The sequence below is a fragment of the Oncorhynchus clarkii genome, chromosome 23 (assembly GCF_045791955.1).
Source record: "Oncorhynchus clarkii lewisi isolate Uvic-CL-2024 chromosome 23, UVic_Ocla_1.0, whole genome shotgun sequence".
Lineage (NCBI taxonomy): Eukaryota > Metazoa > Chordata > Actinopteri > Salmoniformes > Salmonidae > Oncorhynchus > Oncorhynchus clarkii.
Window position 1 is genome coordinate 31,532,464 of NC_092169.1, and position 72,089 is coordinate 31,604,552.

General features: G+C 41.8%; 3 protein-coding genes across 6 annotated transcripts in view; all 3 read left to right on the forward strand.

The window, feature by feature from the left end:
* The first annotated feature begins 6,148 nt into the window (after window positions 1-6,148).
* LOC139381836 (ectonucleotide pyrophosphatase/phosphodiesterase family member 7-like) lies at window positions 6,149-25,412 on the forward strand. Its single transcript, XM_071125641.1, has 6 exons — window positions 6,149-6,422; window positions 18,438-18,583; window positions 18,744-19,376; window positions 19,593-19,836; window positions 25,090-25,207; window positions 25,352-25,412. The coding sequence occupies exons 1-6, from the start codon at window positions 6,149-6,151 to the stop codon at window positions 25,410-25,412; spliced, it is 1,476 nt and encodes a 491-aa protein (XP_070981742.1).
* A 5,780-nt stretch (window positions 25,413-31,192) lies between these two features.
* LOC139381630 (charged multivesicular body protein 6b) lies at window positions 31,193-42,132 on the forward strand. Its single transcript, XM_071125295.1, has 8 exons — window positions 31,193-31,463; window positions 32,863-32,972; window positions 38,531-38,618; window positions 38,876-38,962; window positions 39,577-39,642; window positions 39,741-39,821; window positions 40,057-40,141; window positions 40,301-42,132. Exons 1-8 carry the CDS (start codon window positions 31,401-31,403, stop codon window positions 40,342-40,344), a joined length of 624 nt encoding a protein of 207 aa, XP_070981396.1. The 5' UTR covers window positions 31,193-31,400; the 3' UTR covers window positions 40,345-42,132.
* A 5,769-nt stretch (window positions 42,133-47,901) lies between these two features.
* LOC139381725 (BAR/IMD domain containing adaptor protein 2b) overlaps window positions 47,902-72,089 on the forward strand; it is a 151,479-nt gene continuing 127,291 nt past the window's right edge. For 3 of the 4 annotated variants that reach the window (XM_071125451.1, XM_071125454.1, XM_071125452.1), the window contains exon 1: window positions 47,902-48,233. In XM_071125451.1, coding sequence (XP_070981552.1) covers window positions 48,159-48,233 — 75 coding nt within the window. In that variant the 5' untranslated portion in view covers window positions 47,902-48,158. Of the gene's footprint in view, window positions 48,234-67,557; window positions 67,637-72,089 lie in introns of those variants that run through there. The other variant, XM_071125453.1, reaches the window with a different exon arrangement.

The following is a 72,089-nucleotide window of genomic DNA, read 5'->3' on the forward strand; positions in this document are numbered from 1 at the left end:
GAGATGCAATTATCACTGTACAGTATAGACAGTTAGGTGTTTCTGTGTTGATATTACCGAATTTAAAACAGCAGAGGGCGCCACAGGCCTCTAAAGTTGGAGACAGTTTGGCAGTTCCCAGGCCAGTGTAGTGAGATAGCTCTAGCTAATATGTTGATTACTCTGACTCAGTTCGTGTGCTTGTGTGTGTGTGTGTGTCTATATTTGAAAAGACCTCAAGCCTCTCTCTTTTCCCTCCCTCCCTCACTCTCTCCTCATCCCCCTCATCTCTCTAGGCCTCTCTCTATTTAAGGCAATCTGTTTTGTGTACACTGGGTATACAAAACACTAGGAACACCTCCCTAATATTGAGTTGCACCCCTTTTACCCTCAGAACAGCCTCAGTTTGTCAGGGCATGGACTCTACAAGGTGTCAAAAGTGTTCCACAGGGATGCTGGTCCATGTTGATCCAATGCTTTCCACAGTTATGTCAAGTTGGCTGGATGTCCTTTGCGTGGTGGACCATTCCTGATACACACGGGAAACTGTTGAGTGTGGAAAACCCAGTAGCGTTGCAGTTCTTGACACACTTAAACTGGCACTTACATCTTTTGCCTTGCCCATTCACCCTCTGAATGGCACACATATCTCATTGTCTAACTTTTCTCAAGGCTTAGAAACCCCTCTTTAACCTGTCTCCTCCCCTTCATCTACACTGATTGAAGTGGATTTAACAAGTGACATCAATAAGGGATCATAGCTTTCACCTGGTCAGTCAATGTCATGGAAAGAACAGGTGTTTCTAATGTTTTTACATAGTGATTATATAAAGAATATAAACACAACATGTAAAGTTCTGGTCCCATGTTTTATGAGCTGAAATAAAATATCCTAGAAATGTTTCATATGCTTATTTCTCTGAAATGTTGTGCATAAATTTGATAATATCCCTGTTTGGGAGCATTTCTCCTTTGCCAAGATAATCCATCCACCTGACAGATGCGGCATATCAAGAATTTGATTAAACAGCATGAGCATTACACAGATGCACCTTGTGCTGGGGACAATAGTTGGCCACTTTAAATTGTGCAGTTTTTTCACACAACGCCACAGATGTTTCAAGTTTTGAGAGAGCGTGCAATTGAATGCTGACTTCAGGAATGTCCACCAGAGCTGTTGCTAGATAATTTAATGTTCATTTCTCTACCATAAGCCACCTCCAACGTCATTTTAGGGAATTTGGCAGTACGTCCAACCGGGCCTCACAACCGCAGACCACAAGTAACCATGCTAGCCCAGGAACTCCACATTCAGCTTCTTCACCAGCGGGATGGTCTGAGACCAGCCACCCGGACAGCTGATGAAACTGCTGAGGAATTGTCAGAAACCGTCTCAGGGAAGCTCATTTGTGTGTTCGTCGTCCTCACCAGGGTTATGACCTGACTGCAGTTTGGGGTTGTATCAACTTCAGTAGGCAAATTTAAGACTTTGTGCTTTTCACCTAAAATTATTATATAGAATTCTTGCCACCAACAAAATGTTTCTGGTCTCAGGTTCAGGAATGGCTGAAAATGCAAAGCATTGATCTAAAATTGACCCTAGAAATAGTACTGTCGGGAGATCTGGAGAGACCGGGTCAGTCAATTACTAATATACTAACACTCTTAGTAAAAGTATTTATAGTCAACTCGCAATCTGTGTATTATATTCGATTAGATAGATTGAAATTGTACGTTAAACATCACAGCGTAGTTGAAAGATATGTGTTGCGTAGAAACCCGAAGAGGGTGGCCTGCAGAGATAGATGGGATGGGTTGAGGGTTGGGATGTGGAATTGGAGACAAGTGGGAGGGGAGTTTCTGTGCGGGAGATAGAATGATGGTCAAGGATAAAAGTTTTTTTAAGTCAAAATAAAACATAATAAAAAGTATGTTTGAATGACACTGAGGGGCAGTGTTTTTACAGCTAATGCCGGTTTGTCTGAGGCTGATGCCGTGCAGGTGTTTGTACACATGCATATACACACACTCTCATTCAAATAAACACATACAAGAACACACACATACATGTAATGTATTTTTTCTCTTTAGTGGGGACTGTGGGAGGGGTCTCAAATGGTTGAGGGACAGCTATTGGGGAACTGTGGGGGATCTTGGAGGGTTCGGGTTCACGTTTTTTGGCCTGGTGGGAGACGTGCCCTTGAGCAGGGCATTGACCCTGGATGCTTCTGTGTGTCGCTCTGAATGGGAGTCTGTTGGATGACTGGTATGATGTAGTTGTTGAGCGGCTTCACTGCAAGTATATTATATGTTTCGGATATTCAATAAAAACATTAAAAATGGTATTTTAAGTGTGCTCTTCACGGATGAATCCTGGTTTCAACTGTATGGGATAGATGGCTAGCTAAGTAGTTACCGGTGTCAACCCCACCTCCCGCCTACTGTGTACCAGCGTCCTTCTAGCTAGCTAACAGATGCATATCTGTATTCCCAGTCATGTGAAATCCAGAAATTAGGGCCCAATTAATTTATTTCAATTGACTGATTTCCTTATATGAACTGTAACTCAGTAAAATGTTTGAAATTGTTGCATGTTGCGTTTATATATTTTCTCAGTGTATATATTGTTATTTTTTGGGAGATATAGTTTACAACCTCACCTGCACAAATTTTTACCTTGTTTTTATCTGCTCTGTTAATCTTTCACTTTTTGTTTGTTTGTATGTGAGTAAATATAACTGAAACAGAAGAAAAGCTGTACAACTCTTGAGATAACTGAGTGATTAGGAGGAGTAGTGAACTCTGCTGTATCTTATCTGCTCCTAGATTAAAGCCTACCTGAACTGTAGATCAAGGCCTTGAGGGGCAGAACACAAATCATTTGGACCGCTTTCAAACACTATGATGGACAGTTAACTAAGGCATCATAAATACTATGGCTGCATCTCAATACTTTTAACAGAGGCATCATAAATACTATGGCTGCATCTCAATACTTTTAACAGAGGCATCATAAATACTATGGCTGCATCTCAATACTTTTAACAGAGGCATCATAAATACTATGGCTGCATCTCAATACTTATAACAGAGGCATCCTAAATACTATGCCTGCATCTCAATACTTTTAACAGAGGCATCATAAATATTATGGCTGCATTTTGATCTTCTTACCTGGCTTCTAGTATCGCCCCACAATAGTATATGCATTGGTTGAAGCTCAATGTTAAATTAAAATCTCTCTACTATCATATCTAAGCCAACATGAAACCAATGTCAATGAAAATGTGCAAATCAAATTGAGGCCTCTTGTTATGAGCTGTCCGGCCATTACCGAGAACCACATACCGTATTCTTAACAGGGTGGATAGCATTAGGAAAACATTTTCAATTTCTATTACTCTCTCATGCTTATTTCTGTCCGTTAAAATTAAGAACCAACGATGTGCTACCTTTTTGTAGCATTTCTGACAACAAAAACATTTTTTCAGCCAAATCTGAGTTCTAAAACAAGACCAAATCACTTGGATTGCACATCAACAGCGCTTGTAGCTAACACCAGTCGGAGAGAGGCAAGCCACAAACAAAGCTAGCTATATTTTGCTACGGAAGGTTTGTCCCTTGCCTGAAGTAATCTGTGTAAACTGTTGGCCTTGACACTTACATAGTCAGAACACAAACAAATAAGCATAAATTAGATAGAGATCGTCCTTGGCTGCTATTGCCAGTTAGCTAGCCAACTAACGTTGCCAGTAACGTTAGCTAGCTAGCTACAAGACAACAAGGCTGTAACATTAGCTGTTTGGACAGATCCCAATGCAGAGTGTGAACATAATGCGTTCATGACAGGGTTCGTAGCATACGCACGCACGGTGTGTGCTTATTTTTAATTATTAGGTGGGTCTTAAAAGAGCATAGTTAAGAAGCAATGGACAAGGACTTTGGTGAGTGTACTACTGCATGCGTCTTGCCAATAGTGTGCGATTGTGGCCCGCAAATAGGGGCGTTCCTGCATGTTGTCATTCCACTGCAGGAATACTTTTCCCACCCTGTAACACACTTGATATTCTGGATTTCAAATGATTGTCTATGTGATTAAAATGTGGGTCAAAGGAAAATACAAGTATTATCTGAGTTTTCATGGGGGAAGGATACTGTCTACCAGTGTCCTAACTAGCTAGCTAGGTAGTTACCGGTGTCAACCCCACCTCCCACCTACTGTGTACTAGCGTCCTTCTAGCTAGCTAGCTAGCTAATTAGCTAGCACACAGTGTCCTTCCCTCCAGTGCCCAACAGGCAGGGGCAAAGGACACTGTCTACATTTGTCTCTAGCTAGCTAGCTACCGGTATTGTCACCCCCACCTCTTCTTCTGTGGGGTTTATCGGCGGTTGGCATCCAACGTTAAGGTGCATTAGCATTACCATTACTGGAGCACTGGTGTGTGAAGAATCCAATACTTTAGCTTGTATGCGGTACAAATCACATTCTTGTGGAAGCACCTCCTCTAAGAGTAGGAATTAGGCTGTTTGAGGTTTGAATCCTAAACAACCTGCATACAGATTGTTTGAAGAAATAGACCCTTCACACCTACTGTTGCATGTGTGTGCTGGAAATTTTTCACGTCTCTTCTCTTTCATTTGTCTCCTCTCCTTCATTTGTCCCCTCTCTTTCACAGATATGGAAACACAGAATATGTATATCTGTTTTCCAGCATAGCTCTAAAGCAACCAGGTTACAGTTAGTTGATGATGAGTAAAACACATTAAAACAACCTACCTTAATTTTAGGAAAATAACTTGTATCAACTTTCTCCCATTTGACAATTTAATAAAGATAGCTTACCAAAAGGATTTAGCCAATCCCTTCCAACCTGTATCACATGTATACACACACACACACACACACACACACACACACACACACACACACACACACACACACACACACACACACACACACACACACACGCCATTGAATAGACAGTTGACACAGCAAACCCATAAATGTCAAACAGCTCAACTTTTAAATCCTGAAATGAACTGGTTTCCACTTATACGCCGGTTATAACCGATTTAAATAATACAATTATAATTGAAATCATACTTAACTTATTCTCTTTCTCTCTCCAGGGGTACATACATTACATAAAATGTCATACATACATTACATTTCTATATAGTAATATATGATAATGTCATACATTTGCCAAGTCAAGCATGACCAGAAAGAGAGGGAGGGAATGAGAGGAAGAGAGAGAGGGAGATATAGAATAGACGGATGAGCTCAAAGACGGAGAAAAATAGCTGGAAGGAGTTGAGGATATCTGGGAGGAGGTGGGGATTACCTGGGGTGTATTCACTAGGAACCAAACAGAACCAAACATAAACAAATGGAAGCAAACAGAACAAAACGGGGAGAAACCTAGCTGAATTTGTCCAATAAAAACTCTAGTTTTCGTTGCAAAATGTTTTCCATTAGGAGTTAACGGTTTCCGTTGCAAAATGTTTTGCTGCGGTCTGCAACTACTAAATGCGACTACTAAATGCACCACAGAAACTCCAGCAGTGAGTTCCAGTTACAGCTGACAGACTGCAGAGTTCAACAGCATCCCATGTATCATCAATGAAGTACTGTCTCCACCTGGTGGGGAATAGAGGTTAAAAAAGGGTTTCCTACTTTTGGTCATAAAAATAATTCATACATAAGAGAAGGCTATAATGATTAAACTAAAACACAACTATTCAAAAATATAAGCACACACACAACCTCAGATCAATTTAGATGAACCATATAACTGTAATAGTGGTGATGAGAAGATCAGACAGGAGGTTGTAGAACAGGACCTGTATAATAAACCTTAAAAAGGTGGATTTATGCTCTGATAGCGATAGGGTGAGAGAGATAAAATAATATCTTATCTCTCACAGCATGCAGTGACGGTGTTCGCTCTTTATCTCGGTAGGTATGAAGTGTATCAGAGTGTGATTGAACACAGTCAGTTGAAGGGTAGGAAGCTACAGGACAGAGTCTGTCAGTCAGTAGTGGTGGTGCTCAGAGTAGTTTTGCTTGGACTCTGGTGTGACTACAAAGTGTTTTGGACATATTGTGGGTTATTGTGGGACATATCACCATTGACTGTGATCCCGAGGTGACCGTGAAGCACAAGACATGCTGCTAAGACTATGTCTCCTCAGCCTACTGGCCCTCTCTCCATCTCTGGCTGCCCCACACCAAGGCTCCTTCCCTGGAGTGGATTCTCCCCACAGGAGCTCCAGAAACAACAAGCTGCTGCTCATCTCATTCGATGGGTTCCGTTGGGACTATGACAGGGACGTGGACACCCCTCACTTGGACGCGATGGGCCGGGAAGGCGTCAGGGCTGCCTACGTCACACCCCCCTACCTCACCATCACCAGCCCCACACACTTCACCCTGCTCACAGGTAAACTATTACCAGGGTTGGGGAGTAATGAATTACATGTTTACAAAAAAAACGGCAACTGTAATCCGTTACATTACCAGCTAAAATATTGTAATCCGATTACAGATATATTTTTTTAACTAGATGATTACATCAAGGATGACTTTTAATACAGAAAGGATGTTCACGAAAAAAATATTTGAGACTTCTCTATTTTGTCAATAACATTCAAATCAGCATTGAAAAAAGGCGCAAATTTAAATTAGTTCCACCTGAGCATGTCTGCCCACAAGTCAGAGACCGCTATGATGAGCCACCAAATGTGTTTGATGGATTGCGGGAAAAGAGCAGGAATAGGCTTTTGTAGGCTGCTGTACAGTCCAAACTATGTCTTCCAATGGTGCGACTGCTGTCGTAATCCAAATATTATCCAATTTCAATAAACGCTTGTAGGTAAGGATGAGAGCAATGGTGTAGTTTACAGCGATACGGATATCTATATAGCGCATTGACGTGAGTCACACTGCTGCTCTCTCATTTAGCTATTTGCGCCATACGGATTGTGGTTGTTGTGGATGACTTCAGAAATCTAAATGTGTATTTGAATCCAATAATGGTTGAAATCAAGAAGTTTAAGCTGCCTATCAATCATTGTTTTTGAAACCAGTGGACAGCGAGTGAAAAATGCGCTCTTGAAACAGCTGCATAGTGCGGTTCCCAGCCTATGGATTAGAAATCAGGCTTTTATTGCTCAATCTAATTCATGCTGATTTTAAAAAAAATCCATAGGCCTAATGTACACATGCTCAAACTCGCACACGTTTGATAGAGTTAAAGGGGCAATCTGTAGTTGCCACTGTACATCGATTTTTGGACTTAAAAATGACAGATGTAAAGATCTAATTTTATCATATCATTCATTATATGTAGTACTTGTGTCCCTTTAGGGCACCTTGCTTACCTACATTGAAATGCTTGGAATGTTCTTCATGTGGAACGCATTAAACAATGTCGACGTTCATTTCTACTCCCGTCTCATGTCCTGTCCTTATTTTAGTTGTAAAAGTAATACAGTGTGCTATACAACAAAACTGGCGACGAGGAAGAAACGTTCTCACATTTGTGCTCATTATCTTCGGCAGAAAGTCTGAGTTAAATTCGTAATTTTTTCTGCTGTAGAAAGACGCAAACAAAACATGGAGCTAGCCAGTCAAGTGAAGCTAGTTCGCTTTTGATGTCACAGCAACGAGAGCCTCGAGGGATAGGAAGAGTTTCGCTGAGGGAGAAAGTGAAGTCATCGTGAGTTAAAAGACTAAAACAAGGGTCTGGGAGTAAGGGACCGTCTGAAAAGTGTAAGACAGAAAAATAAACCTAAAATGTCTGCATTGGTTGGAAATATAGGAACATTTGTTGAATCTGTGGAACAATGGAGTTCTTGCACAGAACGTTTTGAGTACTTTGTGTTGGCAAATGGAATTAAAGCAGAAGTCGTTGTGCCAACAGTTTTGACTGTTTTGGGAGGAAAAACATCAATCTACTGCGCAGCCTAGTAACACCTGAAAAACCTGGTGATAAATCATATAATGAAATTGTGGCTACCTTAAAAGGACATTATTCTCCAAACCACTGATAATCGCAGAGATTCAGGTTTCATAAAATAAATCAAGAGGAGGGGGAATCAATCTCTCAGTTTGTGGCTGTATTGAAACAGTTATCTGAACACTGAATTTGGGCGAACGATGAGTGACACTATACTTGATCGGTTAGTGTGTGGCATGAGCAGCGAGGCAATTCAGAAACGCCTTTTGACTGAGAGTAACTTAACATTCCAGAGACGCACAACAGCTAAGTGCATCGACCCAAGTGCACAAGGTGTCTACCGAGTTAAAAAACAAGGCAGGAGGTGGCAAGCCATGCTATCGCTGTGGGAAACCAGGTCACCAAGCAGAAGAGTGTTGGTGCAAAGACTTAGACTGCAGAAGTTGTGGAAAAAAGGGTCAAATCGAACGTGCATGTAAAAACAAAAAGAGACAATCAAAGAAAAGTACTGAAAAAAGGAAAAGCAACTTCAGGGAGTACAAAAAGAAAGTGCATAAAATGGAGCACACAGAGGATGAACAAAGTGATACCCTGTCTGAAGGGGAAGAATCTTTGCATGTTATGTCAATTTCAGACAATGGATATGGGTACTGGGTGACATCGCTACTGGATGGAAACGCAGTACGGATGCAAGTGGACACTGGAGTAGCCATATCTTTGCTGTCTGAGGCTGTATACAAGAAGAAACTACATCACCTCACACCACAGCCCACAAAGATGACACTGAAAACATACACCGGTGAGATTGTTCCAGTGAGAGGAAGCGTGATTGTGGAGCTCAACAAACAGAAGGTAAAGCTACATTGTGAAAGGCAACCATCCAGCATTGCTAGGACGCACATGGCTGGAAAATATCAAACTAAACTGGCAGGAAATTCACATGGTTGCAAAAGAGGACACAAACCTACAAAGGATATTGAGGAAACACGCGGATGTGTTCAAAGGAGAACTTGGCAGTATGAAGGACATAACAGTTAAACTGACCGTGAAACCAGACAGCAAGCCAAAATGCTTCAAAGCTAGACCTGTCCCATATGCCATAAAACCAAAAGTTGAAATTGAGCTAAACTGACTAGTTGAGAATGGGGTATTGGATCCAGTGAATGTTAGTGAAAAATATCCACTACCCCTCATTCACAACCTCTTTTCTGGTTTAGCTGGAGGACATCAATTCAGTAAGATAGGCCTGACATAAGTCAGGAATCACCTCAGCTCCGGCCTTGTTTCAGAGAGCTATGGACCAGATACTGAGCGGGCTTACTGTGGTCCATTGTTACCTCGATGATCTACTCATCACCGGCAAAGACTCGTAAGAGCACATGAGAAACCTGAACGCTACACTACAGAGATTGAAAGAGTACGGTCTGAGGGTCCGGAAGGACAAATGCAAGTTTTTCCGGCCCTTTGTTGAGTACCTGGGCCACATCATCGACAGTTCGGGGCTCCACAAGGTGCCATCGAAGGTGAAGGCCGTTGCGGAAACTACATCTCCACAGAACGTGAGTCAGCTGAGATCATTCTTAGGACTACTGACATACTACGCAAAGTTTGTGCCAAACCTAGCTAACATGTTAAAGCCACTGCATTAACTTTTGAACAAAACCAAACAGTGGAAGTGGACAGACAGATGTGAGGAGGCCTTCAAGTGAAAACAGCCTTAGCTCAGTCAGAGGCCTTAACCCACTTCAACCCCAACTTTCCATTACAGTTGGCATGTGATGCATCGCCTTATGGCGTTGGTGCGGTTGTCTCACAAATCATGCCATCGGGTGAAGAAAGGCCAATTGCTTTTGCATCACGGACCTTAAGTAAAGCCGAGAGCAATTATGCACAGATAGAGCGTGAAGCACTTGCCATTGTGTTTTTAGTTAAGACATTTCATCAGTTTCTGTTTGGCTGACGATTCACACTGCTGACGGACCATAGACCCCTCACCTCCATCTTTGGTCCCCACACCAGCATTCCGTTGTTTGCAGCCAGCCGCATGCAGCGATGGGCATTATTGTTATCTGCTCACCAGTATGCAATCAAGTACAGAAGGTCTGAGCAGCACTGCAATGCAGACAGCCTCTCAAGGCTTTCCTTACCTGTCGCACACACTGAGCACTCCTAGGCTGAAATCTTCTACTTCAAGGAAGTGACGAATGCCCCAGTTACATCTGACCAAGTAAAAAAGTTCACCCACACTGATCTAGTGATGTCTGAGGTCGTGGACATTGTCACTCGTGGAAAATAAGCTGTCGGACAGCCTACAACCTTACCTAGTGAGGAGAAACGAGCTCACAGTTCAGTTTGGATGCTTGCTATGGGGTTGTCGAGTCATCATACCGCCGCCACTGAGAAGGCAGGTGCTTGAAGAACTCCATTCAGGGCACTGTGGCATGGTGCGAATGAAGGAGATTGCATGCAGCTACTTTTGGTGGCCAGGTTTGGACGCAGCAATCGAAGACAAGGTCAAGTCATGCTCTGCATGTCAAAAGATGAGGAACATGCCACAGCTAGCACCACTACACCCGTGGGACTTCCCAGAGGAGCCTTGGCAGCGAGTCCACATAGACTATGCAGGCCCACTGGAGAATCGTATGTTCTTAGTTGTGGTTGACGCACACAGCAAATTGCCTGAGGTCACAGTGATGAAGAGAACCTCAGCGGAGAGAACCATCGAAGAGCTACGGTCAATCTTCAGTCGCTTCGGCTTGCCAATGCAACTAGTTAGCGATAATGGCCCCCAACTGGTGTCTGAAGAGTTTCTGTCATTCATAGAAGCAAATGAAATTCAGCACATCAAGTCAGCACCGATTCACCCTGCAATGAACGGCCTCGCTGAAAGGTTTGTCCAAACAATGAAGCAAACTTTAAAATCATCACAAGAGAACGGCTCCCTCAATAGGCGTCTAAACACCTTCCTGTTAACCTACAGAAACACTCCCCACGCTACAACCAAAGTGGCACCCGCGTCAGCCATGATGAAAAGACAGCTTCGCACGTGACTCGACCTCCTGAGACCTCCAAAGACTAAACAGGTTGTACAGACACAACAGGGAGCATAGGTGGAGAGACAGCAAAGCAAAAGACAGAAGCTTTATAGCTGGAGAGAGAGTTCTTGCTCGGAACTACTGCAAATGTCCAAAGTGGATACCAGCCACAGTGGTTGCACACACAGGGCCTGTGTCCGACATAGTTCACACACTGGAAAACATAATCTGGAGGAGATATGTGGATCAACTGTTGCCAGGAACCAACCTCAGAGACGACTCCTGTCAAGTGAAAAACCAAGATCAGCTACTGGAGACCTACCATGACTATGAACCATCACCTGAACATCCACTGCAGCAACCTACAAATGTGGAACGTGCTCCAGACTCACCTGAACCAGCCAGAGTGCCTACTCAGGGTACTGTTGCACCTCAGTCTGGGCATACACCATAACCACTCAGCCTCAGAGACAATGTGACTGTAGACTCACCTGTATTACGTACCCATTACCCCTGACAGGTTGACTATTTAGTTCAGACTAAGACTTAAGTCTGGGAACCCTCTTTCCCTAGTTTAGAAAAGGTTATTCTGAAAAGTTCATTTATTTATATTAAGAGAACTGTCAAAAAGAAAACAATAGGCTAAACAGTGAATATTTACTTTTTCCTTATGAGTCATCAAAAGTAAATGGGGAGCAATACATTGTGTATTAATATTCTAGTTTAGTCCCTTTAGGGCACCTGTAACCCCCCATGCTTACCTACGTTGAAATGCTTGGAATTTTCTTCCTGTGAAACGCATTAAACATGCCGACGTTAATTTCTACTCCCGTCTCATGTCCTGCCCTTTTATTTTTTTACATTTCACCTTCATTTAACCAGGTAAGCTAGTTGAGAACAGGTTCTCATTTACAACTGCGACCTGGCCAAGATAAAGCAAATCAGTGCGACAAACAACAACACAGAGTTACACATGGAATAAACAAGCGTACAGTCGATAACACAATAGAAAAAAAGAACGTCTATATACAGTGTGTGCAAATGGCGTGAGGAGGTAAGGCAATAAACAGGCCATAGTAGCGAAGTAATTACAATTTAGCAGGTTAACACTGGATTGATAGATGAGCAGATGATGATGTGCAAGTAGTGATACTGGTGTGCAAAAGAGCAGAAAAGTAAATAAAAACAATATGGGGATGAGGTAGGTAGAATGGGTGAGCTATTTACAGATGGACTATGTACAGCTGCAATAATCGGTCAGCTGCTCAGATAGCTCATGTTTAAAGTTAGTGAGGGAAATGTAAGTCTCCAGCTTCAGCGATTTTTGAAATTCGTTCCAGTCACTGGCAGCAGAGAACTGGAAGGAAAGACGGCCAAAGGACGTGCTGGTTTTGTGGATGACCAGTGAGATATACCTGCTGGAGCGTGTGCTACGGGTGGGTGTTGTTATCGTGACCAGTGAGTTGAGGTAAGGCGGAGCTTTACCTAGCATAGACTTATAGATGACCTGGAGCCAGTGGGTCTGGTGACGAATATGTAGCGAGGGCCAGCCGACTAGAGCATACAGGTCGCAGTGGTGGGTGCTATAAGGGGCTTTGGTGACAAAACGCATGGCACTGTGATAGACTGCATCCAGTTTGCTGAGTAATACATTTGATTTGATTTTTGATTTGATTTTGGTAGGATAGTCAGTTTTACTAGGGTAAGTTTGGCGGCGTGAGTGAAGGAGGCTTTGTTGCGAAATAGAAAGCCGATTCTAGATTTGATTTTGGATTGGATATGTTTGATATTAGTCTGGAAGGAGAGTTTACAGTCTAGCCAGAGACCTAGGTATTTGTAGTTGTCCACATATTCTGGGTCAGAACCGTCCAGAGTAGTGATGCTGGTCGGGCGGGCAGGTGCGGGCAGCAAACAGTTGAAAAGCATGCATTTGGTTTTACTAGAGTTTAAGAGCAGTTGGAGGCCACGGAAGGAGTGTTGTATGGCATTGAAGCTCGTTTGGAGGTTAGTTAACACAGTGTCCAAGAAGGGCCAGATGTACTGTATACAGAATGGTGTCGTCTGCGTAGAGGTGGATCAGGGAATCACCCGCAGCAAGAGCGACATCGTTGATATATACAGAGAAAAGAGTCGGCCCCAGAATTGAACCCTGTGGCACCCCCATAGAGTATGCCAGAGGTCCGGACAACAGGCCCTCCAATTTGACACACTGAACTGTCTGCGAAGTAGTTACTGAACCAGGCGAGGCAGTCACTTGAGGAACCAAGGCTATTGAGTCTGCCAATAAGAATGTGGTGATTGACAGAGTCGAAAGCCTTGGCATGGTCAATGAAGACGACTGCACAGTACTGTCTTTTATCGATGGCGGTTATGATATCGTTTAGTACCTCAAGCGTGGCTGAGGTGCACCCATGACCAGCTCGGAAACCTGATTGCACAGCGGAGAAGGTACGGTGGGATTCGAAATGGTCAGTGATTCTTTCATTGACTTGGCTTTCGAAGACTTTAGAAAGGCAAGGCAGGATGGATATAGGTCTATAACAGTTTGGGTCTAGAGTGTCACCCCCTTTGAAGAGGGAGATGACCGCGGCAGCTTTCCAATCTTTAGGGATCTTGGACATTATGAAAGAGAGGTTGAACAGGCTAGTAATAGGGGTTGCAACAATTGCGGCAGATAATTTGCAGCTGGGAGGAAGTGCTCTCTTGTGCTCCATGGACTTTTCAGTGTCCCAAAACTTTTTGGAGTCAGAGCTACAGGATGCAAATTTCTGTTTGAGAAAGCTTTGCTTTCCTGACGGACTGCGTGTATTGGTTCCTGACGGACTGCGTGTATTGGTTCCTGACTTCCCTGAACAGTTGCTTATCGCGGGGACTATTCGATGCTATTGCAGTCCGCCACAGGATGTTTTTGTGCTGGTCAAGGGCAGTCAGGTCTGGAGTGAACCAAGGGCTATATCTGTTCTTAGTTCTACATTTTTTGAAAGGGGCATGCTTATTTATGATGGTGAGGAAATTACTTTTAAAGAACGATCAGGCATCCTCGACTGACGGGATGAGGTCAATATCCATCCAGGATACCCGGGCCAGGTCGATTAGAAAGGCCTGCTCGTAGAAGTGTTTTAGGGAGTGTTTGACAGTGATGAGTGGAGGTCGTTTGACCGCGGACCCATAGCGGATGCAGGCAATGAGGCAGTGATGGCTGAGATCCTGATTGAAAACAGCAGTGGTGTATTTGGAGGGCAGGTTGGTCATGATAATATCTATGAGGGTGCCCATGTTTACGGATTTTGGGTTGTACCTGGTGGTTTCCTTGATATTTTGTGTGAGATTGAGGGCATCGTGGTGCCCTGACTTCCTAGTTAATTAAATTTACATGATTAGCTTAATCACGTAACAATAATTACAGAGAATTGATTTGATAAAATAACAGTCTTCACCTTTAATGATGCCAAATACACGACACTACCCATGCTAGATTACGGAGAAGTAATTTATAGAAAGGCAGGTAAGGGTGCTTTCGAGAGGTTGATGCTTATTTATAAAACCCTTTTAGGCCTCACTCCCCCCTATCTGACATACCAACTGCAGCCCTCATCCTCCACATACAACACCCATTCTGCCAGTCACATTCTGATAAAGATCCCCAAAGCATATCATCCCTTGGTCGCTCCTCTTTTCAGTTCGCTGCTGCTAGGGACTTGAACTAGCTACAAAAAACACCCAAACTGCACCGTTTTATCGCCATCTTTTCATTCAAAGACTCAATCATGGACACAATCATGGATAGTTGTAGCTGCTTCGACTGATGTATTGTTGTCTCTACCTTCTTGCCCTTTGTGCTGTTGTCTGTGCCCAATAATGTTTGTGCCATGTTTTGTGCTGCTACCATGTTGTTCTGCTGCCATGTTGTGTTGCTACCATGTTGTTGTCATGTTGTGTTGCTACCATGCTGTGTTTTCATGTGTTGCTGTCATGCTATGTTGTCATCTCAGGTCTCTCTTTATGTAGTTGTGTGGTGTCTCTCTTGTCATGATGTGTGTTTTGTCCTATATTTTTATTTTATTTTTAATTTTTAATGGCCCCGCAGGAGGCCTTTTGATAGGCCGTCATTGTTAATAAGAATTTGTTCTTAACTGACTTGCCTTGTTAAATAAAGGTAAAATAAAAAATATTAATAATTCAAAAGTTACATGACTGATTACAATTTTGGACAGGTAACTAACTAGTAACTGTAACGGATTACATTTTGAAAGTAACCTACCCAACCCTGGCTATTGCTACACACATGTACAATGTACACATACCGGTAGGATACTTGCTGTTACACAAATACCGCTAATTTACATAACCAACTTCACCCTAATCACATAACAACAAATATTGACATGCTGTCCTGTATTGCTTGTAAAGAGTGTATGTATCCTGTTTCCAGTGCCGCACACAAAAGCTAACTTTATGAATAGCCTACAATTAGATATAATTCGCCACCTACCACACATTTTCAAACCACATTGCATGAAGTTGTCTCTGCTTTTAACAAACACAAAAACTCTTTGACCACTCATTCCATTTTCCTCACAACGTAAGTGCTGCACCTTCAAGTTACCCAAATGGAAAGGCCACCCGGTATCATACAATTCTCTGCTATGAAATTTACTTTCAACACGTGTAGGAAGCCAGGCATCAAATCCTTATTAAAAGCTGAAAGATTTATGCAATCTGAAAAGAAGGCAGAGTGTACGAGCGTTTGATGGAAACCGTTCTGAAATTAAAAACAAATCTAAACTGAATACCACAGATACAATGCACAGAGACATTATAGTCCACCGATGCTTTTACCTTCTTAAAAAAAACAAAGGCACACCAGGCCTTAAATACAAATATCTTTTTTCCATTCATTCGTAAAAAGTATTTTATCTGTAATTTGAGAAAATAAGGAGAACAATGTTGGCATAACAGTTTAGCTACCATCAAAAGTCTACTATCAAAATTGGAAACAATGTTTCATTTTTAAGATGTGCCGACAGGACGAAATACAACGCTTCTACATGGAGCATGCACGTGCATCATTGAGAACCGCAAGCAACTTCTTCACAACCCTGGGGTGTATTCCTTACGTAAACCGTTTACCATTTAAGAACCATAATGGAAGCAAACAGAGCAAAAATAGAGTTTCCTATTGGACAAATTCAGGTAGGTCACCTCCACGTTTCATTCTGTTTGCTTCCGTTTAAGAAACGTTTTGTAACAGAATCGTTTGATTGAAATGACCCCGAAGAGTATATTAAAACATGGGCTTTACAATTGCTTGTAACCACTGTCTACAACATTTGATCAACATAGAAGTCCAAAAGTAACTCCCTGATAAACATATTTTGGTCTAAAATAGTCTAGCAACAAGTCTTAACAGATGTTTGACTCATGGATTGTTCTACTACAGGTGGCAGCCCTGAATTAAAACACAGGGAAGCATTGTCTATAGCCCAATTAAGCCAGTAGCCTGATAGGCCTAGAGCAAAGTCTACCCAAATCACCTAAACATAAACACACAATTATTTTCTAAGGCAAACTAATTGCTGAATGGCTTCTTATTCAGGTCAAATAGGCCTTGTGGTGATGTGCCTGTGAACTGTTTTCTTCCGTCTCTACCCACAAACAAATTGCTATCTATACTGAGTGTACAAAACATTAAGTACACCTGCTCTTTCCATGACATAGACTGACCTGGTGGAAGTTATGATCCCTTATTGATATCACCTGTTAAATCCACTTCAATCAGTGTAGCTGAAGGGGAGGAGACAGGTTAAAGACATCCAGCCAACTTGACACAACTCTCCTCTGAATACTGTGCAGAAGAAATATGAGCCTGTGCACGAGATTGAAATTCACTCAACTTTCTACAGTTTTCCCCTTTAGTCAACACTGTCAACGTTTCGCTCTACTGTTGGAATTGTGATCAAATCAATGCAATATTAGCCACTTCCGATGTAATATACCGAAACAAAACAAACGATTTTGTATACAAAACTAACTGTGCATGAGATTTTCTTGTAGGCAGAGCGCATTGGAGTAGGATCCTATTGCATTGAAAGGCATGACTCATGCTTGTACTCTAAATTGGAATAGGATTCTATTGCATTGTCAAGCACAACTCAGGCTAGTATTCTACACAGACCAGTACTCTACACAGACCAGTGCGCCATAACAAATCAGAGCTGCAGTCAGCCTATTTGCAGATAGTCATTGCCATATATGGATCTGTGCCATTCACTTTGAACTGGACTGTGTTTAGGCTACAGTATGAGCTGTCACAAGTAGATGCGCTTGTTTTGAGATCAAAGTGAGAGCTCCATGTAACCATGTGTGCACATTTGTTCATATTCTTTGCTAGCTAGTGAGTTATTAGCTCAGTTATAGATCATTTCTAGTCAACAATTGGGGAGTGGTTGCTTCAAACAAGAGCACAAAATGTGGACCGTCTTTGAAAAGCAAGTCAGATAAAGAGCTTTTTTATGTCTTAAAGGGGAATTTGTTTTATTTTAAGGCAGTCTTGAATAAGCTAAGTAGCCAATAGGCAGAACATAATTTGTCTGATTTTCTGTAATAATGGTATGGGAATAACAATGAATTCTATTTTGTACAGTGGTTTCTTGCATCAGACACAACATTTTCAGTCACCTCCTTGACTGAAGGACAAGTGGATTAACAGGTTAATTTCAATCCCTGCAGTTTTTTTTTCTTCAAAAGTGTCATGGAATGTTAGTGTTGAACACCAGACATGGGCTGCTACTGTAGGCTGAATGATAGAACAGATATTTCCATGTTAAAATGTTATGTGATGCGTTTTTCTCCATTGTTTTTTATGGTAGGCCACTCTGGGAGGCCTACATTATGATCAAATAGCCACAGTAGCCTACTTGTAACTTAAAGGGGGTAGCCTCAGTGTTCACAGTAAAAAGGGCCGGAAGTTGCAGAAAATGTTATTAATTTTCAAGTTTGAGCTCAGCATACCTGAAATGTTCTTTGTGCCAAAAACACATTTTAGGGAATATTGGCCAGCGTCCCTGTGGAACGCTTTCGACACCTTGTAGAGTCCATGCCCCAAAGAATTTAGGCTGTTCTGAGGGCAAAAGGGGTGGAGCTCAATATTAGGAAGATGTTCCTAATGTTTTTTATACCCAGTGTAAAATATCGCTAAAGCAAGTTAAGATTCTGTTTTTAAGACATTATGATATAACAAACGCCAGAGTCTGATTACTATTAGGCTGTAATTAACTTTGAGACAGACACCATTCTGCAACCCATTCGGCTCCAGAAGAGATGAATGAGTGTCCATGGTCCTATTGGCCTATTATAAGCCAACAAGACAATGGAGGTCTATCAACACCACATTCACAGCCCCACTTATAAGGTCTCTAACCATGGGACTGCTTCCTGCTTGTTGCTTGTCTCTGTTCCTCAGGTCGGTACATAGAAAACCATGGAGTGATCCACAATATTTGGTTCAACACTACGACCCAGGAGAAGAAACAGTACTACATGACCCAGTTTGTGGATTCCTACTGGGACAACGGGAGTCTGCCCATCTGGATAACAGCGCAGAGACAAGTGGGTGCAACACACACAAACACACAAATCATCTCTGTCATACCTTTCTTAATTCCTTCTACGTCCCTTGGTGGGTCTGAAGCTACTGTATAATTGTAATGTATTACAGCTCCGTTATAAATAAGGTTAGAATCATTTTCACCCTTCCTCTGCCATGCAGGGTCTGAAGGCAGGCTCCCTCCACTTCCCCGGCACGGCCGCCACCTACAAAGGTGAGAGAGTAAAGGTCAGCCAGGTGGAACCTCGTTTCTATGAGCACAACAATGAGACGGACTGGAGGATCAATATCGACAAGGTGATTGGTCAGTGGTTCTCCAAGGAGGACCTAGACTTTGTGTCTTTGTACTTCGGTGAACCAGATGGAACGGGACACAAGTATGGACCAGAATCCCCGGAGCGCCAAGAGATGGTCCAACAAGTGGACCGGACCGTGGGATACATCCGCGATACCACCCGGAATCACGGCCTCTCTGATCGACTCAACATCATTATCACTGCTGATCACGGAATGACCACTGTGCTCCGGAATGGCCTGGTCAACGAGATCATCCTGTCCGAGATTCCGGGATTTGACTTCCGGGATATCAAGTTCCAACTGGTGGATTATGGACCAACAGGAATGCTTCTTCCCAGAGAGGGAATGCTGGAGAAGGTGTACCAGGCCCTGAAAGGGGGCCACCCTCACCTGCATGTGTATAAGAAGGAGGACATGCCTGGTAGGCTTCACTATAGTAACCACCCTCGCCTCCTGCCCCTGATTCTCTTCGCTGATCAAGGATATGTCATCAATGGCGTGAGTGTGCCGAAACAGTGTCCTAACAGTACTATATTGTTGTTCTTTATACACGCTACTCAGGAGACGGGCATAATTTTTCCTGATCAGGTCATGTGGTCAGAACAAACTCTCTTCATATTGTCTTGATGGCATGCATTGAAGTTCTGTTACCAAAAACCATTGCAATCTCTGCACTAAAACCGTATAAGCACTCTTTCATTATCATCTGTACAGTTTTTCCCAGTCCAGTTCAACAAGGGAGAGCATGGTTATGATAACCAGATGATGGACATGAAGCCGTTCTTCAGAGCTGCGGGGCCTGACTTCCAGAAGAACCTGGCTGTGGGACCCTTTGAGACGGTCAACGTGTATCCGCTGATGTGCCACCTCCTGGGCATTAAACCGGAGGTCAACGATGGGTCCCTGGAGGTCACTCGCCAGATGCTGGTTCCCAAGAAGGACCAGGGATCCTATGAGAGTAAGCCTTTATGTTTATAATTTATTGACAGAACATTTATGTGCAGAACAACATAGGATATTCAAAATGTGAATTCTGCTTGGACAGAATTATAAACTTTTCCTATTCCCCATTAAGTAGGTTTACCAAAGGAATTACATTAGTCTTTTGTACTTTTGGCTTCATAATAGAGAAACATATTTTGATCACATGAAAGTGAGCTTTTATTTGTCATCAACTGTTAACAGGTTAGTAATCAATATTCAACAACAAAAAGCTTAAATGTTGAGGAAATGAATTTAAGCTTGACCAAGGACAGAATCATAAGCTGTCTTTTTCTTACACCCCATTGCTCAGGTTTACCCAGGGATTTATGACCCTTATCTCACGTTGTTGAACCTTTGCCTTTATAGAGAAACACATTTTGAATACATCAGGACATCAGTAAAATCTACCAAAATGCCTATCCCATGATAACAATCTTTCCAATGCTAGTTCTAAACCTTGAACCCGTGCAGATGTATCTGATAAACTATATAACATTCTGATAATAAATGTTGCAGATACATATCTTGTTTTATGCCTTGATATGAGAACGTAATCTAACAGGATGATCGCCATGTGATTGTGTCCTACACAGCAAATTCTCCAGTGTTAAATTAACACTAAAGTGTGGACCCATATAGACACTATTGAATTAGCACACTGCTTTATGCAAAGCTTTTTTGCATATTTACCAGAGTGCGTTGGTTTTCATGAGAATTATAGAGTTACCACATGACTGCATTTGTTAGTGACAGAGACATCCTTGTTGCATACATCCAATTTAGTCCTATGTACTTTACCAAGTGAGATTCTGAGTGAATATGTTATAATTTAAGGTCCCGAACAGACATTTTGATTCCCATCTAAAATAGGCTTTTGAGTGGCTAAAATATCATAATATTTTTGGGGGATAGAAATGCTCAAAGTTAAATAAATAAAAAAATTATCTCGTGGCTTTCCTTCGAACTACCAGGAAGTTTGAAAAGACAGACTGAGTGGGCGGGGAACTTATATTCATGAGCTCACCTTGACTGACAGTTCTTTGACTGATAGCTCAACAAACTTGGATGCAGTGAGCAGTGTTGCACTAAAATCCTCTCAAGCTAATTTGGTGGAAAAAAAAGGATACCTACACCACCCAATGTCACAGGAAGGCCATAAAGATCATCAAGGACAACAACCACCCGAGCCACTGCCTGTTCACCCCGCTATCATCCAGAAGGCGAGGTCAGTACAGGTGCATCAAAGCTGGGACCGAGAGACTGAAAAACAGCTTCTATCTCAAGGCCATCAGACTGTTAAACAGCCACCACTAACATTGAGTGGCTGCTGCCAACACACTGACTCAACTCCAGCCACTTTAATAATGGGAATTGATGGGAAATGATGTAAAATATATCACTAGCCACTTTAAACAATGCTACCTAATATAATGTTTACATACCCTACATTATTCATCTCATATGTATATGTATATACTGTACTCTATATCATCTACTGCATCTTTATGTAATACATGTATCACTAGCCACTTTAACTATGCCACTTTGTTTACATACTCATCTCATATGTATATACTGCACTCAATACCATCTACTGTATCTTGCCTATGCCGCTCTGTACCATCACTCATTCATATATCTTTATGTACATATTCTTTATCCCCTTACACTTGTGTCTCTATAAGGTAGTAGTTTTGGAATTGTTAGCTAGATTACTTATTGGTTATTACTGCATTGTCGGAACTAGAAGCACAAGCATTTCGCTACACTCGCATTAACATCTGCTAACCATGTGTATGTGACAAATAAAATTTGATTTGATTTGATACACAAACCAACTCCAACAACATTTAAATTGCATCACTAACCAGGTTTCCATCCTACCTTTTTCTCACCAATTGGTAGTTACAGTCTTGTCCCATCGCTGCCTGTACGGACTTAGGAGAGGCAAAGGTCGAGAGCCATGTGTCCTCTGAAACACACGCCGCACTGCTTGCTTAACCCAGAAGCCAGCCACACCAATGTGTCAGAGGAAACATCGTACAACTGGTGCCCATAGCCAACGTGCATGCACCCGGCCCACAACAAGGAGTCGCAGAGGGCGATGGAACAAAGACATCCCAGCCTGCCAAATCCTCCCCTAACCCAGACGATACTGGGTCAATTGTACGCTGCCTCATGGGTCTCCCGGTCATGGACGGCTGCGACACAGCCTGGGATCAAATCTGGGTCTGTAGTGACACCTCTAGCACTGCAATGCAGTGCCTTTGACCGCTGTGCCACTCCGCAGGCCCTCCGTACAACCTTTTTATGCAAGTAAAGTACATGTTAAATAAAAAATGTCATGACAGGCATCAAATCAAATCAAAGTGTGTTTGTCACGTGCGCCTAATACAACAGGTGTAGTAGACCTTACAGTGAAATGCTTACTTACAGGCTCTAAGCTATAGTGCAAAAAAGGTATTAGTTGAAGAATGGGTAAGTAAAGAAATAAAAACAACAGTGAAAAACAGTAGTGAGGCTATACAGTGGCGAGGCTATTAAGGTATCGAGGCTACATACAGACCCTGTTTAGTCAGGCTGATTGAGGTAGTACGTACGTGTAGATATGGTTAAAGTGACTATGCATATATGATGAACAGAGAGTAGCAGTAGTGTAAACTGGTTGGTTGGTGGTGGGTGGCGGGACACAGTGCAGATATCCCGGTTAGCCAATGTGCGGGAGCACTAGTTGGTCGGGCCAATGGAGTGACTATGCATATGTGATAAACTTGATGGAAACAGCACATTTTTCGGGCAAAATTTCCAAATGAGGACAAAATAAAACACGCTTGACAAGGTGGGAACATTTTGTGTCTGTAAAATTAAATATGCAAGAAACGATGTAAGAAACCCTGTTATGAGCAAATATTGATATAATAACCCTCATATCAAAGTGAACTTGGAGTCACCCGATGACATGTTGTGTGGACATGTTGTGTGGTCCACTACGACTTGTCGGGGAAGCATGCAGTTTACAGATTAAATAAATTATGATGAACTTCACAGGGTGGTGAAAGTGCAAGGTGATGAGCTTGATGCTCCTTTCTAATAAATATTGAGGGTCTTATTCAGGTGACATGATCATTGATGCTTGGCTGCTGTTTGACAAATGAAAAATGTATCTTGCTCTTTTGTCCACAGTAATCTTATCACGTAGACTATATGTACACTCTAGCCAACAGCATGCAGATGTATCTGTATCTAGAGTGCATGTGCAAATGCAGAAGTGTGCACACTTGCTATATAATGCATTTTTTTTGTTGAGAAAACCATCATTGAAGTTGAAAATGTGATGTTTTTATGTATCTCCACCATCTGTGCTCTGTTGGCTAGAGTGCACATAGCAATACCATGGAAACACTTGCTATAAAATGCAACATGCGATTTATTCGGTACATGAAAATTTAAAAAACGAATAAGAAATAAGAGTTTTTGTATTAGAACACAGTCTTGAAAAATCTGTGTCTTCACACGCCATGATGAAGTTGCGCACCTGCTAAAATTGGTTTCCTATTGAACATACTTCTTTCCGAAAGATATATTATAGTTTGATTACATTTGAAGGTGTCTTAGGAGTTAATACAAACTTATTTTGACTTGTTGAAACAAAGTTTAGGGGTAGATTTTTGGATTCCTTTCTCTGCACGTTGAATGACTGGATTACTCCAATCAATGGTGCCAACTATACAGACTTTTTGGTAATATAAAAAGGATTTTATCTTAAAAAACGACACTACACGTTATCTCTGGGATGTGTTAACATGACAACTACTTCAGAGTTTTTCAACGACCCCCCCCTTTTGTTCCATGCTGGCTGAAGACCTAGATAGCCACTAACTATCTAACACCAGGCACAAATGAATAGTGCCATAGATGAATAGCATAAACTTTTAGTTATATTTGTTGACACCCCACAGTCAAGTTTTGGCACCAGTAGAGTAGCTATTTAGCTATATAAACCACGCCCCTCCGCAAACGCACCTTCTCCAATGTTGGTTACAAGGCAATACTTATTTACACTAGGTAAGAAAATATCATGTTTTGGTGTAATACAATTAGGGTGATGTCAAAAACATGATTTTGACCGTTCATGACCTTTAAAAAGACCCTGCTGCTTGGTCAACCCAGAAGGAAACCAATTAAAAACCCAGTTAATGGTTAAATTATTAAATTACCCCATGTTTTAGTCATCTGAACAACCCAACATGTTGGGTTATTCACACAACCTGTCACAGTATGCTGGCTTGCAAAGTGATGTGTAATTCCTATTGAAATCAAGCCATATTGGTGATATCCAACCTCCAATCCAATTTTTTGTCACCCACAACCGCATTCAGAATGAACCCCAGGGTTGGGAAAACTGTAATTTGAGAGTACCTAAAGCATATATACTGGAACAATATTTTCAGTAAAGGGTGAATTAAATAAAAGTAACATATTGGATTAGTTAAGAAAATGTGTGTCATTTATATTTGAGAAGCATAAGATTGATTGATTGATTGATGTAAATGAAAAAACGTAGACATTGAAACAGATAATTCATAAAAACAACCTGCGATCGAGCATTTTGTGAAGTCTGATAATAATGGGCTTGGTTTTGGTTAAAGCTCTGGTTGTTAACACCAACACAGGGGTTATTTTACACCAAAGAGTGTTAGTTCAACATTTACAGAATTCATTGCTATGTTTTAGAGCACAGGCCCTCAAAATGAGGCCTTATGAAATATGTATTGTGTTTAATAATACAATTTGAATGAAAACATTCTCTTGGGATCTCACTTGGTGAAGTCCACAGGATTGAAAATGGTTGAATGCAAGAACCATGTCTCTGTCACTAACAAATATAATCATGGGTGGTAACTCTAAAAATTCTCTCAAAAGGCAAGGCACTCTAGGAAATAAAGCTTTACACCAATGAATGTGTTAACTTTTAGTGTCTATACATACAGGTTCACAATTTCAGTGTTCATTTAACACTGAGAATTTGCTATGTATCAACAAACAGATTATAGCACAACTTATCATAAAGACTCTGAAATTACAAAAGGTTAAAGTTTGTGTTTGTGTGCGTGTGGGCAGGCGTGCGTGCGCACATGTGTCCAGTAGTACACACTGCATTCAGTCCTGCTTCTCCTGGCAGTACACTGCACTATGATAGTCTAACTCATTTGTAAATGTTTTCCAGACAGGGACATCCAGTGGGAAGTCTTCATCGGCCTGACATCGGTCGCTGGTATATTAGCTCTGGTGTTTGTTGTCACCACAGCTCATGCCATGTTGAAAAGGACTCAAATGGACAGGAGGTAGGCTACATTTGAAAGTCCTTCTCAGAGGACAATACTTTTTATTGTATTCTATTCTATTGTAATCTGTCTCAGCAACATCTTTACATGACTACCACACGTCTGTAGTACTGACTACTACCTTGCCCTCACTTTCTGTTACAGATCTGAAGTCACTCACGAGGATCTCAATGAAAAAGAGTCCGATAAACAAACCTCCTTTTGAAAACCATTACCTTTGTGGGAAGTCATTTGTTTAACAAGTTATTGGGCTTCTGTGTGATTTGAGTGCTAATATCCTAGTTTAACCAAACAGAATGTTGTTTTTATACCAATGCAATATACATCTGTATCAGTGTATCAGGAAGGCCAACACCCGAACTCTAATCCTAGCTCTAACCCTGGCTTCATGTCCACACCCGGTTCAACCCTACAATATGTTTCAAAACCAATAACAAGCTTATTGATTATGCTGCACTCGTTATGTCTAGGGGTCTAAGGCCTACATGGTCTGTAACCTGATTTTTATGTGTGCATAAATGTGAGAGGTATGTGTATACGACCAGGTGTTGGATGCATGTACCCAGAAGATAGCAACCTTAACTTGGAGCTATACAGTAGAGCTATGCAAACACCACAATCGAGTTCCTTTGAACACTGAGTTAAATGGGGAACACTGCAGCATATTTAAATATTGAACACTTTCAAAAGTGTTATTTTAACACCAGTACAGTGGACTCATCTGTTCACTGAAAATAGTATGTTTTACACTTTCAGAGTTAAAGGTATACCATTGATTGTACTGTGCCCAATCAGATTATTGTTATTTCTAAATGGTGACCAAAATACATACAGTACTGTATATACAAAAATATTCCAAAGGCCACATTGCCACCAAGAAAAAAGCCTATAGCCTCCCAAGTCTACAAGCTTACACACTAATCTCCCCTACAAAGGCAAAATGCAGTAACTACCCTTTTGGTCAAAATGAATTTAAGACTGAAATCAGGCTGTATTTTATTCTTGTGACAATGTGTCCTGGTTCAATTTTGTTCAGTCAGAAAAAATGGAATGTGAAATTTGCAGTAACTACAAAATACAAGTAGAAACCAAGGCAAACAGCAGTAACTGAAGTTACTCCACTTTGGCTTAGTTCCAGCATGTTTTGACTGCAGTAACAACACTACCGTTCAAAAGTTTGGGGTCACTAAGAAATGTCCTTGTTTTTGAAAGAAAAGCTATTTTTTGTCCATTAAAATAACATCAAATTGATCAGAAATACAGATTAGACATTGTTAATGTTGTAAATGACTATTGTAGCTGGAAACGGCAGATTTTTTTGGGGGGGGGAATATCTACATCGGCGTACAGAGGCCCATTATCAGCAACCATCAATTCTGTGTTCCAATGGCACGTTGTGTTAGCTAATCCAAGTTTATAATTTTAAAAGCCTAATTGATCATTAGAAAACTCTTTTGCAAATATGTTGGCACAGCTGAAAACTGTTGTTCTGATTGAAGAAGCAATAAACTGTCCGCCTTTAGACTAATTGAGTATCTGGAGCATCAGCATTTGTGGGTTCGATTACAGGCTCAAAATGACCAGAAACAAAGACCTTTCTTCTGAAACTCGTCAGTCTATTCTTGTTATGAGAAATGAAGGCTATTCCATGTGAGAAATTGCCAAGAAACTGGAGATCTCGTACAACTCTGTGTACTACTCCCGTCATAGAACAGCGCAAACTGGCTCTAACCAGAATGGAAAGAGGAGTGGGAGGCCCCGGTGCACAACTGAGCAAGAGGACAAGTACATTAGTGTCTAGTTTGAGAAACTTTTTATTTGTATTTTTTAAACATGTTCTTTTTTTCACTTCACCAATTTGGACTATGTTGTGTATGTTCATTAGATGAAATCCAAATAAACATCTATTTAAATTACAGGTTGTAATGCAACAAAATAGGAAAAACACCAAGGGGGGTGAATACTTTTGTAAGGCACTGTATATATACATATTTTTCCAAACGTATTAATAATAAACTTAAATATCACATTTACATAAATATTCAGATCCTTCACTCAGTACTTTGTTGAAGCACCTTTGGCAGCAATTACAGCCTCAAGTCATCTTGGGTATGGCGCTACAAACTTTGCACACCTGTATTTGTGGAGTTTCTCCCATTTCTTTTCCGCATGTCCTCTCAAACTCTGTCAGGTTGGATGGGGAGCGTTGCTGCACAGCTATTTATAGGTCATGTCCGAGCTCTGTCTGGGCCACTCAAGGGCATTCAGAGACGTCCTGAAGCCACTCCTGCATTTTATTGGCTGTGTGCTTAGGGGCATTGTCCTGTTGGAAGGTGAACCTTCACTCTGGAGCAGGTTTTCATCAAGAATCTCTCAGTATTTTGCTTCGTTCATCTTTGCCTCGATCCTGACTAATCTACCAGTCCCTGCGACTGAAAAACATCCCCACAGCACGTTGCTTCCACCACCATGCTTCACCGTAGGGATGGTGCCAGGTTTCCTCCAGACGTGACGCTTGGCATTCAGGCTAAATAGTTAAATCTTTGCTTCATCAGACCAGAAAATCTTGTTTCTCATGGCCTGAGAATCCTTTAGGTGCCTTTTGGCAAACTCCAAGCGGGCAGTCATGTGCCTTATTACTGAGGAGTGGCTTCCGTCTGGCCACTCAACCATAAAGGCCTGATTGGTGGAGTGCTGCAGAGATGGTTGTCCATCTGGAAGGTTCTCCCATCTCCACAGAGGAACTCTGGAGCTCTAAGGCCCTTCTCCCCTGATTAGTCAGTTTGACCAGCTCTAGGAGGAGTCTTGGTGGTTCCAAACTTCTTCCATTTAAGAATGATGGAGGCCACTGGGTTTTGGGGACCTTCAATGCTGGAGAAATGTTTTGGTACCCTTTCCCAGATCTGTGCCCTGACACAATCCTGTCTCGGAGCTCTACGGACAATTCCTTTGACCTCGTGCCTTGGTTTTTGGTCTGACATGCATTGTCAACTGTGCAACCTTATAAAGACAGGTGTGTGCCTTTCCAAATCATGTCCAATCAATTGAATTTACCACAGGTGAACTCCGATCAAGTTGTAGAAACATCTCAAGGGATGATCAAGCTCAATTTCGAGCCTCATAGCAAAGGGTCTGAATACTTATGTAAATAAGGTATTTCTGTTTTTTAATTTTAAGAGATGTGCAAACATTTCTAAAAACCTGTTTTTGCCTTTTCTGATAAAATAAAAAGGTTGAATCTATTTTAGAATAAGGCTGTAACGTAAAAAAATGTGGAAAAAGTCAAGGGGTCTGAATACTTTCTGAATGCACTGTATACAAGATTTCAGTGAGTGTTTAACTGATTATGTGTCAGTGTATGCGGCCAAGTTAATGGCCATGATTATAGATTTGAGATGAGTGGAGGAGGTGAAACCACTGAGTGGTGATCTGCTCTGATTCGGCTGCAGTGTTTATTAGTGTGAAGACTGGAAGGTTGGAAAGGGGAGACTTGTGTGTGGGGATGATGGTGCTGTAATGGAATTGGAGTGGTGGTATGCTTTTGCTGGGTTCCCACCCATGTGGGTGTGGAGGGTAATGAGAAGGCCAACTGAGAAGAAGTGAGAACTGAGAAGGCTTAGTGTGCTGTGATGAGAGAGTGGGTAGATATTCAGGTCCCACTGGGCCGCAGGGAAGTCAAGTCCTTGATCCGGGCAAAAAGGCTTGAGCTTTGGCAAAGGGAGTGGGATGCTAGTGGTAAGGGGAGGCAATTTTATTGTGTGCATCAGTCAGTAAAGGAAGAGGTGGGGAGTATGGGATGTAAGAGAGAGGAAGTTGTGTGTAGTAGACTACTGTTTGGCCACACAGGTTTGAATGCCACTTTGTGGATGATGGGGAGACATGAAACAGGTCTGTGTGATGAGTGTTTAGTGGAGGAAACGGTGGAGCATGTGTGGATATTTTGTGAACTGTATGACGTAGATTATATAAAAAATTGTCAGACTAGAGTCACCCAAGTTATAGACTGTTCTCTCTACTACCGCATGGCAAGTGGTACCGGAATGCCAAGTCTAGGTCCAAAAGGCTCCTTAACAGATTCTACCCCCAAGCCATAAGACTGCTGAACAATTTATCCAATGGTTATTTTCTTAACACTATTTTCTTAAAACTGCATTGTTGGTTAATGGCTTGTAAGTAAGCATTTCACGATAAGGTGAAATACCTGTTGTATTCGGTGCATGTGACAAATACAATTTTATTTGAGATGCTGAGAGATTGTGTGAAAGGGTCAGAGTGACTGGACAGGTTTGGGTTTTGGGTGGTATAGTGGAGGGAAGGGAAGTGGTGTTTAGGGCTCTATTTCACTTTCTTAAAGGAGCAGGACCAATGAAGATAATTTTTCTTGCCACTGTACATTAAATTATGTGAACCCTTTGGAATTACCTGGATTTCTGCATAAATTGGTCATGAAATTTGAGCTGATCTTCATCTAAGTCACAACAATAGACACACATAGTGTGCTTAAACTAATAACACACAGATTATTGTATTTTTCTTGTCTATATTGAATACATAACTTAAACATTCACTGTGTTGGTTGGAAAAAGTATGTGAACCCTTCGACTAGTCACTTCTCCAAAAGCTAATTGGAGTCAGGAGTCAGGAGTCAGATAACCTGGAGTCCAATCAATGAGACGAGATTGGAGATATTGGTTAGAACTGCCTTGCCCTATAAAAAACACTCATAAAATTTGGATTTACTAAACACAAGAAGCATTGCCTGATGTGAATCATGCCTCAAACAACAGAGCGCTCAGAAGACCACCGATTTAAGAGTTATTGACTTGAAGCTGGAAAGGGTTACGAAAGTATCTCTAATTTGACTGAGATGACTGCAAAGAGCACAGGGCAGAAGAATCATAGAATGTCAGCTAGAGACTTACTGAAATCTCTGGAACATCTCTGTTGATGAGTCTACGATACATAAAATGCTAAACAAGAATGTTGTTCATGTGAGGACAACACAGAAGAAGCCATTGCTGTCAAAAGAAAAACATTTCTGCATGTCTGATGTTTGCAAAAGTGCATTTTGATGTTCCACAGCGCTACTGGCAAAATATTCTGTGGACAGATGAAACTACAGTTGAGTTGTTTGGAACAACACTGTGTGGAAGAAAAAAAGGCATAGCACACCAACATCAAAACCTCATCCCAACTGTAAATTATTGTGGAGGAAGCATCATGGTTTGGGTGTGTTTTGCTGCCTCAGGGCCTGGACAGCTTGCTATCATCAATGGAAAAATGAATTCCCAAGTTTATCAAGACATTTTGCAGGAGAATGTTATGCTATCTGTCCACCAGTTGAAGCTCAACAGAAGTTGGGTGACGCAGCAGGACAACAACCCACAACGCAGAAGTAAATCAACAACAGATGAAAATATGCCCAGTCAGTCTCCTGACTTCAACCCGATTGAGATGCTGTGGCATGACTTCAAGAGAGCAGTTCACACCAGAGATCCCAAGAATATTGCTGAACTGAAATAGTTTTGTAAAGAGGAATGGTCCAAAATTCCTCCTGATCGTTGTGCAGGTCTGATGCGCAACGACAGAAAATGTTTGGTTGAGGTTATTGCTGCCAAAGGAGGGTCAACCAGTTATTAAATCCAAGGGTTCACATACTTTTCCCACCATGCACTGTGAATGTTTACACGGTGTTCAATAAAGACATGAACATGTAGACTTGTTTGTGTTATTAGTTTAAGCATACTGTGTCTATTGTTGTGATTTTTGTTGTGAATTTTTTGCAGAGATCCAGATATTTCCAAAGGGTTCACATACTTTTTCTTGCCACTGTAGGTAGGCTGTGACTGGCCTCACACTCCAGTACAGTAGATGGCGGTGTATGCACCTTAAAAGTTGGATGCGATCCGCCAACCCAATCACAAAAGAAGAACAAGTAGGCGCAGGACAGACTTGCCCAAACGAGAGAACCCCACTATTTCGATTGTCCATACCTGAATGCCGTACTTCCTGACTTTAGGGGTGTGGTGTTTAGAATTAGCTTCGCTGAAATAAACTAGCAAAGTAATAAGATATCTAGCCTGTCGACCGCTCTACAAACTAATTGTAGGCTTACGCAATGTTCTTCTGAGAAATAGACTTGTTTACAAGTCGACTCTTTAGTTGCACAGAGTGGCGGGGATGCGGAATCAAAATGGGAAACATTTTCGGCAGAAAGAGACGCACGCGAGTCACAGAGCAGGACAGAGCCGTTTTGGTGAGTAGCCTAACGTTACTGTAGCTAGCTAGCCGTAGCCAACTATTTAGCAAGTCAGCCTGCTAACATAGTTACTATAGTTAGCTACAAACATGTTCCAGTTGGCTCTCTACCCACACTACCCAGATAGGGAATCGATTTATAATGTTAGATCTGCAGAGTACACTACATGATCAAATGTATGTGGACACCTGCACCTCGAACATCTCATTCAAAAATCATGGGCGTTAATATGGCGTTTGCCCCCCCCCCCCCCCCCCCCCCCCCCCCCCCCCCCTTGCTGCTATAACAGCCTCCACTTTTCTGGGGAGGTTTTCCATTAGATGTTGGAACATTGCTGCAGGGACTTGGTTCCATTCAGCCACGAGTATTAGTGAGGTCGGGCACTGATGTTGGCATATTAGGCCTGGCTCGGAGTCAGCATTTCAATTCATCCCAAAGGTGTTTGATGGGGTTGAGGTCAGGGCTCTGTGCAGGTCAGTCAAGTTCTTCCAAACCGATCTCGACAAACCGTTTTTGTATGGACCTCGCTTTGTGCACGGGTTATTGCCATGCTGAAAAAGGAAAGGGCCTTCCCCCAAACTGTTGCAACAAAGTTGAAACACAGAATCATCTAGAATGTCATTGTATGCTGTGGAGTTAAAAAGTCCTTTCACTGGACCTAAGGACAACCATGAATAACAGCCCCTCCTCCACCAAACTTTACAGTTGGCCTATGCATTCAGGCATGTAGCGTTCCCCTGTATTAAACTGCAGCATTACATATCGAGCATATTTAATACTCAATGAAATGGTGTATCATGCTACTCAAATGACACCCACATGTCAATATGCATGATAGGCTGGATAGTGCGGTCATTTCTCAGTCAGTCCTGCAATAAGAGCTACGACGCTAATATTTGTGTAAACTCTTTACTCATTGACATACACAGAACATTACTGTGGACTGTTACCCCATTTTCATTGATCCACAATCCATAGGTAAGGCTGTACAGTGAAATAGTTATGCCCCCAATGCAATGATGAAATTTAATACATCCACAGTGCAATTTCAACTGATAATAAAAATGAATTTAACATTGTCTATTGTTGAATTTGAAAACATTCCAAACTTTTGCGTTATCTAGTCCAGATATAGCATTTCACTAATTGTATCCGTTTGCATCATATTCTATGTGACTTATTTTGAAGGCAAACCACTGATAAAACTATTGTTACTCACACTGTTGTTTAAGACACACTGGTGGGTTAGGGGCAGTCTGACAGCCCATACTAACCAGGGCTAACACCAAATTCAATTGACTATACTGGCAAGCTAGACAGTAAACTGAAGCGATTTAGCGTTGTTGGAATACCACTCATTTCAATCACGTTAAAATTTCTGTCTTCTCCATTCCAGCAACTGAAACAGCAGAGAGATAAGTTGAAGCAGTACCAAAAGAGAATCACTCTGCAGCTGGAAAAAGAGAGGAATCTGGCCAAGCAGCTGCTGAAAGATGGCAAGAAAGAGTAAGGACCTTCTCTCACCATAAATAATGCCTAAAGTAAATGTCACTTTAAAGCGCTTGATTGAAAGCTGCCATGATCATACATTGATACATACAGTTGAAGTCGGAAGTTTACATACACCTTAGCCAATTACATTTAATCTCAGTTTTTCACAATTCCTGACTTGTAATCCTAGTAAAAATTCCCTGTCTTAGGTCAGTTAGGATCACCACTTTATTTTAAGAATGTGAAATGTCAGAATAATACTAGAGAATGATTTATTTCAGTTTTTATTTTTTTCATCACATTCCCAGTGGGTCAGAAGTGTACATACACTCAATTAGTATTTGGTAGCATTTCCTTAAACAATGTAAACTTCTTATGGCGGCATGGGCAGTATTGAGTAGCTTGGATGAAAGGTGCCCAGAGTAAACTGCCTGCTCCTCAGTCTCAGTTGCTAATATATGCATATTATTAGTAGTATTGGATAGAAAACACTGAAGTTTCTAAAACTGTTTGAATGATGTCTGTGAGTATAACAGAACTCATATGGCAGGCAAAAACCTGAGAAGAAATCCAAACAGGAAGGGTCGATTTTCAACCCAGGCCCTATTGAATTCACAGTGGGATATGGATGAAGTTGCACTTCCTAGGGCTTCCAATAGATGTCAACCGTCTTTAGAAACTTGAATGAGGCTTCTACTGTGTTGTGGGACTGAATGAGTCAGGTTACTGGCAGAGAGCCATTTCCTGGTCACGTGCATTTCACATGATATCGACCTGCGTTTGATTGCTTCTCTAGACACAAAGGAATTCTCCGGTTGGAACTTTATTGAATATTTATGATAACACCCTAAAGAATGATTCTATACTTAGTTTAAAATGTTTCTTCGACCTGTAATATAACTTTTTGACGTTTTTGTCCGAACTTATGCAGGACCTGCATGTTCATTTGGATATGTGTACCTAACGCGCTAACAAAAGTAGCTACTTGGACATAAATAATGAACATTATTGATCAAATCAAGCATTTATTGTGGAACTAGGATTCCTGGGAGTGCATTCTGATGAAGATCATCAAAGGTAAGGGAATATTTATGTGATTTCTGGTTTCTGTGGACTCCAACATGGCGGACAATTGTATTTATTGTGAGTGCCGTCTCAGATTATTGCATGGTTTGCTTTTTCCGTAAAGTTTTTTTTGAAATGTGACACAGTGGCTGCATTAAGGAGAGGTATATCTATAATTCCATTTGTATAACTTGTATTATAATCTACATTTATGATGAGTATTTTTGTTGAATCGATGTGGCTATGCAAAATCACTGGATGTTTTTGGAACTAGTGAACGTAACGCGCCAATGTAAACTCAGATTTTTTTTATATAAATATGAACTTTATCAAACAAAACATACATGGAAGTCCTATGAGTGTCATCTGATGAAGATCATCAAAGGTAGGTGATTCATTTGATCTCTATTTGTGCTTTTTGTGACTCCTCTCTTTGGCTGGAAAAATGGCTGAGTTTCTCTTTGGCTTGGTGGTGACCTAACATAATCGTCTGTGGTGCTTTCGCTGTAAAGCCTATTTGAAATCGGACTCTGTGGTTAACAACAAGATTACCTTTAAAACGGTATAAGAGACATGTATGTTTGAGGAATTTTAATTATGAGATTTCTGTTTTGAATTTGGCGCCCTGCACTTTCACTGGCTGTTGTCATATCATCCCGTTAACGGGATTGGAGCCCTAAGAAGTTTTAACTTGGGTGAAACGTTTCGGGTAGTCTTCCACAAGCTTCCCACAACAAGTTGGGTGAATTGTGGCCAATACCTCCTGACAGAGCTGGTGAAACTGAGTCAGGTTTGTAGACCTCCTTGCTTTTCAGTTCTGCCCGTACCTTTTCTATAGGATTGAGGTCAGGGATTTGTGATGGTCACTCCAATACCTTAACTTTGTTGTCCTTAAGCCATTTTGCCACAACTTTGGAAATATGCTTGGGGTCATTGTCCATTTGGAAGACCCATTTGCGTTCAAGCTTTAACTTTCTGACTGATGTCTTGAGATATTGCTTCAATATATCCACATAATTTTTTACCCTGATGATGGCATCTATTTTGTGAAGTGCACCAGTCCCTCCTGCAGCAAAGCAACCCCACAACATGATGCTGCCACCCCCATGCTTCAGTTGGGATGGTGTTCTTCGGCTTGCAAGCCTCCCCTTTTTCCTCCGAACATAATGATGGTCATTATGGCCAAACAGTTCTATTTTTGTTTCATCAGACCAGAGGACATTTCTCCCAAAATTACGATCTTTATCCCCATGTGCAGTTGCAAACTGTAGTCTGGCTTTTTTATGGTGGTTTTGGAGCAGTGGCTTCTTCCTTGCTGAGCAACCTTTCAGGTTATGTCGATTATAGGACTCGTTTTACTGTGGATATAGATACTTTTGTACTTGTTTTCTCCAGCATCTTCACAAGGTCCTTCGCTGTTCTGGGATTGATTTGCACATAAGTACGTTCATCTCTAGGTGACAAAACGTGTGTCCTTCCTGAACGGTATGACGGCTGCGTGGTCCCATGGCGTTTATACTTGCATACTATTGTTTGTACAGATGGTACCTTGAGGCATTTGGAAATTGCTCCCAAGGATGAACCAGACTTGTGGAGGTCTACAATATTTTTTTCTGAGTTCTTGGCTGATTTCTTTTGAATTTCCCATGATGTCAAGCAAAGAGGCACTGAGTTTGAAGGTAGGCCTTGAAATACATCCACAGGTACACCTCCAATTGACTCAAATGATGTCAATTATCCTTTCAGAACCTTCTAAAGCCATGGCATCATTTCTGAAATGTTCCATGCTGTTTAAAGGCACAGTCAACTTAGTGTATGTGAATTTCTGACCCACTGGAATTGTGATAGTGAAATAATCTGTCTGTAAACAGTTGTTCTAAAAATGACTTGTGTCATGCGCAAAGTAGATGTCCTAACCGACTTGCCAAAACTATAGTTTGTTAATTAACAAGAAATTTGTGAAGTGGTTGAAAAACGAGTTTTAATGACTAAGTGTATGGTAACTTCCACTTCAACTGAACCGACACAACCATTCAAAGTTTGGGAAATGTCCTTGATTTCTGAAAGAAAAGCTAAAAAGATCGTCCATTAAAATAACATCAAATTGATCAGAAATAGTGTAGACATTGTTAATGTTTTATGACTATTGTAGCGGGAAACAGCTGATTTAATGGAATATCTACGTTGGCGTACAGAGGCCCATAATCAGCAACCATCACTGTGTTCCAATGGCACGTTGTGTTAGCTAATCCAAGTGTATCATTTTAAATGGATAATTGATCATTAGAAAACCCTTTTGCAATTATGTTAGCACAGCTGAAAACTGTTGTCCTTCTTTAGACTAGTTGAGTATCTGGAACATCAGAATTTGTGGGTTCGATTACAGGCTCAACTCGTCAGTCTCTTCTTGTTCTGAGAAATGAAGGCTATTCCATGCAAGGAATTGCCAAGAAACTGAAGGTAACGTACAACACTGTGTACTACTCCCTTCACAGAACAGCGCAAACTGTCTCTAACCAGAATAGAAAAAGTGGGAGGCCCCAGTGCACAACTGAGCAAGAGGACAAGTACATTAGTGTCTAGTTTGAGAAACAGACTCCTCACAAGTCCTCAACTGGCAGCTTCATTAAATAGTACTTGCAAAACACCAGTCTCAACTAGAGGTTGACCGACTGACTGATACCGATTTATTGGAGGACCAAAAAAAAGCCGATACCGATGAATCGGCCAATTTTATATATATTTTTTCTTTCAATTTAAAAAAAATCTATTTGTAATAATGACAATTACAACAATACTGAATGAACAATGAACACTTATTTTAACTTAATATAATACATTAAATCTATTTAGTCTCATAAGTATTGAAACATGCTCAATTTGGTTTAAATAGTGCAAAAACAGTTTTGGAGAAGAAAGTAAAAGTGCAATGTGCCATGTGAATAAAATAAAAAGTTAACGTTTAAGTTCCTTGCTCAGAAAATTATAAAATATTCCCAGTTCTTCAATATTCCCAGTTAAGAAGTTAGTTATTATAGTAATTATGACACGTCGACTATTTCTCTCTATACCATTTGTATTTCATATACCTTTGACAATTGGATGTTCTAAAATGCACTTTTAGTATTGCCAGCCTATTCTCAGGAGTTGATAGACTTGAAGTCATAAACAGCGCTGTGCTAAGTATTGTTAAGAACTGCTGGAAAATGTAGTCAGACTGCTCTATCAAATCATAGACTTAATTATAATATAATAAACACAAAGAGTTGGTCATTTAATATGGTCAAATCCGGGAAACTATCATTTCGAAAACAAAACGTTTATTCTTTCAGTGAAATCTGGAACTATTCCATATTTTATTGAATGGGTAGCAACCCTAAGTCTTTATATTGCTGTTAAATTGCACAACCTTCAATGTTATGTCATAATTATGTACAATTCTGGCAAAGTAGTTTGCAACGAGCCAGGCGGCACAAACTGTTGCATATACCCTGACTCTGCGTGCAATGAACCCAAGAGAAGTTACACAATTTCTCTAGTTAATATTGCCTGCTGACATATTTATTTTAACTAAATATGCAGGATTAAAAAATATATTATTCTGTGTATTGATTTTAAGAAAGACATTGTTTATGGTTAGGTACATTCGTGCAACAATTGCTTTTTTTTTTTTTTTTTTTTTGTGAATGTGCTTTTGTTAAACCTTCCCCCGTTTGGCGAAGTAGGCTGTGATTCGATGATAAATTAACCGGCACCGCATTGATTATATGCAAAGTTGAACAAGCTAGTTAACCTAGTAATATCATCAACCATGTGTAGTTAACTAGTGATTATTTGAAGATTGATTATTATTATTTTTTTTACATAAGAAGTTTAATGCTAGCTAGCCACTTACCTTGGCTCCTTGCTGCACTCGTGTAACAGGTGGTCAGCCTGCCATGCAGTTTCCTCGTTGAATGCAATGTGATCGACCATAATCATAGTTATGAAAACTTGAAAACGGCCCCGATTAATCGGTCGACCTCTAATTTCAACGTCAACAGTGAAGAGGCGACACCGGGATGCTGGCCTTCTAGGCATAGTTCCTCTGTCCAGTGTCTGTGTTCTTTTGCCAATGTTAATCTTTTCTTTTGATTGGCCAGTCTGAGATATGGCTTTTTCTTTGCAACTCTGCCTAGAAGGCCAGCATCCCAGAGTCGCCTCTTTACTGTTGACGTTGAGACTAATGTTTTGTGCAAAGCTGTCAAGGTAAAGGGTGGCTACTTTGAAGAATCTCAAATATACAATATATTTTCATTAAACACTTTTTTGGTTACTACATGATTCCATATGTGTTCATAGTTTTGATTTCTTCGCTATTATTCTACAATGTAGAAAATAGTAAAAATAAAAACCCTTGAATGAGAAGGCGTGTCCAAACTTTTGACTGGTGTACTGTGTATGTATGTTATTATTTCCAATTTATTGTATTGCATTTTCTAACCTTTCTGTATTTTGTTTTCAAACAGGAAGGCCCTCCTCTTGCTCAAAAAGAAGAGATACCAAGACCAGCTCCTCGACAAGACAGAAAACCAGATTAGCAACCTGGAGCGCATGGTAAATAGTTGAAACACTTTTCAAACATACACCCTCACACCACCAGGAATAGTATAACATGGTCATTTATTCATTACTGTAACATGAGATGTATTGCACCGTAGCAACAAAATGTTCACTCTAAACAGAAAACGCTTTGCAACAATAACAATATTTTTTTAGATACGTCCCTCTGTTTCATTTTGTTTGCTTCCATTTGGTTCCGAGTGAATACCCACCTGTTCTCAACTAATGCTTTCTAATCTTGTGTTCTTTAGTGTCAAGACATTGAGTTTGCCCAGATTGAGATGAAAGTCATTGAAGGCCTTAAAGTTGGAAACGATTGCCTGAAGTCATTGCATGAGGTATGTGAAGGTATCAGAGATCTAAGTTTGTTCTCTATGCCTATGACATAGATGGGTAGCATACTGTATGTGTTTTTCCATAAGCCATCAGTAAGATAAATAGGTTGCTCAGGGAGTTTTCACATATGGATTTCGGTACCCCCGTTCGGTTTCTTGGAGCATTTGTGAGAGTTCTACAGAATAAGTTTAGCTTTCACAACACCTGAAAATAACCGTTTCAGGATGCAGCTTGTCAGGCACACATTCTACATGACGTCGGCGAGCTAGCTTGCTTGTAACTGGCACAAAGTTTCACTTGAATTGCGCTGCCGACTCTTAATACCTGGTTCTCCTGTCCTGGATTTTGGACCTGCTACTCGTGCAGGGTTAGTTTCAGTCAGGGTTAGTTTCAGCCAGGGTTAGTTTCAGCCAGGGTTAGTCTCAGCCAAGGTTTGTTAGCAGTATAGTGTGGATCAGGCTACTAAATGCTCCAGAATCCGCATCGTACAGGGGATATGTGAAAGCGCCCTTAGTTACCTTCATTGCATCTGCAGTCCAAATAGCATTCCACATGAATAATCCATGGCTAAAACATTTTTCTTCCCTGTACTTACTGTTTTGTTCTTTCGTATTAGGCGATGTCTATTGAGGATGTGGAGAGAATTATGGATGAGACCCAAGAAGCCATTGAATACCAGAGGGTAAGGTCCCCACTGCTTCTTTTTACAGAGGCTTTGCTATCTTACTGAAATTACTGTATTTTCTTGATATTTATTTGTACCTTTTGATCTATCTTCAGGAAATAGATGAGATGCTGGCAGGTTCCCTGACACAGGAGGATGAAGATGCTATACTGGCTGAACTGGAGGCCATCACTCAGGTCTGAATTACTCAACAACAACACTGGCTGGCAAGGCAGAAACCATCTCATCATGAGACTGTCAACCTGGACAGTATCTCTCTATCAATAGAATGTTCTATTTCATACAAATGGAAGGTTCTATTTTGTGGACTAGAACATACATTTCTCTGCTCAAGTCCCTCCCCCATTTCTCTGTCTTTCTCTTTCTTATTATTCCTTTCTCTGAAACCTTGATTTGTTATTGTATGTGTAGGGAGACCTTGACCTACCAGAGGTACCTGATGAGTCCCTGCCTGAAGTCCCAGAGACAGCTGAGGAAGAACCAGAGCCAGGTCAAGGTTAGACTCCTCATATGTCAACATGCGGAATTACAATGAGGGTTAATTTCATGTTGAAAATGTGTTCACATTTGGATTAGGTTGAATACTCCACCAGTTGTAATAGACTATGTGATAATTAGGAGTCATTCTGAGTCTGTCTGCTTGTCTTTATTTCAGAGAGACCGAGGAAGAAGCAAGAACGGGAGATGTTGGCTGTCTAGAAACATGTTTGTTTGCCATGGGACTTGGTACGCCGGCCACTATATCCCCCTCGTAGGGGTCTCATGCCCCAACCACCCCAAACACACAGCCACAGAAAGATTATCTTCACTCACTGGAAGCAGAAGCATCACTTCCAGTCCCTCACTGTCAAGACTGATGCTCCTGGTGCCCTGCTAGTCCTTCGTCTTGTGAGGCCCACTATGGACATGGACCTTATTTTTCAGATCATTGCCTGCAGGTTCCTTCCTATTCTTTTTATGTTTAGGGCCTATTTTGATTGTGCCTATTGCTTAAGTCCCTTGACAGGTGTGTTTTTTGTCTTCTGTGAACAAATTGTGATTAACAGACAAATGAATGCATGTCACTTTATTTATTTCCCTTCAACCTTTTGTGACTTAGGCTTATTATCTGACCACAGAACATATTATCTTTGGGAGGAATAGCCTACATTCATGTTTTAAAGTCATGACTATTTTCAGAAACCTAACCTGTTTAGATGCCAAATCTTTATTAAAAATGCCTTGATTCCGCCTCCCGGGTGGCGCACTGGTCTAGGGCACTGCATTGCAGTGCTAGCTGTGCCACCAGAGACTCTGGGTTTGTGCCCAGGCTCTGTCGCAGCCGGCCGCGACCGGGAGGTCCGTGGGGCGACGCACAATTGGCCTAGCGTTGTCCGGGTTAGGGAGGGTTTGGCCGGTAGGGATATCCTTGTCTCATCGCGCACCAGCGACTCCTGTGGCGGGCCGGGCGCAGTGCACGCTAACCAGTTCGCCAGGTGCAAGGTGTTTCCTCCGACACATTGGTGCGGCTGGCTTCCGGGTTGGATGCGCGCTGTGTTAAAGAAGCAGTGCGGCTTGGTTGGGTTGTGTCTCGGAGGACGCATGACTTTCGACCTTCGTCTCTCCCGAGCCCGTATGGGAGTTGTAGCGATGAGACAAGATGGTAACTACTAACAATTGGATACCACGAAATTGGGGAGTAAATAAAGGGGGTAAAATTCAACAACAAAAAATGCCTTGATTCCTGCCAAACTGTCAGGAATGCATTTGACTTTGGCTTTGATTTCAACTTGTTGATCTGGGGACAGAATCCTTATAAGACACTAACCTATTTGCTGAAGCAGCCATTTCATGTCTATTCTTTTTCTTCCTTACTGTCAAACTGTTTAACCAATCTAAAGCTACAGTTCCTTTTGGCTTGGAATTAGTTGTGTCATTGGTGAAAGGAAGGGCTAATCGTATATTGTCAGTGGGCTTACTTAATTCTGTACCTCAGACAACACTGGTGTTATTATCGGATGCCTAGATTTGACTATGATTTCAGTCAAAGACAACCTCGCAGAGCCTGACCTAGCTCTCTATCCAGTGAGTATTATGATATTCGCTCTGTCTTACAATGAAGTGTGATATTGGGTTGCTAACTGCCTGGGTTAGTAATATTTTACTGGCATATCATATTCTCAGAGCTTTGGCTAATTATTTCTTTATCTGAAATGGAGGGCCTACATATAAAAGATAAGCACTACCAACATATTTGATGTAATATGTATGTAGACTATCAGACCAGATATGTATTGTATAAAAAAAAATATGTTCTCTAATCTGTAGTGTCTCTCTGAGACACTTGATAATAACTGTGAAGACCATTTGACAGTTATATCATATTGACAAACGTGTGGCGTGTCTATACGAAATCTCGTATTCTGTAACAATACAAGCATTTTTAAAGGTAGTGTTTGGCCAGTCTGGTTTTACTCTGTATGTTATATAAACAACCACTAGAGGACAGCAGGTAGCAGTGTTTTTCTTGTTCATTGGTTTGTGAATGTATTGTGTGGATTGGGGTGCTGTCTCATGTTTTTATGTGTGCTGTGCATGTATATGGGACAGTGACTAAACTCAGCAAAAAAGAAATGTCCTCTCACTGTCAACTGGGTTTATTTTCAGCAAACTTGACATGTGTAAATATTTGTATAAACATCAGATTCAACAACTGAAAGAAACTGAATAAGTTACACAGACATGTGACTAACAGAAATGGAATAATGTGTCCCTGAACAAAGGGGGGTCAAAAGTAACAGTCAGCATCTGGTGTGGCCACCAGCTGCTTTAAGTACTGCAGTGCATCTCCTCCTCATAGACTGCACCAGATTTGCCAGTTCTTGCTGTGAGATGTTACCCCACTCTTCCACCAAGGCACCTGCAAGTTCCCGGACATTTCTGGGGGAATGGCCCTAGCCCTCACCCTCCGATCCAACAGGTCCCAGACGTGCTCAATGGGATTGAGATCCGGGCTCTTCGCTGGCCATGGCAGAACACTGACATTCCTGTTTTGCAGGAAATCATGCACAGAACGAGCAGTATGGCTGGTGGCATTGTCATGCTGGAGGGTCATGTCAGGATGAGCCTGCAGGAAGGGTACCACATGAGGGAGGAGGATGTCATCCCAGTAAAGCACTGCGTTGAGATTGCCTGCAATGACAACAAGCTCAGTCCGATGATGCTGTGACTCACCACCCCAGTCCATGATGGACGCTCCACCTCCAAATCCATCCCGCTCCAGAGCACAGGCCTCGGTGTACTGCTCATTCCTTGGATGATAAATGCGAATCTGACCATCAACCATGGTGAGACAAAACCGCGACTCATCAGTGAAGAGCACTTTTTGCCAGTCCTATCTGGTCCAGCGACGGTGGGTTTGTGCCCATAGGCAACGTTGTTGCTGGTGATGTCTGGAGAGGACCTGCCTTACAACAGTCCTACAAGCCCTCAGTCCAGCCTCTCTCAGCCTATTGCAGACAGTGAGCATTGATGGAGGTATTGTGCGTTCCTGGTGTAACTCGGCCAGTTGTTGTTGCCATCCTGTCCCGCAGGTGTGATGTTCGGATGTACAGATCCTGTGCAGGTGTTGTTACACGTGGTCTGCCACTGTGAGGACGATCAGCTGTCCGTCCTGTCTCCCTGTAGCGCTGTCTTGGGTGTCTCACAGTACGGACATTGCAATTTATTTCCCTGGCCACAGCTGCAGTCCTCAGGCATGCTGCAAAGGAGGCATAAGGCACGTTCATGCAGATGAGTAGGGACCCTGGGCATCTTTCTTTTGGTATTTTTCAGAGACAGTAGAAAAGACTCTTTCGTGTCCTAAGTTTTCATAACTGTGACCTTAATTGCCTACCGTCTGTAAGCTGGTTGTGTCTTAATGACCGTTCCACAGGTGCATGTTCATTAATAGTTTATGGTTCATTGAACAAGCATGGGAAACGGTGTTTAAACCCTTTACAATGAAGATCTGTGAAGTTATTTAGATTTTTACAAATTATCTTTGAAAGACAGGGTCCTGAAAAAGGGCTGTTTCTTTTTTTTGCTGAGTTTGCATAGTTATGGGGAGAATCATGTGATGAATTAAATGTAACTATAGAGATTATACTAAGGCACTTTTAAATAATTACATAGTTGGTCACAGAGAATTGTTATACAGCAACCTACATAACTAAAGATTCCAAGCAACGAGTAAGTGGTAGGTCTTCTTGACCCATATTTTGGGTGGAATCTGTGAAATGTACTTCAATGGGATAAGTACTTCATTATGTCACTGATTGTTCCCGTCAACCAATGACCGTGTGGGAGACAGGGAGTAGGTGGGCAAAGGCATTAAGGGAACCTGAATAACAGTGAATAGCTGTGCTCTATGATTCACAAAAGGGAGATTTGAACCTGCGAGATGATTACAGGCAGGGAAAATGGAGTGAGGGGGTGTGTAGGAGGAGAGGAGGCTGTTTTCAAGTTCTCCTGAAAAAGCCAGGTCTGCAGAGGAAGGCACCATAATGATGATATGGGAGGCAGGGAGTGTGTGTGTCTGTCCCCTTGCTGCCAATCCATCAGGCAGAATGCTACACACACCCCCCCCCCCCCCCCCACCCTGTGTTCAATTGTTGTAGTTACCTACAGTTCCTGCTATTTTGCATGTCATTAGGGACCAATGTTGATTGATGTCATCCTCTATTTATTCTCACCTCCTGTCTCAATTGAATAAGAAGCTGTCTCATTGTTGAGATGTTTCATTCTGTCCACCTGGACAAAAGGAACACCTATGTAAGAATCACAGAAGGTTGGTGGCACCTTAATTGGGGAGGACGGGCTCATGGTAATGGCTGGAGCGGAATAGGTGGAATCGTATCAAATACATCAAACACTGGCCATCAACACAGGGGACCCTCAGGGGTGTGTGCTTGGTCCCCTCCTGTACTCTCTGTTCACCCACGAATGTGTGGCCTCAACACCAACACCATAATTTGCTGCCGACAACTGGAACTGGTAGGACTGATCACCGGCCACGATGAGACAGCATATAGGCAGTAGGTTAGAGGCCTGGCAGTGTGGTGCCAGGACAACAACCTCTCAACGTCAGGAAGACGAAGGAGCTGATTGTGGAATACAGGAGGCTGAGGGGTGATCACTCCCCCATCCACATCGACGGGGCTTTAGTGAAGCGGGTTGGGAGCTTCAAGTTCCTTGACGTTCATTCCTTAGTGATGTGGACATGGTCAACACACCCACACCGTTGTGAAGAGGGCACAACATGGCCTCTTCCCCCTCAGGAGGCTTTAAAGATTTGACATGGGCCCTCAGATCCTTAGAAAGCGCTATAGCTGCACAAATGGGAGCATCTTCACTAACTGCATCACCGCTTGGCATGGTAACCGCAAGGCACCTGACCACAATTCGCTACAGAGGGTGAGTACGACCCAATACATCACTGGGGTAGAGCTCCTTGCCATCCAGGAACTCTATACGGGGTGTCAGAGAAGGCCCCCCCAAAAATTAAGACTCCAGTTACCCAAGTCAGACTGTTCTCTCTGCTGCAACATGGCAAGCGGGACCAGAGCCCCAAGTCTAGAACCAACAGGACCCTGAACAGCTTCTAGCTCCAAGGCATAAGACTGCTAAACAGATCACTAAACGGCTACCCGGACTACCTGCATTGCCCCTTTTTTGTACTAGCTCTCTTGCACTGACATTATGCTCTCACACACTGGACTGTACCTACACACTCACACATTCTTACAGTACACTGACACACACACACACACACACACACACACAACATGCATACTGACCCCATACACACACACTTTCACACTCACCACATACGCTGCTGCTACTGTCTTATCATCCTGTTGCCTAGTAACTTTATCCCTACATATGTACTGTTCATAGCTACCTCAATTACCTCGTACCCATGAACATCATATAGCCATGTTATTTTCAACTCCTTGTATATAGCCATGTTATTTCCAACTCCCTGCGTATAGCCATGTTATTTCCAACTCCCTGTGTATAGCCATGTTATTTTCAAGTCCTTGTATATAGCCGTGTTATTTCCAACTCCCTGTGTATAGCCATGTTGTTATTCACTGTATTTATTCCTCATGTCACTGTTTAATTTTTTCAATTAAACGTTATCTTTAACTCTGCATCGTTAGTCTACACTTGTTGATTAAGAAGCATGTGACATAACATGTGATCTTATTTAATTTTGGAAACCACTTGTGGGCCAACTACACTGAACAAAAAGATAAATGAAACATGCAGGAATTTCAAAGAATTTACTGAGTTACAGTTCATATAAAGAAATGTCAATTAAAATACATTTACTCGACACCAATCTATGATTTTCACATGACTGAGAATACAGATACCTTAAAAAAAAAGATAGGGGCGTGGATCAGAAAACCAGTCAGTGTCTGTGTAACAGTATAACTTTAGACCGTCCCCTCGCGCGAACCAGGGACCCTCTGCACACACGTGGTCTGTGGTTGTGAGGCCGTTTGGACGTACTGCCAAATTCTCTAAAATGATGTTTGAGGTGTCTTATGGTAGAGAAATTAACATTCAATTGTCTGGCAACAGCTCTGGTGGACATTCCTGCAGTCAGGAATGATATCTACTGCAGCCCCCATCCTCCACATACAACACCCGTTCTGCCAATCACATTCTGTTAAAGGTCCCCAAAGCACACACATCCCTGGGTTGCTCCTCTTTTCAGTTCGCTGAAGCTAGAGACTGGAACGAGCTCCAACATTCAAAGACTCAATCATGGACACTTACTGAGAGTTGTGGCTGCTTTGCTGGATGTGTTGTTTTTGCTGTTGTCTGTGCCTAATAATGTTTGTACCCTGTTTTGTGCTGCTGCCATGTTGTTGTCATGTTGTGTTGCTACCATGCTGTGTTATGTGTTGCTGCCATGCTATGTTGTTGTCTTAGGTCTCTCTTTATGTAGTGTCGTGATGTGTGTTTTGTCCTAGGCATTTTGCCTTTTGGTGGGCAGTCCATTATAAATAAGAATTAGTTCTTTATTGACTTGCCTAGGTAAATAAAAAAATAAATAAATTGCACGCTCTCTCAACATGAGATATTAGAGGTATTTTAGAGTTGCATTTTATTGTCCCTAGAACAAGCTGCACTTGTGTAATGACCATGCTGTTTAATCAGATTATTGATATTCCACACCTGTCAGGATTATTTTGGCAAAGGAGAAATGCTCACTAACATGGATGTAAAAACAAATTTGTGCACACAATTTGAGAGAGAAACCTTTTGTGCATATGGAACATTTCTGTGATATTTTATTTCATCTCATGAAACATGGGACCAACCCTTTACATGTTGCGTTTATATTTTTGTTCGGTATTGATCATCACACAAGCAATGGCAAAATTTAAAAATGCTTTTCAACAAAACTTAATTCAGGATTTTTACTGTTGGGTTATGTGTTGGAGGGTTGTCAAAAGAGGTACCTAAACCCAGGGGTTGAGTGCCCTGTATATCTCAACAGTGTATAAGGTACTGTGCTTCTTCCCCATCTGCATGTTTATAATGATAATATGTTTCTGGAATGTTGGAGACAGACAGCAGCAGCACTGTTTTCCCTCCATTACAAAATAAAATAGTAGAATAGAAGTTTTCACCACAAGTTTTTCACCTCCACCAGAATGTAAATTGACTGAAAATAGGTTTGGTATTCTATCCAAGGCCCGCTTTTAAAATTGGCCTTGACATTTAGAGATATTTTACAACAGGCTCTTGTAGTACAGATCGTGACTTTCTGAATAAGGTGTGGAGTATTCCCCTGCCTACATTACATACTGTAGCCAATACGAGAAAAGTGACCCCGTCCTACACCCACACCCACTATACATCCCACTCACTAAGCCTATTCATACATGAATAGCTATAGGCACAACTGTAACAGTTAAATAGAAATAAATGAACAGAGCTATTCAGTGGTAGTGTTTTGTACAATGTTCGATAAATACACTTGGTTCTACGCCATTATACGGTATATGTTATGCATAAAATGTGTGCAGAATTTGTTCATTTACCTTGACCGCAAGAGCACAATCTGTTGAAATCATTATTGTTGTGTATGTGTATGTGATTGTGTGTACTGAAGTCATTCAGGCATGCAGTTGTTATGAATTATCTTTATGCAGAAGAGGCAAAGCGGAGGCAGTGGTGTGGGCAGTGTTCGAGAGAGAGAGAGAAAGAGGAGGCAGAGCCCTTTAAAATGGCAAGCAGCGCTATCCCTATGCCATGTTTCTCTCTGCGCTCCACGCGTGGTATAGCCTCCAGACTGCGTGGGCTAGTGTGGGTGCAGTAGACGAGTTTCGTATAAAACCCCTGATTCCGGAGTCTCATATTACGCGCGTTCGCCTCCCTCTGTAGTTGTTTGTTACAACGGCTCCTTCCACATATTCTGTTTTTCTTCAGTCGTATTTCTTAGGAAAGATACCGTCACTAAATAAATCTGTTCTATGGTTTTGGCTGAAGAAGATCCCACGATGTCTCGGACTGACGAGGTGCACCGTATAACGGAGAATGTCTATAAGGTAAGAACACCCATGCACCTGTCCATTCATTCCCGCTTCAATAATTCCTCCCTCGATTATTGTTTTCCTAAAGTGGGTTGATGAGTAGAGTCTCGTCAGCTGATGAAACCTGCTAAGATTGTGGTTGCTGTTGGATACGTTTTGAACTTTGTTTTAGGCACAGGTATATATATATATATATAAGTATATGTTACTCTCTATATTCGAATATAACAAATCAAACATCCTATTTATGATATATATATATATATATATATATATATATTACAATAGTCGAAACCATTAATATAATGATAACGACTTTGGCTTCTATGGTGTACCGGGGAAATGTCCAATCTCACCCCATCCGTCCACAGAGGGTCTTATCACTGCTCCAAAATGATGCTCTTTTTCTCAGCAGTGAGTGACACATTGCTCGCAGTGACGCCAACAGCCATAGGCTCACAGGGGACAAAAAACAAGTTCCCCAGTCCAAGTTTAATTTGAATATATAATTTTACTTAAGGATGTGTAACAAAGTGACAGTTTGCCTCGAGGCAGACCAACCTGGTCTCAGAGCATTTCGTATTATTCTGTACATAAATCCCTCACACTCCATTTACTATAATATGGTTTGTTTTGTATGGCATGTATTAATTTGTGCACTAATTTCGTGTGATATGTTTTGAATTACAATTTGTGTACAATATGAATTTACGAATTTGCAATGAAAATATGTTATGAATTGGCAAAATGTACAATATGTTACAAAATGAGCAAAACTTATGATATGTTACAAATACTAGCTAGGTGGCTAGGTGCCTAACATAAGCTAGCTGGCTGGCTAAAGTTAGCTAGGCTATGGGGTTAGGGTTAAGGTTAGGATTAAGTTTAGGAGTTAGGTTAAAGGGTTAGACCATTAGGGAAGGGTTTGCTAAAAGGGTTAGGGTTAGGGGAAGGGTTAGCTAACATACTAAGTAGTTGCAAAGCAGCTAAAAGTAGTAAGTAGTTGCTAATTAGCAAAAATGCAAAAGTTGTCTGTGATGAGTTTCAAACTCTCAACCTTTGGGTTAGTAGACGTTTGCGTTATACGCCCAACCAACCACCCTACTTTGTTTTTGCCTGTAGTAACCATCTGTCTTATGTAACCATACAAAACTTATCATACTAATTTCAGTGTTCCAGATTTACATTTACTATGTTACGTTTAGTCTATGAAACCAGGCTGGGCAGATAGGGACAGCTCAAATTGCATGGTATGACATATTGCAGACCAGCAGTTCTTGACTTGACTTGCCTAGTTAAATAAAAATGTGCACTTGAGCAAGGCACTTAACCCTAATTGTTTCTGTATCCGAGCGTCTGCTAAATGACTAAAATGTTTCTAGGCTGGGTAGTATTTAAAAATCAGGTAAAGTTTATATTAAAATAAAAAATTAACATCTCTCACAGTAGGTGGGGTTCACCCAATAAAGGCTAACTGTTGGGAGACATCTGTTAGGGGAGTTATAGGAGTCTCCTGTGTGAGGAGGGATGAGTGTGTGTTGCAGCGATCAGTGAGGAGGGATGGGTGGCACTCTTTCTGTAATTATCATGTGAGGGTGTTGTTCTTTGTCTCAGAGGAGAAGAACTTTGCTAAATAAACATGTGAGCAAATATAATACAATTCAGAATAGTAGTGTCATGTTACTCATGTTCTCTCCCTCTGTTATCTTAGCAAGGTGGCTTATTAGCAGTGACTTGACTTGGGCAGGAGCTCACCTGAGCTGAGTAACGGCAACTCATATTTTCTACTGTTTGAGTTCCTGCACCTCTTCTAGAATATTAGCTCAAAAGTATTGCAGAGTTACTGCACCAAATACAAACAGTAGCGGCACTCCAAATTAGTATTGGCACCTATTTTAATTCAAGTCAAGCACTGCTTGTTAGAGATTCTGAACTATGGCAGTATTTGATATGTTTTTTTGTTTCTCTACATATTTTCATCACCCTTTTCACCAAGCTAGAGGAGTTGATAGAGGGAATCAAGGACCGTCCCATGCTTGTTGAAACTACCCTGTAGTCTAAAACTCTCCTCCTGCCATTTCCACAACAAAGCTCTCCTTTAGCAGAGCCAAGGGCGGAGGTGCTACTTTTGAGACTCACTGCACTGTAAGATGTTCTTGCATTCCAAATGGCACCCTATTCCCTTTGGACCAGGACCCATAGGGAAAAAGATGCCATTTGGGAGTCACATGTTTTGTCCAAGCAGGCTAGATTTCAGGAAGTGAAGAGAGCGAGGGAGAAGGGCAAAGGGGCAAGAGGTTGCACAACCTGTGAAAACTGGTCACTGTTCTCAGTACTCCCTCTTATGACATAGTCAGATGGTAACTAGAGCCTAGTGGCTGCTAGGATGTAAGTACTCTCTAGTTGATCTGTCATGGCCATTCGCTACCATGCAACACAGATGGCACTGAGCTGTACACTCATATACGTACTCTCCTTTTGAGGTTAATTTCTAACACCTAGTCTTGACCCTCCACATACCCCTGTAGGTAGACTTTAATGATCAGTGGTGGTGGAGCAGCAGCCTGATGCTGAGACCAGTGGGAGATGTGTTGGTGTTGTTAATGAATGGCCAGGGTGGGGCCATGGAGAGGAATAAGTGGAGAGGTGGTAGTTTAATGAGAGAGAGAGCCTTGATGAAGGAGTAGTCTAATGAGAGAGAGAGCCTTGATGATGGAGTAGTCTAATGAGAGAGAGAGCCTTGATGATGGAGTAGTCTAATGAGAGAGATAGCCTTGATGATGGAGAAGATGGCAAGGCCATGAGGTGATCCTGTATTTGTATTTATTATGGATCCCCATTAGCTGCTGCCAAAACAACACACTGTGTGCCCTCAGGCCCCTACTCCACCACATATGTACAGTACTAAATCCATGTGTATGTATAGTGCGTGTGTGTGTGTGTGCATGTGTCTGTGCCAATGTTTGTGTTGCTTCACAGTCTCCGCTGTTCCATAAGGTGTTTTGTTTTATGTTTTTGTTTTTATTTTACTGCTTGCGTCAGTTACTTGATGTGGAATAGAGTTCCATGTAGTCATGGCTCTATGTAGTACTGTGTGCCTCCCATAGTCTGTTCTGGACTTGGGGACTGTGAAGAGACCTCTTGTGGCATGTCTTGTGGGGTATGCATGGGTGTCCAAGCTGTGTGCCAGTAGTTTAGACAGACGGCTAGGTGCATTCAACATGTCAATACCTCTCAGGAATAAGACCTGCCTTGTTGATAGTGTTGTTAACAAGGCAGAGCATTGCTTTATTATAGACATACTTCTCCCCATCTTAGCTACTACTGCATCAATATGTTTTGACCATGACAGTTTGAAATCCAGTGTTACTCCAAGCAGTTTAGTCATCTCAACTTTCTCAATTTCCACATGATTTATTACAAGATTTAGTTGAGGTTTAGGGTTTAGTGAGTGTTTTGTTCCAAATACAATGCTTTAAGTTTTAGAAATATTTAGGGCTAACTTATTCCTTGCCACCCACTCTGAAACTAACTGCAGCTCTTTGTTGAGGGTTGTCATTTCAGTCGCTTTACTAGCTGACGTGTATAGTGTTGAGTCATCCGCATATATAGCAACTCTGGCTTTACTCAGTCAGTGGCATGTCGTTAGTAAAAATTTTAAAAAGCAAGGGCCCTAAACAGCTACCCTGGGGGATTCCTGATTCTAACTGGATTATATTTGATAGGCTTCCATTAAAGAACCCTCTGTCTTCTGTTAGACAAGTAACTCTTTATCTACATTATAGCAGGGGGTGTAAAGCCATAACACATAATTTTTTGGAGCAGCAAACTATGATCAATAATTTCAAAAGCTGCACTGAAGTCTAACAACATCCTGTGTTTTGGAATGAGAGGAACAGTCAGTCAGTCAGTTAATCAGTCAGTGGGGGGATATTTTCCTGATCAGCAGGCTGCATCATTAAAGAGCCCAGCAGGAGAGGGAGAGATGGAGTGGTGGAGAAACGCAGAGGATAGGAGATTAGTAGCTGCCCTGGTAATTTGACCCACAGCTGGGGGCCTATTTTTGGGAGACGGATGCTACCTGGCGGTGGCTGTAAGTGTGTGAGTGTGTGTGTGTGTGTGTGTGTGTGTGTGTGTGTGTGTGTGTGTGTGTGTGTGTGTGTGTGTGTGTGTGTGTGTGTGTGTGTGTGTGTGTGTGTGTGTGTGTGTGTGTGTGTGTGTGTGTGTGTGTGCGCATGCATGCATACAGCTCTTAGGCTGGTAGAGTAGTGTGTGTTTCAGCATGGGTTAATATCTCTAAGGGCCTCTCTAAAGAAACACTTAGAGGTCTTGATTTGTTCATTAAACACCTGACCAGATGAGTGACAGCTTCTATTACATACCATACAACCAGGTCTGTTACCGAGGGTGAGTGTTAAGGAGATGCTAAATGTTTAAGCATTTATTTATTTATTCAGTATTTATTCAAGAGCAAGCACTTTCAATCAGTATCACCTCATGCAGTTAATTAATTGGTCAATTGCATTTCAATTGTATCAGTTTTGCATGGCAGATCACATTACAGGTGTATCTAATTAACTAATTGCTCAATCCACATCATAACAGGTATGCTGAGAATGTTCTAGATCTTTCAAACTCAACTCTGGACCTCAAAGCAAGTTCTACTGGACATCAAAGCTAGTTCCTCTGCTTGTTTTCATTGTTCTCTTCTAATATGGGACTGATTTAGTCCTGGCACACCAGGTGTGTGCAATTCATTATCAGGTATAAAACCAGCAGGCACTGACCTTTATATGGTAAGCGTTGAATACCACTGTTCTAGAGAGTCCATGTCTGAAAGGTGAGCTGTTATTTTAGCACCTGATACTCCCAATTGTTTTATCTTGCTCAAGTTTTATCCTCAGTGTACTTTTCAAGCCTGTAACTGCACAAGGCGATGGCTGGTCTTGTCATAGGGAGGAGGAGGAGGAGAAGAAGAAGAGCTGGATGCTTGCAGTGTAGGCTCCCCAGAGGAGGAAGGGGGGGACCATCCTCAGTGAATTTCATACAATTTGAGAAACATTAAAGTTATCCTATTTAGATAAAACTATACAAAATATATTAATGTCACCAAATAATGTATTAAAATACATTGTTTTGCAATGACGGTCTACAGTAGCCTCAACAGTACTCAGTAGCACCATGGTGTAGCCGGAGGATATCTAGTTTCCATCATACTCTGGGTACATTGACTTCAATTCAAAACCTATGACGTCCATAATTCTCACCCCTTTCCATAGACTACCACAGTAATTATGACAACTTCCGGAGGATGTCCTCCAACCTATCAGGGCTCTCTTGCAGCATGGACTGACATGTTGTCCACCCAATCAAAGGATCAGAGAATTAATCTAGTACTGAAAACACATATTGTGTTACTTTTTATTTATTGTGTTACTTTTTATTATTACTTTTTATTTCAGCTTACTTTAATATGTTATTCTTCTTGAACTACACTGTTGTTTAAAGGCGTTTCATGGTTAAGTCTACACTTGTTGTATTCGGCGCATGTGGCAAATAAAGTTGGATTTGATAAGCTACAGCTAGCTAGGGTGTGTTGTTGACTCAAGAGAAAGACAATAGTTGAACAGTTATGAACAAATTAATTTCTTCCAAAATGAAGGAGAAGCAAGAGAGAGCAAGAGCTAGCTAAGTGATCATGCTGTTTGTATGTGGCTGCTATGAAAATGAACTGTTTGCGCATGATCAGGGGTGTATTCATGCCGGTGATTCAGTTGAAAAACATTTCTCAAATGGAAGCAAACGGAACAAAACGGGAATAAAAATACCTGAATCTTTCCCATAGAAACGGTCGTTTGCAACTGCTGGACTAATGATTACACCCTAGATCAGCTAGATGCAGGCAAGAGTGTGCAAGGCAGTATGGAATGTGTCACTGTCTGTCAACTTGATTACTAAAAAATGTAATTCAGAGGCTAGGTTGTAGCAACCTTATGATGGGTATAGGGACCATTTGAGTATCATGTAATAGTCTAAACCAATCAATGTTACATTGAACTGGGGGAATGGAAAATGAATGACAGTCATCCAATATGCTGTAATAGAAATAATAACATGCTCAGAAAGAAAATGATCATCCGCCCTAATCTTAAATGGCACCGACCGCCACTGATGCTAGCAGATGGTGTAGTATTAACAAAGGGATTTATTTCATCAAGACAAGGTGTGAACATCACTCTGTTTGGGAGTTGAGTAGGGGAAATGCTTAGCCATAGCAGTAAATTGTGTGTCATCCCCTGAGAAGCGGGTATATTGGCAGCCTGTCTGTGACGGGGTGCAGTGTGGCAGTGCAGTCTCTCTGAAGACCTTGCTATGGCCTGGCAGCTGCTTGCTGAGTAATCTACAAGCTCGCTCAGACTCCAAGAAGACAAGACGCCGTCTGCAACATTTGGCTGTGTGACTCACACGCAGATGTGTGTGTGCATACGTGTGGGCAGTGTCTCACGACTATATGTGTGTGTGTATGCCTCTGACTGCCTACATACTTGACTTGGCCCTGAAAGGAGGACACCCCCACCTCCAGACAATCTGCTGTTTACACCTATTACAACCTCTGCACACACACACACACACACACACACACACACACACACACACACACACACACACACACACACACACACACACACACACACACACACACACACACACACACACACACACACACACACACTTCAACATTGTGTGGGTGTGTCAGAGCTTAATCATCCTGGCTCGCTTGCTCAATTGAGAGTCCAATTGAGTATTTCTCTATTAAATTACATTTTAGCATTTGCCGCAGATCGGTGAAACACTTTTTTGCCTCGTGTTGAGATAAATGACATAGTTTCAATAGTGATATTTGACCGCTCCATCTCAGTGAGTTATTATTGTGAAATACGTCACTGAATATAATCAAAGCAAAGCTCATTATGTCTGAATATGGAAAAGAATCATACGGCTACATATACTGTACATTTACAGTTGAAGTCGGAAGTTTCTATACACCTTAGCCAAATACATTTAAACTCAGTTTTTCACAATTCCTAACATTTAATCAGAGTAAAAATTCCCTGTCTTAGGTCAGTTAGGATCACCACTTTATTTTAAGAATGTGAAATGTCAATAATAGCAGAGAATTATTTATTTCAGCTTTCATTTCTTTCATCACATTCCCAGTGGGTCAGACGTTTACATACACTGAATTAGAATTTGGTAGCATTGCCTTGGGTCAAACGTTTCAGGTAGCCATCCACAAGCTTCCCACAATAAGTTGGGTGAATTTTGGCCCATTCCTCCTGACAGAGTCAGGAGTCAGGATCCTGACGGAGGCCTCCTTGCTCGCACACACTTTTTCAGTTCTGCCCACAAATTTTCTATAGAATTGAGGTCAGGGCTTTGTGATGGCCACTCCATTACCTTGACTTTGTTGTCCTTAAGCCATTTTGCCACATCTTTGGAAGTATGCTTGGGGTCATTGTCCATTTGGAAGACCCATTTGCGACCAAGCTTTAACTGATGTCTTGAGATGTTGCTTCAATATATCCACATAATTTCCCACCCTCATGATGCTATCTATTTTGTGAAGTGCACCAGTCCCTCCTACAGCAAAGCAACCCCACGACATGATGCTGCGACCCGTGCTTCACTGTCGGGATGGTGTTCTTCGGCTTGCAAGCCTCCCCCTTTTTCATCCAAACATAATAATGGTCATTATGGCCAAACAGTTCTATTTTTGTTTCATCAGACCTGAGGACATTTCTTAAAAAAGGATAATCTTTGTCCCCATGTGCAGTTGCAAACCGTAGTCTGTTTTTTTTATTGTGGTTTTGGAGCAGTGGCTTCTTCCTTGCTGAGTGGCCTTTCTGGTTATGTCAATATAGGACTCGTTTTACTGTGGCTATAGATACTTTTGTACCTGTTTTCTCCAGCATCTTCACAAGATCCTTTGCTGTTCTGGGATTGATTTGCACTTTTTGCACCAAAGTATGTTCATCTCTAGGAGATAGAGCGCGTCTCCTTCCTGAGTGGTATGACGACTGCGTGGTCCCATGGTGTTTATACTTGCGTACTATTGTTTGTACAGATGAACGTGGTACCTTAAGGAGTTTGGAAATTGCTCCCAAGGATGAACCAGACTGGTGGAGGTCTACAATGTTTTCTGAGGTCTTGGCTAATTTCTTTTGAGGCACTGAGTTTGAAGGTAGGCCTTGAAATACATCCACAGGTACACCTCCAATTGACTCAAATGATGTCAATTAGCCTATCAGAAGCTTCTAAAGCCAAGACATCATTTTCTGGAATTTTCCATGCTATTTAAATGCACAGTCATCATAGTGTATGTTAACTTCTGACCCACTGGAATTATGATACAGTGATTTATAAGTGAAACGTCTGTAAACAATTGTTTGAAAAATTACTTGTGTCATGCACACAGTAGATGTCCTAACCAACTTGCCAAAACTATAGTTTGTCAACAAGAAATGTGTGGAGTGGTTGAAAAGCGAGTTTTAATGACTGTAACCTAACTGTATGTAAACTTCCGACTTCAACTGTATCATACATATGATATATATCATACATATCAAACATATACATATCATATTATACATTTATACATATCCTACATGCATACACGTATCGTACATATCATACATGGATAGGGAAGGTTGCTGCACAGCTATTTCCAGGTCTCTCCAGAGATGTTCGATCGGGTTCAAGTCCGGGCTCTGGCTGTGCCACTCAAGGACATTCAGAGACTCGTGCCAAAGCCACTCCTGCGTTGTCTTGGTTATGTGCTCATAGCAAAGTGTCTGAATACTTATGTAAATAAGGTGTTTCTGTTTTTTTATTTTAATACATTTACTAAAATGTAAAAAATCTGTTTTTGCTATGTTATTGTGGGATGTTGTGTGTGTATTGATAAGGGGGGGAAAACAATTGAATCAATTTTAGAAAGGGAACTGGAAATGGGAATACCTAGTCAGTTGTACAACTTTATAACTTCAACTGAAATGTGGCTTCCGCATTTAACCCAACCCCTCTGAATCAGAGAGGTGCAGAGGCTGCCTTAAAAGGACATCCACGTCTTCGGCGCCCGGGGAACAGTGGTTTAACTGCCTTGCTCAGGGGCAGAATGACAGAATAAGGCTGTAACGTAACAAAATGTGGAAAAAGTCAAGGGGTCTGAATACTTTCCGAATGCATAGGGTGCCATTTAGGTTCAGTTTGGCTAGGCGACGCAAGCGTTTGTGCCTTGCATACTCCCTTAAAAGACCTTCGCTTGGAAAACAAGAAATATTGCTGTTTGTCCCTCTTGAGACGCCGCAGCAACAACATAGCCAGTATACACTTCCTTAAGATAAATAAAAAAATCTAATTAATTTTGACGTTTTTGCCAAGGTTTTAGTTGCACAATTTTACATCTAACTAAAATCAGGGTTGGGGTCAATTTCTATTTAATTTCCAATTCCAAATTCTATTCCTTGCAAGCCGAAGAACACCATCCCGACCGTGAAGCAAGGCATCATCATGTTGTGGGGGTGCTTTGCTGCAGGAGGGACTGGTGCACTTCACAAAATAGACGGCATCATGAGGGAGGAAAATTATGTGGATATATTGAAACAACATCTCAAGACATCAGTTAAAGCTTGGTCGCAAATGGGTTTTCCAAAGGGACAATGACCCCAAGCATACTTCCAAAGTTGTGGCAAAATGGCTTAAGGACAACAAAGTCAAGGTATTGGAATGGCCATCACAAAGCCCTGACCTCAATCCTAATTTGTGGGCAGAACTGAAAAAGCATGTGCGAGCAAGGAGGCCTACAAACCTGACTCTGTTACACCAGCTCTGTCAGGATGGAATGGGCCAATATTCACCCAACTTATTATGGGAAGCTTGTGGAAGGCTACCCGAAATATTTGACCCAAGTTAAACAATTTAAAGGCAATGCTACCAAATACGAATTGAGTGTATGTACACTTCTGACCCACTGGGAATGTGATGAAAGAATAAAAACTGAAATAAATCATTCTCTCTACTATTATTCTGACATTTAGCATTTTCAAAATAAAGTGGTGATCCTAACTGACCTAAAACATGGAATTTCTACTAGGATTAAATATCAGGAATTGTTAAACCTGAGTTTAAATGTATTTGGCTAAGGTGTATGTAAACTTACGACTTCAACTGTATATACAGTGCCTTGCGAAAGTATTCGGCCCCCTTGAACTTTGCGACCTTTTGCCACATTTCAGGCTTCAAACATAAAGATATAAAACTGTATTTTTTTGTGAAGAATCAACAACAAGTGGGACACAATCATGAAGTGGAACGACATTTATTGGATATTTCAAACTTTTTTAACAAATCAAAAACTGAAAAATTGGGCGTGCAAAATTATTCAGCCCCTTTACTTTCAGTGCAGCAAACTCTCTCCAGAAGTTCAGTGAGGATCTCTGAATGATCCAATGTTGACCTAAATGACTAATGATGATAAATACAATCCACCTGTGTGTAATCAAGTCTCCGTATAAATGCACCTGCACTGTGATAGTCTCAGAGGTCCGTTAAAAGCGCAGAGAGCATCATGAAGAACAAGGAACACACCAGGCAGGTCCGAGATACTGTTGTGAAGAAGTTTAAAGCCGGATTTGGATACAAAAAGATTTCCCAAGCTTTAAACATCCCAAGGAGCACTGTGCAAGCGATAATATTGAAATGGAAGGAGTATCAGACCACTGCAAATCTACCAAGACCTGGCCGTCCCTCTAAACTTTCAGCTCATACAAGGAGAAAACTAATCAGAGATGCAGCCAAGAGGCCCATGATCACTCTGGATGAACTGCAGAGATCTACAGCTGAGGTGGGAGACTCTGTCCATAGGACAACAATCAGTCGTATATTGCACAAATCTGGCCTTTATGGAAGAGTGGCAAGAAGAAAGCCATTTCTTAAAGATATCCATAAAAAGTGTGGTTTAAAATTTGCCACAAGCCACCTGGGAGACACACCAACCTGAGTGAGGTGCACATGTACAGTCAATAAACACATATGTTTATGTGGTGGACACTTGATACAGTCACATGATATGTTTGTGGTATGTCACAAAATCATGTTACATAACAATATTAATTTTATATATCAATATCTTGCTATGTCTTGCTAAGTGGATGGATCTCTACAGAAGGTGTAAATGGTACAGCCAAGTGGTTACTTGCGGAGTAGCAATATCAGAAATCGATACTTTATAATATTTCACTTATTTTCAAACTATGTACAAGAACAACATCAATAATGTCAGTGATAGACAAGGTAGCTTCCTCCCTAAGTTTGTTTTACTCACTGCTTTAGCACACTCCGCCAACCCTGATGTCCTTGCGTGTCTGAATCCTGACTGCGGAAGGCCACCAAAAATTGAGATTTCCATCCCACACTACAACATTTTCCGTCAAGGTAGAACTGCCAAAGGGGGAGGAGTTGCAATCTAATGCAGAGATAGCTTGTACAGATCTGTCATACTTTCCAGGTCTATACCCAAACAGTTCGAGCTTCTAATTTTAAAAATGAATCTCTCTAGAAATAGGTCTCTCACAGTTGCCGTCTGTTATAGATTCCCCTCAGCTTCCAGCTGTGCCCTGGACACCATATTTGAATTGATTGCCACTCATCTATCTTCAGATTTCATTCTGTTAGGTGACCTAAACTGGGATACGCTTAACACCCCGGCAGTCCTACAACCTAAGCTAGATGCCCTCATTCTCACACAAATGATCAAGGAACCCACCAGGTACAACCCTAAATCCTTAAACATGGTCACCCTCATAGATATTATCCTGACCAACCTGCCCTCTAAATACACCACTGCTGTCTTCAACCAGGATCTCAGCAATCACTGCCTCATTGTCTGCATCCGCTATGGATCCGCGGTCAAACATCCACCCTTCATCACTGTCAAACGCTCCCTAAAACACTTCTGCGAGCAGGCCTTTCTAATCGACCTGGCCCGGGTATCCTGGAAGGATTATGACCTCATCCCGTCAGTCGAGGATGCTTGGTCGTTCTTTAAAAGTAATTTCCTCACCATCTTAAGTAAGCATGCCCCTTTCAAAAAATGTAGAACTAAGAACAGATATAGCCCTTGGTTCACTCCAGACCTGACTGCCCTCGACCAGCACAAAAACATCCTGTGGCAGACTGCATTAGCACCGAATATTCCCCGCGATATGCAACTTTTCAGGGATGTCAGGAACCAATACACACAGTCAGTCAGGGAAGCAAAGGCTAGCTTTTTCAAACAGACATTTTCATCCTGTAGCTCTAACCCCAAAAAGTTTTGGAACATTGCAATGTCCATGGAGAATAAGAGCATCTACTCCCAGCTGCCCACTAGCACTGAGGCTAGGAAACATTGTCACCACGGATAAATCCACGATAATTGAAAATTTCAATAAGCATTTCTCTACGGCTGGCCATGCCTTCTTCCTGGCTTCCCCTACCCCAGCCAACAGCTCTGCACCCACCGGAGCTACTTACCCGAGCCTCCCCAGCTTCTCCTTCACCCAAATCAAGATAGCAGATGTTCTGAAAGAGTTGCAAAACCTGGACGTACAAATCAATTGTGTTAGACAATCTGGACCCTCTCTTTCTAAAATCATCCGCCGCCATTGTTGCAACCCCTATTACCAGTCTGTTCAACCTCTCTTTCTTATCGTCCGAGATCCTTAACAATTGGAAAGCTGCCACGGTCATCCCCCTCTTCAAAGTGGCTGACACTCTAGACCCAAACTGTTACAGACCTATATCCGTCCTGCCCTGCCTATCTAAAGTCTTCGAAAGCCAAGTCAATAAACAGATCACTGACCGTTTTCGAATCCCCCCGTAACGTCTCCACTGTTCAATCAGGTTTCCAAACTGGTCACGGGTGCACCTCAGCCACGTTCAAAGTATTAAACAATACTGTGCAGCCGTCTTCATCGACCAGGCCAAGGCTTTCGACTCTGTCAATCACAGTATTCTTATCAGCAGACTCAACAGGCTTGGTTTCTCAAATGACTGCCTCGCCTGGTTCACCAACTACTTCTCAGACAGAGTTCAGTGTGCCAAATCGGAGGGCATGTTGTCCAGACCTCTGGCAGTCTCTATGGGGGTACAACAGGGTTCAATTCTCGGGCCAACTCTTTTCTCTGTATATATCAACGATGTCGCTCTTGCTGCGGGTGATTCCCTGATCCACCTCTACGCAGACGACACCATTCTGTATACATCTGGCACTTCTTTGGACACTGTGTTAACAAAACTCCAAACGAGCTTCAATGCCACACAACACTCCTTCCGTGGCCTCCAACTTTTCTTAAATGCAAGTAAAACTAAATGCATGCTCTTCAACCGATTGCTGCCCGTACCCGCCCGCCCGACTAGCATCACTACTCTGGACGGTTCTGACTTAGAATATGTGGACAACTACAAATACCTCGGTGTCTGGCTAGACTGTAAACTCTCCTTCCAGACTCATTAAACATCTCCATTCTAAAATGAAATCTAGAATCGGCTTTCTATTTCGCAACAAAGCCTCGTTCACTCACACCACCAAACATACCCTCTTAAAACTGACTATCCTACCGATCCTCGACTTCAGCGGTGTCATTTACAAAATAGCCTCCAACACTCTACTCAGCAAACTGGACGCAGTATATCACAGTGCCATACGTTCTGTCACCAAAGCCCCATACGCCACCCACCACTGCGACCTGTGTGCTCTCGTCGGCTGGCCCTCGCTACATATTCGTCGCCAGACCCTCTGGTTCCAGGTCATCTAAAAGTCTTTGCTAGGTAAAGCTCTGCCTATTTGTTTCTGTCCTACCCTTGACTTTGGTGCAGGGCATGTGATGTCCATAGCAAAACTCCCCGATCTTCTAAAAAAGATAAGTTTGTCTAGCTGTGTCCAGTCCAGGTGGCGCTTGTACAGGCTGACCATCTATGAGAGGAAGTATGTCAGCGTTGCGCAGCTGCTGAAACCTCATCCCGACAGTCCGAACGCTCCTTGGCGACAACAACACCAGGCTCCAGAGCATCGGAGCTGTAAAACAGGGAATAACAACATAAAAAAATCTTAAGACATTACAACCCTGCACAACATCAATTCACCTCCCAAGTTTAGATTAGAAGAATAGCCGCATACAATGCAATGAAAATGATTTTCACCTAAAGTGCTGGTACTGCTTGATCTGTGGCAGCTGCCTGAAGTACGGAGTCAGGTGTTGTTGCCAGCCATAGCTTTCCACCAGCACCGTACCATTCTCCAATCCAACGAGCTGTGGGATGTTGACCCCGTCACAGTGCTGTCCTTCACAACACCACCAATCCCAGACAAAGTGTTCATTCTGGTCTTTCTAAAGCGCAGCTTGATGAGCCCTGAGCATCAGCCGGGGGCAAACTTGGTGTGACCTGTGATCAGGAAATTAAGGTTCAGACTGTGGTGGAGCTTGTGCAGGCACAATACCAGAGCACAATACCAGAGCACAAACATGTTCTTGTTTTGACCACTGCAGTTATCACAATTCAGGTCCACACGTGTTTCCCCAGTTGGTGAGAAATGGTGCATGTAATTGATGACTGCATTTCTGCCTTTGCTTGCTTGGGACAGCTCTCTTTTTGTTTTTATGGGAGATATTATACCATTCTCCTTGTATGATTGGTGGAGGAGAGTCAGGTGTGTTCTACTGATGCTGAAGACAAATTCCAGATAAAAATATTTTTTCATTTTTATTCAATAGAAGTTCTCTCAGAATGCCATTTCACATCACTACACCCAGTTCATACACGTAATGTTAGCTAGCTAGCCAGCCATCTAACATCAGCTGGCTAACGAATAGCAGGCTTTAAATAGCATTACCAACCGATTGTCATAGCTACCTAAAGTTAACCAAATAGGTTCAATGTTAGCTAGCTAACATTAGGCTATAACTATCGATGCGAAATGGCATTCTGAGAAAACATCACTAACGTTACACACACTTTGTAAATGTAAATTAATGTTAGCTAGCAAGCCAGCCATCTAACCTCAGCTAGCTAACAGCAAGTTTTAACTTGGTTGTTTGTTTAGACATGTAACGTTAACATTAGCTAGCTAAAGAATTAACTATAATCCCAATCACTAGAGTAACGTTACTGGCAATACAAACCGATTGTCATAGCTAAAGTTGACCAAGTAAGTTAGGTTCAATGTTAATGTTAGCTAGCATGCCAGCCATCAAACTCCAGCTGGCTAGCTAACAGCAAGCCTTAACTTGCGATGAAAACAAATTCCTGACAAAAGCTTCTCGGCAGACTACAACCCCTTTCATTAAATAATATGTCCTGTGTCGTTTCCACAGTTTGCACAGCTTGTTTGGCCCGTTGTGTTCCATGGATCTAAAAACTCGGTCAATTTCTTCCATGACAACAACACTGTTGATCGCCGTTTCTTCCCCATCACCGTCATTTCAAAGACTCTACAATGTCTTCAATGAAAATGTTTTTACCTAAATCAGGGATTTCCTCAACGTCTGATTCATTTTCAGAGTCAGAGAGAGTCAGCATGGCACGATGTTCCTCCAGAAAGTAGTCCATCACAACTTTTTCCCACTGACCTTTGTCGATAGCACCTGATAAATTCAGGGCAGCAATGTTATTGAGAACAGTAACAACATATAACCAGAGCCGCCCCTGATGCTGGCGGATCCGCGAGCTGAGTGGGTACTTCGCCCAGCACCGGAGCCGCCACCGTCACTAATCACCCCCCATTGTTTCTCTATGGTGTAGTAGGTCAGGGCGTGACTAGGGGGTGGTCTAGTATGTCTATGTTGTGTTCTATTTTTTATGTTGGTGTTTTGTATGATTCCCAATTTGAGGCAGCTGGTAATTGTTGTCTCTAATTGGGGATCATATTTAAGTAGTTATTTTTCCCACCTGTGTTTGTGGGATATTGTTTATGTGTAGTTGCCTGTGAGCACTCCATTGTCTTCACGTTTCGTTCATTTTTTATTGTATTTGTGCGTTTCATTAAATAAACATGTGGAAACCATATCACGCTGCACCTTGGTCCGATAATTCTTACAACGAACGTGACAAGAGTAGAATTCCACTATACCTCTTGTATTTTTTCTTTATTTAGACATACACATTGAATGAAAGGTGGAGACAGGTATTAAACCCCTGGTCTCCAGGGTGAAAGCACATATTAACTTGTTGCATTGCCCACATGACCACGGCGCTGCACGATCCTCTTATGTCTGTAATGAGTCTTATTTCGAACTATGCATTTAAGCACTCAACAAAATTATGTGCAAATGTTACATAAAGGGTTTTGTTTGAATATTAAAAATGTGTAGCAAATCTGTTTGAGGTTTTTCCCAAAATCATCAAAAATGATTTTGGTGATTATAATTGTTTTTAGAGCAAAACGAAGGGGGAAGAAAACTGTTTAACGCAATAATAAATAATAGAGTAATCACTACCCAGTTGAATAGATTATTTAGCATTTTTGGCATTATTTCATGCTGTTCACACAGCTTTACCTTAACTGATATTCACTAATTGGGTGGGTTATGTTTAAGAATGTTTGTTTCATCTTTATGGTTGTATGTTTTAATTTGAAAAGGATCTTATTGCATTATTTTATATATTTTGCAATTGTTAAGCTAATTTCCAAATTCCTGAAAATTCAGTGCAGGGGACATTTCGAGATTTACCAGGAAGATTCCCTTTTAGTTATTTGAGAGGTTAAATCGGTCTTTTGAACATGCCATGAGTTAAGGTTGGGTTGAGTTTTGCTTGAGTTGAAAGAAGTTTAGAGAAGGAATTGAATTATGTGAATTGTTGTGGCAGAATATTGAATTAGAAATTGTAGTTTTGAATTGACTTAAAATTGGATTTTGAGATACTTTGAATTGAAGAGTTGCTATGAAATTTTTAAATGAATTGATGGAATTTATAGGGAGAGGGAATTTAATTGTAATTGACCCCAACCCTGACTAAAATGTTTGGTGCAGTATTTCTCAAATGAAAAATGTACATGAAAACTAGTCATCTCTTGTTGAATGATAACAAACACTTCATTGAAGAATCCTGTCCATAGTTTCCACTCCTACTAAGAGTAGCACTGTTGACCAGACTTTGGCTACTGAACTTCGTCTTGCCTAAAGATTTTTTGTGTGTGCGCGCACAAAATAAACATCAACTGGCAAACACCAAAATGAACAAAAACACAAAATGTTGTCATAATATATGTGCAAACTTCGACTGGGAAGCACCCACAGAGAGTTTGTCAGAACAAACTCTCTGTGTGTGTGTGTGTGTGTGTGTGTGTGTGTGTGTGTGTGTGTGTGTGTGTGTGTGTGTGTGTGTGTGTGTGTGTGTGTGCGCGCGCACGCATGCGCGCAGTTCAGGCCTGTATGTATTTTTTGCACAGCCCACCATGCGAGTACTGTTAGGGGAGGAATGTTGGGTATCAAGGTGGGGCTGGTTTTAGGTGGGCTGTGACAGACAGTGATAGCGTTACATTGACTGTTGAATGAATGGTGGAGCCTGCATGTTCTCCCTTCCATCTCATCTCTACTGAGCTGTCAGTAAAGGTTTGATATGCTAATTAATCAAAGGCATTGACAATGTTAAAAGTTTGCTAATCTATAGTGTTATAATCAGAGGCATTATCAATGTTGAAAAGTCTGCTAATCAATTGTGTTATGATGATCAAAGCAATAAATCAAACAAGATCTGTTGATCGTAGAGACTGAGAGATTGATTCCAATAATACGTTATCTGACTTGACTATCTTCATTTATTGAAGGGCTTTTTATCTTAAGTGTAAGAACCCAACAGGTGGTATCTTAGTATCATGCATTAGTTTCTAGTGTGTGTGTGTGTGTGTGTGTGTGTGTAGCCTATGTAACTGAAGGGCACTCAGTTGATGAAAGCGCCTGTCTAAATAAAATGCGGCATTGTTCTCAAACCTCTTAGTGACAGATGTGTTCCATTAAAGAGCCACACCACTGTTATAAAGTGTCTCTCTTATAAATATTCTCCTAAGCTCACGGCTCATGGCTGTGTGTGTGTGGCTGAGATGTAACACTCACCCCTCTTAATCACCCTCACCCTCATTACCACCCTCACCCCCTCCTTTATCACCCTCACCCCCCCTTTGTCACCCTCACCCCTCTTTATCTTCGGAGAGCTCTTCTCACTCTTTGTTGAACATACCACTGTAAATATTGCTCATGGTTAGCAGGGACAGACTTTACACAGGCTTCACTGGGCACTACAACTACGCCTTTAAAATAGTTGTTTGATAACAATAACACTGGTCCATTGGCAGAGGGATTTGTTTTCTGAGAAAGCTCCTGTCATTAATCAGTTGGGGGTAGGGACTAATGTAGTGCTTACTGAGATGTTCACACTTCAAAAGTACAGAGTGGTTTAAATACCTATTTCCTGTTGACATTACTCACGACCCCCCACTGATGTCTGAAAGTATCCTTCTCAAAAAACAATCATTTTGGTGGTGGACATGTGTTTTCAATAAGGTGGTAGCTTCCATATCCTTTGGAGTATACACTGTAAAACCTTTGTTGTTGTTCCAGGGTGTTCAAAGGTGTGGAGATCTATTGTGGTGTCTAGACATTTTAGGCAGGTGTGAGTTATCACTTATATGGTACACTGCAGAGACAATGTCAGTAAAAACCTGTCCTCTAAATGATGGATGGTGTGTGGGTGTGCGAGTGTGTGTATCTCAGCCTAGACATAGACTGCAACAGCTGTTGACCAAGTATCAGTCCTCTGCAGGTGAGATACAGTACAGCTGTTAGGGAGGGGATAGAGGGATGCAGCAGATAGAGGGATGAAAGGAGGAGAGAACGCCTGCTCTCTCTCTCTTGGCATCCTCCTCATAGCCAAATGAATGTTCTGCCCGCTCAAAGTAACACAAAGTTCTATCAGTGTCCGCTCGCTAGGATGACATCATATTTCCTACCACAGCAGTAGCCATTACATTAGCCTGTGTCTCTGTCCCAAATGGCACCCTATTCTCTACATAGTGCCCTTTTGACCAGGGCCAATAGGGCTCTGTTCAAAGGTAGTGTACTATATAGGGAATAGGCTGCCATTTGGGATGGAGACAGTGACTCAGCAGCAGAGGCGGCACGGCGGCCATATTAATTAATCCAAGGTCATTCTGGGTGAATTCTCTGCTCTCTGATCCCATGTTAATGCTAAAGTACTTAACAGAGTGTTCCAGTTCTATTAAGACTAGAGGATTATCTCCATGCAGTGTTATTGTTACAAACCAGTGATTTATCTTAGATTAGTCACAGCGCTTCACTTATTTTTTCTTTGTCTCAACTACGGTAGGAGCTAGCTACAGAGATTCTTTGGCAGCTGTGTTTGGTGATACTCGTCGTCATCATCATCATACTGACTGCGTGTGTGCTTGCATGTTCACACATGTACTGTTGTATATCTGGCAGAAGATTGAAAGATCAGGGAAAGAGGTGATTGGTAGTGAAAGAGGGGAGAGGTAATGAAAGAGGGGAGAGGTAGTGAAAGTGGGGAGAGGTAGCAACTCGAGGCAGCACTCTATGCATCTGCTGTGAATATGGTTCTGCAGTACTGTGAGCTGTTGTTTTGTCAGTTATTTATCTTATAACTTGTCCTTGTGGTAAAAATTATGTGGGTAAAACAAAGCGCGAATTAAAAGTACGTATCTCAGAGCATCGTAGCACCATTTAGGTGTAGTTTGTGTAGTCAAATGATTCTATGATCGTATGCTATCCTTTTTTTGTTTGTATGCTGTTCTTTGTATGCCATTTTAATATTTGATAATTAACCAATGATATTAGGCCACGATTACAGACACCTGTGTCTTTTGACACTACATAAACGAGTCATCCCGCAGTGTTTGTGATTATACGCTGATGAAGACAGCCATGGCTGTCGAAACGATTCAATTTTTGCATCTGAGCTCCTAGTGTGTGCGGCTCTCTTTTATTTTCAAGTTTTGTCAGTTATTATCTAACCAGAGTTGTGGGACTGGAGAGGTGGGTGTTTTCTGGGGAAGGGGGTTGGCAGGGGATGAGAGGAAAGTTACTGGGACAGCTCTCAGAAGAGGGGGAGGGGGTGGGGGATAGAGGAGCGAGGCAGAGAACACTGGGGGGGGGGGGGGGGGGGGGGGGGCAGAGAGAGATTTTCTATCCCTCCGTCTTATTTGAAATTACCGTGTGGGTTCTGGTTCTAATTAGAGGGAGAGAGAAACATGACTGGGGAAGAAAGAACATTGTGTGTGTGTATATTATTGCCTGGAGAAATGCCTCCCTCTTGCAGGTAGCTTTTAGGGTGACATTTAATCTCAGATCTGAGAGGGAAGGGGAGAGGGGGAGATTGAGAGAGGAGGGGTTGTTTCTACGTGATGGAACAGTTATCTGATCCTTGTAATGTAACTTCTTCTCGCACTCTGTTAGGGTACCTCCACTCTCTCTCTCTCCCCATCTATCTCTCTCTTTCGCTTTCGTTATCTCTATCTCTCTCTTTCTGGGGTGGCAGGTAGGTAGCCTAGTGGTTAAAGTGTTGGACTACTAACTGAAAGGTTGCAAGATCGAATCCCTGAGCTGACAAGGTAAAAATCTGTTGTTCTGCCCCTGAAAAAGGCAGTTAACCCACTGTTCCTAGGCCGTCATTGAAAATAAGAATTTGTTCTTAACTAACTTGCCTAGTTAAATAAAGGTTCAAATAGAGAGAGATGATTTTATTTATCTCCCTGACTATGTTAAATGCACATGATGAATTAATCAGCTTCTTAATGAAACATTGACCTTAGGCTGATTTTCATCCAGCAATCCATCACTCAACAACAACCTGTGTGTGTGAATGAATAGATAGATAGATGTGAGGAGGGGTGGGTACCACCTTCAAGTGTGTGTGTGTGTGTGTGTGTGAGAGTGAGTAGATGGAAGGAGGTGATGGATGTGATGAGGAGTGGTGGATACCACCTCCAAGTGTGCGTAGCAATCGGAAGTGAAGATTATCACCACACACGGCAGAGGAGACTCCCTCTTCTCCCCCCTCCCATCGCTTCAGGTTTCCAGTGGTACGAGCCAAACGTGTGGAATCAAAACGAGGTGCCCTTTTGCGGGGGAATTCCGACATTTCGAAATATGGCTGCATAAGTGCCTCTTCTCCTCCGGTCCCCTCCCTTCTCCGTTTCTCTCCTCTCCCTGACTGGAGTGGGTTTCACAGTGTGTGTGTGTTAGAGGGGGTGATGCCTCTCCCCCCTCTCTCTCTCTCTGCTGGCTTGCCTGAGCACAGATAACAGCTCATCTGAAAGGGAAATGGGCTACACACACACACACACACACACACACACACACACACACACACACACACACACACACACACACACACACACACACACACACACACACACACACACACACACACACACATTGGCAGTGCTGAAATGCCCTCCCTTGAGGACACTCGGACATGACAGTTTTAGCCCAATCATTGACACACAGAGGCGGGGCAGAGGCATGTAATGGCCATCTTTTAGAGGAGCTGGAGGGAGGGGGGATAACACCATGGGACCATAGTAATAGGTAGTGACTAGGAATGGAAGAATAGCTGGATTTCTGTGCTGCATGAGTGGATTTCTAATGCGGTTTCTATTTTGCTTTTGGCAATGACGTTCAACATCAGTGCTCATTCAAATTCTTCAGAGCTGTCATTGTGTCAAGGTCATTCGTGTGTGTGTGTGTGTGTGCTTATCCATGCGGTAAATGTAATGTGTTTGTGGTATCGCTGACATATTTCTCTGGTGTATTGTATACTGTATGTAAGGACAGTGTTGGAGGAAACATATAGAACGTAGTAATGATATTATGTATGAGACAAAAAGAGGACAATGAGAAAAGGGGATTTACATTGTCTTTTCAAACAGCTCTTACACTAAAAGTGCATTATCACAATTTTCTCAATTTCATTGTATTGAGCCAACCTCATAGTGTGGAAATATATATTAAACACAGGCAAATCATGTTTTTGACTGCAATAGTCCTTTAAATGTTGACTTTTGTACAGTTACAGTGCATTCAGAAAGTATTCAGACCCCTTGACTTTTTCCACATTCTAAATGGATTTAAATTGTTGTTTTTTTCCTCATCAATCTACACACAATACCCCACAATGACAAAGTGAAAACAGGGTTTTAGAAATTTATGAAAAAATAAAATAACAGATGCCTTATTTACATAGGTTTTCAGACCCTTCGCTATGAGACTCGAAATAGGTGCATCCTGTTTCCCGTGATCATCCTTGAGATGTTTCTACAACTTGATTTGAGTCCACCTGTGGGAAATTCAATTGATTAGACATGATTTGGAAAGGCACACACCTGGCTATATAAGGTCCCACAGTTCACAGTGCATGTCAGAATAAAAACCAAGACATGAGGTCGAAGGAATATTAAAGGTTCCCACGAACACAGTGGCTTCCAAAATTCTTGAATTGAAGAAGTTTGGAACCACCAAGACTCTTCCTAGAGCAGGCTGCCCGGTCGAACTGAGCAATCGGGGGGAAGGGCCTTGGTCAGGGAGGTGACCAAGAACCCGAGGGTCACTCTGACAGAGCTCTGTGGAGATGGGAGAACTCCACTAATCAGGCCTTTATGGTAGAGTGACCAAATGGAAGCCACTCCTCAGTGGCCACTCCTCCCCACTTGGAGTTTGCCAAAAGGCACCTAAATGACTCTCAGTCCATGAGAAACAAGATTCTCTGATCTGATGGAACCAAGATCGAACTTTTTGGCCTGAATGCCAAGCATCACGTCTGGAGGAAACCTGGCACCATCCCTATGGTGAGGCAGGGACTGGGAGATTAGTCAGGATCGAAGGAAAAATTAACAGAGAAAAGTACAGAGATATCGTTGATGAAAACCTGCTCCAGAGTGCTCAGGACCTCAGACTGAGTTGAAGGTTCATCTTCCAACAGGACAACGACCCTAAGCACACAGCCAAGACAACGCAGGAGTGGCTTCGGGACAAGTCTCTGAATGTCCTTGAGTGGCCCAGCCAGAGCCTGGAAATTTAACCCGATCGAAAATCTCTGGAGAGACCTGAAAATAGCTGTGCAGCAACGCTCCCCATCCAACCTTTTTAATGTTTATTTTTTTTAAATTTCACCTTTATTTAACCAGGTAGGCTAGTTGAGAACAAGTTCTCATTTGCAACTGCGACCTGGCCAAGATAAAGCAAAGCATTGTGACACAGACAGCAACACAGAGTTACACATGGAGTAAATAATAAACAAACCAATAACACAATAAACAAGTCAATGACACAGTAGAAAAAATAAAGTCTATATACAGTGTGTGCAAAAGGCATGAGGAGGTAAGGCAATAAACATGCCATAGGAGCGAATAATTACAATTTAGCAGATTAACACTGGAGTGATAAATGAGCAGATGATGATGTGCATGTAGTGATACTGGTGTGCAAAAGAGCAGACAAGTAAATAAAACAAAAACAGTATGGGGATGAGGTCAGTAGATTGGGTGGGCTATTTACAGATGGACTATGTACAGCTCGGTTAGCTGCTCAGATAGTTGATGTTTAAAGTTGGTGAGGGAAATAAAAGTCTCCAACTTCAGCGATTTTTGCAATTCGTTCCAGTCACTGGCAGCAGAGAACTGGAAGGAAAGGTGGCCAAATGAGGTGTTGGCTTTGGGGATGATCAGTGAGATATACCTGCTGGAACGTGTGCTACGGGTGGGTGTTGTTATCGAGACCAGTGAACTGAGATAAGGCAGAG

Bases quoted from the DNA above. Each gene is read 5' to 3' on its own strand.
- LOC139381836 (XM_071125641.1), top strand. From the start codon at position 6,149: ATGCTGCTAAGACTATGTCTCCTCAGCCTACTGGCCCTCTCTCCATCT. The intron at 18,584-18,743 runs GTGGGTGCAACA...TCTGCCATGCAG, and splicing joins GGATAACAGCGCAGAGACAA to GGTCTGAAGGCAGGCTCCCT. The intron at 25,208-25,351 runs GTAGGCTACATT...TTTCTGTTACAG, and splicing joins AGGACTCAAATGGACAGGAG to ATCTGAAGTCACTCACGAGG.
- LOC139381630 (XM_071125295.1), top strand. From the start codon at position 31,401: ATGGGAAACATTTTCGGCAGAAAGAGACGCACGCGAGTCACAGAGCAG. The intron at 31,464-32,862 runs GTGAGTAGCCTA...TCTCCATTCCAG, and splicing joins AGCAGGACAGAGCCGTTTTG to CAACTGAAACAGCAGAGAGA. The intron at 39,822-40,056 runs GTCTGAATTACT...TTGTATGTGTAG, and splicing joins AACTGGAGGCCATCACTCAG to GGAGACCTTGACCTACCAGA.